This window comes from Corvus cornix, chromosome 3 (assembly GCF_000738735.6).
Source record: "Corvus cornix cornix isolate S_Up_H32 chromosome 3, ASM73873v5, whole genome shotgun sequence".
Classification (NCBI taxonomy): domain Eukaryota; kingdom Metazoa; phylum Chordata; class Aves; order Passeriformes; family Corvidae; genus Corvus; species Corvus cornix.
In genome coordinates, this window is record NC_047056.1 from 63,515,279 (window position 1) to 63,587,367 (window position 72,089).

Sequence of the window (72,089 nt, forward strand, 5' to 3'; positions counted from 1 at the left end):
TTGTAGGCAGCTCTCCGCTTTCATTCTCCATCCTCTGTCTTAGGACATACGGGCAGGAAGGAGACTGTCTGCCTCCTGAAACATGTCTCCAGTCCTGAAGCTTGGGGTCCTGTCACCAAGAATTCAAAGCCCTCTCCTCCAACTCTCCATCTTTAAATCAATGAGAAAAACATCAGTGGGTTAACCACCATCTTCTCACTGACCACATAGGGTGGGAGAGCTTGGGGAACCAGATTTTTATCTAAGGCACATCATTTAAGAAAGCATTGGGAAAGCTTTGGAGTTACCTTCTATTTGGTATATTGCAAGAGATAGATGAGGGGATCTCTGGGCCTGTAATTTACCCAAGGTTATGGATACTGGATAGTGACCTTTAATCCAGCATCATCTGGACCAGTACACTTGAACCTTTCTCTTTCACCATCCTCACTGCCCTAAAACTGTACCTGACCTCCTTTAGACCTGTTAGATCATCTGCATCCTTTGACATGCTGCTGTCACAGATTTTATCACTCCAGAAAGAAGACAAATTACATTTTATTATTTTTCTTGGGGCATTGAAATTGAAATCTGCCTCTGTTTAGTAGCTTGGAGCTGGCTCTTCTTACCTCGATTTCAAGTGGGTAGACAAGAACATTTTTATCCTCAAGCTCTGGTTCACTGCTCAGAGCTGGCAGAAAATCTCATTGCCTTTTTTACTAGACCTTGCATGCTCACCTGAAATAGGTCTGATGCAAGAAGATAGGCAATTTCTTTCTTGGCTTAAGCCCTAGAGTCAAAATAGGAGCTAATCTTGTTCAGCATTTGGAAGGTTCATGTCAGGGTAGGTGTGAAAACAGTATGGCTGCATGTGGTAAGACAAAAGAGAGTGCTAGGAGGAACTGGCAGAAAGTCTCTATTAAATAAAAAAAAGACAATTACTGAGAGTCCTATGTTTCTTATAATGAACTTTCACATGCAGTGTACCGAACCAGATGTGTGCAACAAAACCTTGCTGTGCTTGGGTAATCTCACAGGCACAGAGAGGAAACCGGTGCTGAGCATATTCCAAAGCAGTCACAGAAATACCAGTATTCTGAATGCTTCCTCTAGCCCATGGCTTTTCCATCATTGCTATAAAGTGACTGTTTCAATACCATTATTCCAGTGCAGAACATAATGAATGATGAAATTCAGATTTAGCAGCGAAAAAACACTGTTCCAGAAACCAACCTGTCAAGGCCGAGAAGAAAAATGGCAGAAGTATGTTTTGTTGACCAGTGCGGGGCTTTTTTCTTTCATGGTATTAAATTAGTTTAATTTTGGTTTCTGCAAAATAAGTAAGTTGTCCATCATCACAAATGAGCAACTGTTGAAAGAGAATTTTGGCTTTTAACATTCTCTCAAAGTTTTGTTTTGGAAATAGGGAACCCAAATTAGGCATGATTGGCCAGAGTGGTCTACTAGCAGGAGGTGCAGAGAACCAGACAGTTCAGCTGAAGTTAACAGGACTGCAGAGGTATTGCTAACATATTAATTTAGGCATTCAATCACTGAAAACATTGATTCTTCTTCTCCCTGTTTAAAAACTGATTCCAACGAAGTCAAAGTATTCTGAAAACAAGCACTGATTTACTTCCTTGAAAGCCTTGATCAGTATCTCCATGGTGTGTTTTACTATCAGGCTATATTTGCACACAGGCAATTTGTTCCACTCCAAAAAATAGCAGCAAACTGCTGCAGCTTGCCAAGAGATCATACCGACAGCTTGACAGATTGAGAGAGCAATTTGCCCATTTAGTACACAGACATAAATCTTTACACCTAACAGCTTTGTTTAAGGGCCAGGACTGCTCGCTCCTACACCTGAACCTGCCACCAACACATGTACAGCCGCACCGGGAAAGAAGCGGCAGTGAGGGAGAACGCTTGGACTTACACACATTAATTTGAACAGTGCTGCTCTCTCTTACGTGAGTTTGCACAGATGCAGAGTTCCTGGTGTAGTCCAGATTTTTTATATTCAGTCCTCCAGTGCTTTAGCTGTGAGAGCCACCACACACGTACAAATTCCAGCTTTGCCTTTCCTGCACAAGTGCAGCTCTTGGGTTGAAGGATTATGGTCAACTTGTGCCCCTGCTGGTCTCGAAGGACTCTGCAGAGAAGGGCTCTTGTTCCAACTTAGCAAACTGCAGGTACCATGTTCCTTTCTTGAAAATCTTCTAAAAACAGGAGCAATGATAGATTTCAGCATTGCGCCCCACAAGGACACTCAGAGGGCTGGAGCACCTCTCCTGTCAAGACAGGCTGAAAGAGCTGGGGTTGCTCAGCCTGGAGAAGAGAAATCTCCAGGGGTCTTTCAGTACTTAAAGGGAGTTTATATGGGCAGATAGTGACAGGACAAAGGGCATTAGTTTTAAACTGAAAGACAGCAGTTTTAGATTAGATGTTAGGAAGAAATTCTTTACTCAGAAGGTGGCGAAGCACCTAAACAGGTTGCCCAGAGAAGCTGTGGATGCCCCATCCCTGGAAGTGTTCAAGGCCAGGTTGGATGGGGCTTTGAGCAACCTGGTCTAGTGGAAGGTGTCCCTGCCCACGGCAGAGGGCTTGGAACTAGGTGATGTTCAAGGTCCCTTCCAACCCCAACCCTTTTATGATTCTATGTGAAAATTATTGCTCTATTTTTACCTAAAATTATTAAGTTACAAAATGAAGAGTCCTTTTATCATTAAAAAAGAGAAAACTACAGATAGTTGCTACTACTCAGCGCATAGTGAGACACTTAGCTAAGAATATCAGGAAGGTTGCCCTAGGTCAGGGTAAGCGCTCTCTTGCCCAGCATTATGTCCCTGAATAAGACCAATAGCAAATGCTTCAGGAAAGAGTGTAACTGAAGGACAAGAAGGTGGTGATAGCTTTGCCATTCTAGCTCCAGCAATTACCATTTTTAGGATTTTCTGAATAGAGATTGGAGCTGGACAAATATGCTTAATAGCCCTTGATGGATCTTACTTGTAGCTATTAATTGAAAAGGGAGCATATTTTGTAATTTCGTGACCGATTAGTTGCTTTGAAAGCTCCTAGTGAGGACCCTGTGTAAGGGTTTTTTAGAAATCTAGGTAACTGCAGAAGCCAAATCACCCTTAAGTGATTTCACTAAGTTTCTGAAAGAATGCTATCAGGTTTCTGCAGCATGGGTTCCCAGGGGGCTAAGCTGTGCAGGTGCCTCCAGAGCCTTTGTGGCACCACATTTGTTGGCCCCTGTTTTCTGGGACAACTCCCACAGCTAGTTAAATAACAGTTAGTGGTTCAGCATTTTCATATTTTAATTTGCTGGTAAGCTGCATCTGATCCCACCAATGTTGTTAATATCTTCAAAATTACCCACAGTGCCCAAAATATCAGTCCCAAGAGCAGAATGATCCCTAAGTTCCTGCTTTCTTGTTCCTGCAACAGCTAAATGCTTTTATGAAGCAAATAGTAAAACCCTACATCTTTACTTCCTCATGATTACCTTTTAAGAAGACCAGAACATCTGTATTGCCACCCCTGACTGGCAAACTATTCTTAGCTGAAACTCATAATTGAGGGAAATATGTCTTCATTGCTTTTGAGAATCAAAGAAAGGTCACTGATAAAACAGACCACTAACAGCTGGTGTGAATCAGTGTAGCTCCAACAATACCCCTACAGATATATATAAAAAAAAATAAAAATATTATCTTCTCTAAAAATACATGAATTTTCTGTAACAGTTCTGCTAGCTGGCTGGCTGGCTGGATAGATGGATGGATGGATGGATGAATTTTAAGGGTTATTTAAAAAAAACTTATTTCAGTAATCAACTGGCTTCAGATTTTGGCCACCTGAGCACACACTGGCTCATGCCCAGTTGACTGTCAACCAGCACCCCAGGTCCTTTTCCACCAGGCAGTTTTCCAGCCACTCTTCCCCCAGCCTGTAGGGCTGTGTAGGGTTGTTGTGACCTAAGGGCAGGACCCAACACTTTGCCTTGTCGAACCTCATCCCATTGGCCTCGGCCCGTCGATCCAGCCTGTCCAGATGCCTCTGCAGAGCCCTCCTGCCCTCCAGCAGATCAACACTCCTACCCAACTTTAGTGTCATCTGCAAACTGAGTGAGGGAGCACTCAATCCCCTTGTCCATATCATTGATAAAGATATCAAACAGGACTGGCCCCAGTACTGAGCCCAGGGGGACACCCTCATGACCAGCCTTCCTCCAAACTTGTGCTGAAAGCTGCCTTCAGCAAAGCCACTGTGAGGAGGTCTCTCTTGAGACTGGAAGCTGCCTAATGCAATGCCAGTGATGCAACTTCAGGTACTCTCAGGCATCTCATCTGGGTGAGCCTTCCAATATACAAGACAGGATGATTTTGAAGAATACAGATGGATTCTAAAATTTTTCTGGCTGATGAAAAGTAAGGGTAATAAATCATTCCTTGATGAATTCCACTTGTTTCTTTAGACTTATCCTTAGGATAAGTGATACAAACACAAAGCTTCTCATGGCTGGACCAGTAGGCAAGATGGGAATAGACTGAAAGTTGTCAGTATTGGGTTTTAAAGGCATCCATCACACCCTGTTACAATGCTAGCAGCAGTCTCCAAAATGCCAATTATTTAGAAACACTGAACCATACTATGCTATACAAATTGAAGGGGGCTGATTTTATTACAAATATTTCTGTCTTTTCCAATTAAGAACATAGCATTATGTAGTGATGTGAAATTGTCTTGTTACTTTACCCTTGGAGAGCATTTATTCCAGGCACACAATAACAGTAACAGAGTAGAAATTAGTTTTCCTCTCTCCCTTGCAATGACTGTGATGGGACTTAATAGGAATGTTAATAACAATCTTGACCCAATTGACATCTAATCTGCTGCTGCTATGAATGGAGTGACAGCAATTTGCACAATCTAACGATATTTTGTTCTCTGCTTCACAACAGTAGCTGTATAAAACAGTTTCAGATTATCCACTCTTTTCTAAAGAAGGATTAAATCCATACATATTTACAAAAAAAAAAAAAAAAAAAAAAAGATTGCTGTTAATCAATTTCTACTCAGTAATGTATTTTTCCGGATCACAAGACAATTTTAGAAGCATACATGATAATGCTTTACCATTTAAATCCATTGCATCATTTGATTTTGATCTACATAAACAGGTATTGTTAGAAGAAAAAAATAACAAAACCCACAAACTTGTAAGAGGGATATAAAGAGGAACATTTATTCTATACTCCTATCTATTTGAATCAGTATTAGATTTATATCTAGGTCAGTCCTCGAATAATATGGCCTCTGAATTCCATTAAATTTCTGATATCTCTATTACAAGTCTTTGCACAGTCCATCAGAAACAAGAATTTTATTCTTTTGTGTTACAATTCTCTCTCACAATAGAGATTGAAACATGGATATCATAATCTGTTGTAGCAGACATTATTTCAATATTATTTTTCATTTAGAGGATCAAAGGGAAAAAAGGGTTTTTTGTAGATTTCACTTAAAAATGACTTAAAGTAAGTGAAATAGAATCGTACTGTGTATACAGATTCATTCCAGAAAATACACCCCTGCAGAGTATTTTTCTGTTAACATTGTTGAGATAAAACCCACATCTTCAAATTTCCATTTGAGCGCTGCCAGGGAGAGATTTCCATTCTTTAAGTTGCACTGCCCTCTAGGGGAAAGGATCTTTAGCTGTAATTTTACGTCGATGCCGCGACAACAAAAGCCATCCTCGGTTTTCTCCTTCAGTTTTGAGGGTTGAACGCCTTGCTTCCTCCAAATGTTATGCTGATGCCTGGCATGGCTTCGGCACTGTAGCACAAAGATCAGCGAGGCCTCAACACAGCCATGTTTTATTTGCATTTTTACATGTTCTATTTGCATGTGTGTGAGTGCTTGTAAATCTTGTCTGGGAAGGTCTGGAGGTGCTTTTATATTTTTCTGAGATTTGTGGGTGTAGTGTAGTCTATCCATGGTCTGACGCTGCTGTGCTGTGGTGCCGAATGCTTCATGAAGCAATGCTGTAGGTCCCAGGGAAACACGTTCACGGCTTCTATGTGACTGGAGGGGAAAAATAAAACACAGCAGGGTCAACATTGCTCACTAAATGTTTCCACTTCTGCTTCGCAGTGCACATTCCTAACACATACGTGGGCACTGCCAAACTGTATGGAGAGCTGCTGGGCTTATGGTGCACATGCTACACACATGGTCACTGTACGTACACCTGGTGTTTGCTGCCAGCCACAGGGATTGCTCTGTGTTCCGGGCAGTGCAGTATTTGCATTGTGTCCCCAGCATCCTACAAGTTCACAGTATTTGCTAACTCAAATAACTGAGGGCAGACATTCATGGCAAGAGGCACAGCCTCCCTCAGTGTGAGGCAAGCCGGCTCTGCATCCACCTCCCATCCAGAGCGATTTTCAGGATTCTTCCTCTCATGCTGCTTACCAGTGTGATGAACCACTAAAAGAAAAGTACAGATTTGGAAAAGCTTTGCCTAAAGCATAAGCCTGTTTAGTGTATCTTGTCCTGTCTAGCTCACCCTTCCTCTCAGTGGTTCAGGGATGTGAATTCAAGAGATGAAATGGTTACCAGGGCTTTTCTGTGGGAGGTTAAAGTGTGTGTGGCCGTGTTTGGGATCCTCCACTAGGCAGCACTGGACTCTGCAGATCTGGTCTTCACTGAAGGAGCTGATCAAAGTTGCTTGTGCAGACCATGAAACAGACAGGTGGTCTCTAGTTTGGAAAAGTTATCATTTTCCAATAAACAGCTGACAAAAAGGCAGATTTTAGTAAGAAACTCCCAAATACAAACAAACAAACAAACAAGTTATTTCTGCTATTTGAGTCCTGTTATTTTCTAAAAAAAAAATAATCAGAGAGCTAGTCAAATAATGGACAACCATGATTATCATACCCATACAAACTCAAAAGGGTCACAGGGAAGCAAGATATGACACTGGGGAAGCCATCTGGGACATATATCTGGGTATGATTAATTCCACCCCCCTTCAAACAGACTAAAACTGAGATTTCACGATATAATTTAGTGCTGTCAGGCAACTGTATGACTCAAAAAGGGAATAAAATTCTAGAAGAGAAATTCCTGCAGCAGATCTTTTCTCTTTTACAATTTCTTAGAAAAGGTGTGTGGTGAAGGAGGAGCAGGACTTGGTTCAGTGAAGTGTGCATAATGCTTCAGTATCTTTCCACAGTAGATGCAGAAATAATGACTGAATCAGAGAACAATGATGGGATTTAGTATTTGGAAAGTAATCAGGTTGGTATGGACAGAAATAGGCTGCCATGGCTATCAGAAATTCTTGTAAGGAAGAACAGCACACTCTGAAAATTGCAGGAATACTGAAGGGAAAAAAATCAGTAACTAATGAAAACTCGTCTTTGAAGGAGATTAAGGGTTTCACAAAGGAAAGGGAGTGGAGATTATGAATTCATCACATGAAGCAAGCTGCAGTGTTAGCTGTGAGCTGATGCTGAGCCTCCAGCACCTTCTGGCTACTGTGGTGGTGTTATGTGGAAGATGAACACAGCACGCTTCACTGGCTCAAAATAGCGCACAAACAAAAGTGAACATTAAGAATTACTGTTGTGGATCTACTGGCTGAACTAAAGGTACTCCAAAATTTTTCCCTGCCCACTGCTGTCACATTGCCTTTCTGAGGAGACACAGGATGCAGGAGGATCAAATACTAGCTCACTGCCAAGCACAGCCTTGTGCTCCAGTGGCAGGGAGCAGGAGAGAGGAGCACTCGCTGCTTTTCTCCCGGTGTCTCCTTGCCACAGCTGTAAATCCACTTTGATTACCCTGCCTAACACGGGGGAAGGTCCTGTTACATTACAGTGAGTGTTGCAGGCAAAGATGGGTGAGGCTTAGACCCCAGGCTCAAATCAGAGCTGATCCATCCACACCTCCACTGCTGCCTCAGAGCAGGACTAGGAAGTGCTTATGGGCAGCAGACCAAGGAGAGCCTGGTGGCCACTGGTGACTACGTAGGCAAGGAGCTGGTGGCACCCTAACAGCTGATCCCATCTTCCATCTCAAGTACGTTCACCTCAGCAACATTACTACTTTTACGGGGACTTTGCAAAGCTTTCTTAACCTTTTGGCAAAAATGGGCATGCTGCATGTTCATGCACCAAGTTCCACATTCAATGTCCACTAATTCTGCATACTTACCTTTCAAACTAATAGCTATAACCATGTTGTTAATTATTCCCAGTCCGTTTTTTATCACTGGACAACAATTGCAGTCTTAAGCCTTCAGCCTTCAAAAATTTCTTCTTAGCTTTTTCTTTTCATATTTGATTTTGAAAATAGGATTGCCTTTAAAATCAATTACAAAGGATAGATTTAGCAACACCCATAGATAAATCCAATCTGAGCAGCAGCCCAGTGTGTAGTAGGGTAATCCCTTATTAAGAAGGGAAAATTGTGAGAGATAAAAATGTTCTCAATTTGTAAAATGATGTGAACTGCTCTGCCTCATATCGCTAAGTATTTTATTTAAAAATTCAATTTCTTTATGTATCCTTCTTAAGTGCCTAGTTTTGGATCTTGAGACACATTTGACGAAAGGGTTGTATTTTTCAGCTGAGACAGTATCCTTGGTATCACAATACCTTTATTATTAAATATTTTTATATGTATAAACATGTATTATGTCTATATAATTAAATGTATTACCCAAATTATCTATTCCTTGATTGTCTGATTGTTTTTTAAAGATTTTTAAGCACTACTTCTTCTTTTAGGACTATTTTCTTTTTTTGGGCCTTTTTTCCTTTTTTGGGGCTGTGTTCATCTACGTAGCACCACCAGAAAGCCCTGCAAGCTCAGCACTATCAGTACTTGTAAGAAACATGGTCCCTAATAAGATATGAGGTGGTGAAAAATTTGTATGGTTTTTATGGGATGAAGCCTGCTGGTTAGTATGGGACAGAAGAGAACAGTGACCAGGGAGACCATCACCAGCCTGTTGTCCACAAGACTGGGTTTGTTACCCGATGTGCAACAAGCCAACAATTACATGCTCGAGAGAGACATTGATTATTTATTTCAGGGTTCTCGGCGGTGTTCCACAAATCAAACACCTCCCTCTGTGTTTTCCATACCATTATTTACACACAGAAATTCAGAGTCAGCAGCTTTCCAAGTATAGTCCCTCTACTGTGAGTAGGCAGGAATTCTGTACAAGCTCCATCACCCCAGCTAATATCTGTGCATGCTCAGGGGAAGGGTCTGCACCTGGCCACGGGTCTTTGTGACCTGTAGGTGTGACTTTTAGTACTATAATGAACATAGTTCAGCTACAGGACACATGGACATCAAACAGTGCGCCAAATTAATGAGGTATCCATAGAAGTGCATCAACACCTTGATTTACTACATCCTTAAAATTTGTTAGTTCCCAGATGTCCTCGACTATCTGTTTTACTGACATTCAACAATTAGATTTACTACATCCAGTTCACTACATCTTGATTTGCTACATCCTCAGCTTACAACTAACAAGCTTTGAGCTTCAGTTCCCGGATGTCCTTGAATGACGGATGCTGGCGCTGCCTGTTCGCCTGGTTAGATCTCCCTTCTTGCTTATTAGGCTTGAAGGCGTACAGAGACCTGCCACCAAAGAACATCCTGCCTGCACATACCCTCGGCACACTCCACACGTCGCAGGCGGCCGCTGGCGGCCGGGCCGCTCCAGGCTGGAAGTGACGCGCCCGCGCCGTCAGAGCAGCCGGAAGCGCCGCTGGGAGCAGTAAACAACGGCGTCGGGAGCCGCGGCCGCCGCTTCCATCTTGGAGCAGCCGGAGCCCGCGCCCACCGGGGACCATGGGCAGCGTCCTGGGCCTCTGCTCCATGGCGAGCTGGGTAAGGTGGCTGCGGGCGGCGCGGGGCTCCCTCCCTGCCCTTCCGTGCCCGCCGCAGGCTCGGAGCCGGCGGCCGGTGCTTCCCCCTCCTCCTTCCCTCCCCATCCGCGCCTCGCCTCCCCGCGCCTGTGTTCCCCAGGGCGGCTGTGGCGCTGCCTTCCCTCCTCCTCCTGCGGCACGGGAGGGCTGCGGGTCCCTGCCCGGCCGCAGCCGGGCTCTCTCCACCCCGAGCGGCCGCGGCCGGCTCCGCCCGGGCAGGGCTCTCCCCGCCGCGGTTCCACCTCTCTCGGGCTGCTCCCGGGATCCCCAGGGATCCGTCGAAGCCGTTTCGCCGGGACTATGGGGAGCTTTGTCCTTAACCCAGACAGGGCGGCCTGTGGGGCTGCTGAGCGCCGCTTAATCCGCGCTCCTTTGCGGGAGGTGTTACGGTGTCCGCTGAAATCCCCTCTCCCTGAATCTGTAAGGAGTCTGATCAAATGCTTTGAACTCCAGCCTTTCTTTCGGGAAAATCAAAACGCGCACGTTTCCTTGATTCTAATATTTGTATTTAATTCCTCTTTCTTACGGCTTTGTCCTGAGCAGCTCCACCCTTAGTAGCATCTTTGTCTTGCCGAGCCATGCTTTCCTGGCGGCACAGTAATCCGTGGTGATGTGTCACCACCGTGCTGAGGCAGCACCGTCAGGTGATTTTTATTAATAGGAAACAGTAGATGGAGATGACATGAAAACTGTTGGCACTATGCAGGAAAGCAAAGAAGTTGGTAAAGAGCCTTCAACTCAGGCGTTGCTTTTTTCTCCATACGTAGTGTGTCTTTCCAAGTCCGGTCCCTGTGTATATTGACACAACCAAGTGGTTTGTGAGTTTTTAGATGTTTGCTGTAAAAATGTCAGTGGAACTATGAAAATCTGAATTTTTCATACCAAAAATACTGCACCATACATGGATTAAATTAAATTACCTGTTATTAAAGAGTTCATACACACACTTTTAGTGATATAATTTACCCAAGCTTCTTTTTTTTTTTTTGTGATATCTGAATGTATGGGCTTTGGCTCTTCTAGTACAGAGTGACATTTAATTAAGAGAGATGATCCATAATCTCTTAATCTCATGTACAAATTACAGGAAATTTCATAAAATTGGAAAATCTGCATAAGTTAACTTCCAGGCTGATATGCATGTAAATAATCAACTAGAACACTGATAATATCCTTTTAACTAATTACTGTCAGGGTTCATTTTGCTCTCATTAACATTTTAAACACCACTTAATGGTTTAGCCAGTTAGGCTTTAATTACTAGCTAAATATAGTTAACATTATTTTTTTTTAATTATTGTCAAATACTTCATGACATTGTGACTATAGGCTTTAATTCAACTATTTGAGTTAATATATATATATATATATAATATATTTTCAAGTTCATAAACAGCTTTTCTGACAACTGGTTGGTGTTTGTAGTGCATGAAGAGCCTCTGTCTACTTGCTCTTGAGTGTTTGCTTCTCTACAGAGAAATTCAGCTAATGGTCTGTTAGATAAAATGATTTGCATGAGATCATAATTAAGTCAGATTCACTGTGAGTAGTTAACCCCTGTCCCTTCCTTTAAAGTGCCCAAAAATCCGGATGGGTTGTTTTTGTTGGTATTATTTTTCTCTTTCTCCTGATGGCTTTAAAGTGTTGATTTTCTTTCCACGTTTAAAACCACAGCTAATCAGCGCTTAAAGCCTGTACAACAGTTCTGAATAGGAGAAATCTGTCCACGCTGGTCTCTAAGGATATGTCAGTACAAACACTGTGGCTCTGAGAAGGAAGCACACAGTGAGGGTGAGGGGGCAGCTGACCCAGGTGCGGTGGGGTTGGGGTTGGTGCTGGTGTGGGCTGTGCCATGGCCAGCAAAGCTCCTGTGCCTGAGAGGACGCTGCTGTCAGTGTTGCCTCTCTGCAGGGCCATGTGTGTGCTGTGCAGAGCCGCTCTGCGTAAGGCCTCATGCTGTGCTTGTTTCTCCTCGGCTCTTTGTGGTGTGGTACTGCTGTGTGTTAGAGCTCTGGCCTCACCTGTGCTGGTCAGGCAGTGCTTCAGGTTAGCATTTTGAAGAGCAAGGGGGAGCCTGTCAGACATGGGGGTGAGGCCAAAGCCATAAAAGCAGAGCCATCTCACCAAAAGTCTTCTGCTCCTGACAGCCTAGGTGGATAAGGCAGTGCTGTTTTCCCTCTGCTGTGGCTTGCCTCTATTGTGCTGTTCTCTGAAACAGCTGAGCTGCTGTTTTGCTCGCTTTAATATTCTCTGTCAAGGCAAAGATCTTGATTGATTCAGTGTCTTTAAGCTTAAGAGTAAGGATGATGTAGCTAAACCCTGACTAGGCCCAGCAGGGGCTTAGTGTTTTTGCAAATACTTAATTCAATATATAATAATTTCGTCATTACTCCAGTAGGAAGATTATGTTTTATATTAAAAACCTGTTCGGTGTGCATCAAGGGCAGTAACATTTGACCTTCCATGATTTTGTGGGGTTTTCTCTCTCCTTCTCTCTCCTTCAGTATACATCTTGTTACGTGTTCGTCATGCAATTTCCGCTGCCCTGGGGAAATGAATTGTCTAGTTTAGCAGGCATGAATTAACTTGTCTGCCCAGCTGGCTGCTCCCAGAATAGGTGTGTGGGTTGTCTTTTCTTATTTTACTTTAGTAAACGCCATTGAGCTGCTTATTTTTCCTCAAAAATGTAAAGGGATATGAGTTGGTAGGTAAGTAAGAAGGTTTCTGGAAGCCAGTAGATTTTATGCAGTTATGACTGAGTAACTTCGTCTAAGCTTCTTTATGAAAACAAGTGAAAAAGTAATTGTAGAGTAACTCTTTCTCTGCATCTGTGACTAAGCTGAGTCACACCTGGGGAATTATTAGCTTTGATCTGCATGGTAATATCTTACTGTTCGTACTACTGAATTTTTTGTGGGAGGTGTGCTTCAAATTTAGGAAGAAGGTGGCACTTCAAAAGAAGAAGCTCTCATTGTCTCCTCTGCTGATAAGCTGAATTCCATGGGCTAAATGTTCTTTGGTTTCTGTTATTTTCAAAGTCCGTAACAAGTAGTTTTGCCGGTAGTATAATACTAATTTACTGGAATGGTATCTATTTTATTCTCTTTGCCAAAGAAAGAGAGAATCGGACTGTAATGTGTTGCCTTGTGTAAGTGGCCAACTTGTATAAATAATATCACGTATCAGTAGGCATCTCTTGTTCAGAGATGTATCTGCATGAGCTGTTTGGGGGCAAAACATTTTAAAAGGTGGTGTTGGAGCTCACACACTTTAGTGAGGCGTATAGCCTCTCTTGAGGCACATTTTTTCCCAGTGAAGTGGAGACAATCATCTTCATTTCAGCTACTGCAGGTCTCTCCTGTCTGTAGAAGCATGTGTGCTTCTGCCTTCCCCTGAGGCAGTCAGGAACAAGTTGCTTGAATTATTTAGGTATTTAACAAACAGTGTAACACTGGGGTTCATTACAGAGGTGACCTTTTTTGACAGGTGCTCCTGTCCCCACGTTTTCTGCAGCAGATGAGCCTAGTCATATATTCTGTTCTGCCAAACTCAACCTTTTATTCGACAGTATGTTTAGAAATATTAATGCAGACAGAATTAGTTCAAAGTGATTTTTTGAACAGAGAACAGAGATATTTTTCACTGGAAAGGTTATTTTTGTGTGTAGGAAATAGCGTAAGACAGTAGTACTGTGAAAATTCTGATGCGCTCGGAGACAATATTTGCCATACATTTCCTGCTTACAAAGCATAGATGCCCCTAATGTAGTTGCTTGCAGTCCTAGAGCAGCCTCAAGGGTCCACCTGGTCCATCTTTTACAAAAAAGGGGGGCCTGAGTGGGATGATCTAGTGCCCTGTCCAGTTGCATCTTGAAAATCTCCAGTGATGGAGACTCTACCATATCGTTGGGGAGGTTGTTGCAAGGACTGGTTGGTCTCAGTCTAAATAATTTCTTTATTATATTGAGATGAAACTTGTTATAATCAACACCTTTGTATTATTTGTGCTATAATGATACTGAGTGGAGGAGAAGGTAAAAAAGGGCAGTATAATAGCTTTTTCGTCCTGAAATACTTATTGTGGGAATCTGCCTAGTTTCACTGGTTTAGCAAGACAAATGTAATGGTGAAGTTTGCTAGTTTAAAGATGATTCTGTAGCCTAGTGAAGTGAAAATTCTTGGCTCCTCGGGAAGGAATACATGTGCCAAAAACAATACAGGGAAGTTATTTAAAAGACAAAGTTTGTGGGTCCAATGTGTGAGTCTGGTTGAAACTGTAAGAACGATAATCAGCCCTTTCCTGAGGGCTTCTCGGGAGGCTGCCAGGAGTGTTGTGGCAGTCTGTCTGCTTTTCCTGGCAACCCCTGGGGCTTTTCCGGTAGCAGTAGACTGCTGGCATTTTTGTTTGTCATATGACCAAACTTCTGAGAATTCTGACACATGCCAGTCATACTGGGTGATTGACATGTCCTGGTCATGTGGCCTTGTAACTGCTCATGTCCTTACCTGACTGTCTGAGTGTCTCTTAATGTGGTGATGAACACCTGTGGCTTTTGTCCCATGGTGGAGTTGTCCTTGGATGTGTGCTGGGGGAGAAGCTGGGTTTTAACCCTGTTCTGTGTCTTTCTTTGTCAGAGGCAGTGTGCTCTGTTGTAGCTCAGAGAAGGGCAGTGATCACGCATTTTGATTGTACCTTTCCTCCTTTGGCTAATGTTTATTTGTGGGACCTTGCCTTTCTTTTACTTCCCAAATTGTCACAGCGGCAGAGAATTGTTCCCTGCTCCCCAGCCCTTTCCTGGTGAAATAGCTCCCTTTTTTTCTTCCCACAATTTTCTGTGTGAGAATTAAATACTGGTAAATTTTGTTCTTTTTTTTTCCCTTGTAGTATCACAACTCTAGAGCATTCCCATCCACTTTTGCTGTTGATATTTGGTATCAATAACACATGTACTGCGTATTTGCTCTCTTCTTGCTGTTTGTAACTCTTGCCTAAGTTAATTTTGCAACCTAACAGAATTATGTGATATGTCAGTAGCTGCTAATATGAAATAATTTGCAACCTAAGATTTAGGCTCTTCTACCTGTTTTTTTGTATTTTGGAAATACCTACAGCACCAGCTGTGCCAGGTGCTGAGAGTGTACCTGCATGACAGTTGTGCTCATACCTTTTTCCTGTGATGTATTTTTTTAATCTCTGCAGCTGTGGAAGGGAGGATGTAGTTGCTAACAGAAGCAATCCTTGCATATCATTTAGCTGAAATGAAATAAAATTCAGGAGAATAAATGAGCCAGAATCCAGTCTTTATTTCTTCTGAATGGCTAAGTGATGACTTCTGGCGTAGCGCTGATTTTACTGTGCAGCGGCGCCTCGGGAAGTGTTGTTGTTCAGTGGCTCTGTAATGTGTTGCAGTGACTTCGTCTGCGCTAGCGGTGGGATGCACCGGATGAGTAATCTTCCATCGTAGTGTCTGATGATCTGCACAGCCTGATTAAATATTGAAATCTAGTAATTCAAAGCTTTTTAAATAATTAATGTTCTGTCTTTCTGTCAGATACCATGCTTGTGTGGAAGTGCCCCGTGCCTGCTCTGCCGATGCTGCCCCAATGGAAACAACTCCACCATAACTCGGCTGATTTATGCCTTCTTTCTACTTCTTGGTGTGAGCGTTGCCTGTGTGATGCTAATACCAGGCATGGAAGAGCAGCTGAAGAAGGTCAGGTTATTTATTGCTAACATTTTTGGTAGGACAGATGTCACAGATAATAGTAATTGACATCTTGAAAGCATAGATTTTATATGGAAATATGTAATTTTGCTACCAGCTGTGCTTCACAGTCACCATTAATTTGTTTGTAAGTCAAATAAAGAAGAATCCCTCTATAGATGAAAAGCGTTATTTTGAGGTAAGCTTGTGCCTCCTTTAAATGCTCAGAGCAGAAAAAATAAAGTATCAAAAAAGAAAATTTATGTATGTGTAGTTTCAAATTAAGTATTACTGAGATGCTTGTATTTATGGCACTTAAATGATTATTATTGTGGTTGCAACTAAAAAAAGAAAACACTAAGATGTCTTCTAGTTTCATTGTGCTGTACTAGTTAAAGTTCTATTTAAAAGTCTGCATTGAATAACAAAAATATTTTTCACTAATCATAGTAGCGTGTTTTCCACTCATGGAATTAGGAAGTGTTTGTAGGATTATACAGTTTATTAGCTATATGAGGATGTGATATAAAATTGGAGAGTGGTGTTGTGAGTTACAGTAGAGCTTACATGTTCACTGAACTTGAGTTGCATGCACTTCAGTTCTCTTTTGCAGTCTTTAGTTTTTTTCAGTAGATAGTAACTTTGGTTAGACATGCTTTACATGTTTTTTCCCCCCAAATGATTCATCTGAAAATGTGTATTTTAGGTTGGTATAGTTACTACATTAGCACTTCAGTGAGAGCCATGTTTGTCACCTAGGAAAGAAAATTACAGCCTTCTGGAGTATGATTTGACTTCTAAAAGATGTGGCTCATGTCCTGGTAGTGACTGGAGAGAATGTTCTCAGCTGTTTCACATGGAAGTTACAGATACACCGAGTTGATGGTGATGGTACTTTTCTGGGAAAGGCTGTATCTGTTTTAAATAAGAGATGTAAGCAGGCTGCCACCTCCTAGCTGTGTCATCAGCCTGATAGTAACTGTCAGGTCAGATTTACTGATTCCAAGATCTTTGATTATCTCTTGATTCAGATCAACAAGAGAAAACTGCATTTCTTTGAGAAGCTCTGAAATTGCTAATAACATGAAAAAACTTGTTAATAAGATCCCAGTCCCATTCCTGGAAACATTCAAGGTTGGGTGGGATGGGGCCTTGAGCAACTTGAGGTAGTTGAAGATGTCCTTGCCCATGGCAGAGGGCTTAGCCTAGATGAGCTTTAAAGGTCCCCTCCAACCCAAACTATTCTATGAAAATATTTATTTTATTATATTTTAGTTTAGTTTAGTTTATCCTACCTGTGCAGATTTTTTTCCTTGCATATGTTTGATATTCTACTTGGACTGTAGCTAATGATGCAGTCCTTCAGTATCGTATTTTCTAACAGCGTTAGTAGTAACATAATGTTACAATATTAATGAATTGCATATTGGAAATTTATTAATACACATTTACTGACAGGAAGTCTTTTAAAGATGACTGGCATGTCTTGTATTTATCACAGATTCCTGGATTTTGTGATGGAGGGTTGGGAACAAGTATTCCTGGTGTGCAGGGCCACGTGAACTGTGATGTCCTGGTTGGCTACAAGGCCGTGTACCGTGTGTGCTTTGGCATGGCCATGTTCTTCCTTCTCTTCTCCTTGCTGATGATCAAAGTGAAGAGCAGCAACGACCCCAGAGCAGCAGTACACAATGGGTAAGGTGCAGAAATGAGTGCTGAGATGAGTTAGTTTTTATAAGAGGAAAAGATACACGTGGCTGTTGCTTTTCCAAGCCTGAACTATGCCAGTCCAAAGGTTTCCCAAGATGAGAACTCCTGCTTTTTCCTAAAGATGATGAAATTCAGAGATGAATAATGGCACAATATTTCATTCCACTGAGATTTTGTCAAGAAATAAAAAGATTCAAAAGCCTAATTTGTCCTTTGGGAATTATATTCCTCTTAACTTTGAAGCTTGTAAGAAGTTTTGTTCTTTTCTGAATAGTTTTCTTTTAAAGGTTATAACAGTTACACATACATATCTATATAGATGTATAAAACATACCTTTTCTCTTTCTGCTATCTTTTCAGTTGCCCCTCTGCAAAAAGAAATGAGTTACGTATCTAGTTTCTGAACTTTCCAGTAGATTTTCTTTTGTGTTTCATTTTAGTTAGGATTATCAGATGGAAGAATATAGTGGAATTTCAGCTTGTGTGTTGACACAAGTGGTAGTTTTCATCCAGGGTCTGCCTATGTGTAATGTAGCTTCTTGAACCAGAGAGGTCTAAATATTTGTAAGAGGGCATGATGCTAAAATGTCTAAAACCATTTATGGTGCCTAATCTTGGTGGTCACAGTGATTGCTTAGAGTACTGCTTTTTCAAGGTGACTGTATTTAACAGAAGCTATGAACAGCTAAACCATAAAATTTTATTTTATATTCAGTATAGTAGGATTAAACATGTCTAGCATAAAATGAGAAAAAGCTTCAAATTATTTCTGTAGGGGAAAATTAAGACTGAAGAGAATGTTGCTTTGTTCAGTTTTTTTTGGTCTAAAGAAAAAGAGTACAGTATTAAGATATGTTAACAACAGTAACTCAGTTCAGTCTTTTCCTCCACCCTGCTTTGTTCAGGAGACTATGCTTGTTGCAAGCAAAAGAAGGTGGTTCAGCTACATTCTGTATCAGAGCTCTGTTGTTTTTGGTTTTGCTTTTTTCTTTTTTTTTTTTTAATTTTTCCAAAAAAAAGGCACATGGTGATTTTACATGATGTGGGATGTTTTTTACCTAAAACTGTTCTTAAGTGTTTGGGATCTTCTTGATAACCTTATTTGGAGTTCTGCTCTCCAGTACAAATTTAGGTACAGTTTATGCAAGCCATAGCAGTTTGCTCTTCTTAGCCAATCTAACATCAGCACTAGGATAAAAGGAAAAGATTGAGTTATTTAACTGTTGCTGGTAAAATATTTAATGACATTACTTCTGTAATAATTTGTTGGTTCAATAATAATGCGTTACAGTGAGCTTTATGGCTTTTGATTTTTGGAATTGGATGTTCAGTAATACTTTGAGATGTAATCTTTTTGTCAGTAGTTTGAAATATTCAGAATGCTAGGTTTTTCCATATATGTGTACTAATTTTTTCATGCTTGCATGGAAGTTAAGCCCAGTAGTGTGATCTGGTTCCAGTGTTCAGCTTCTCTGCTTTTTTAACAGCAGTCAGAGTGATTTCTTGCCTCAGGTTTATAATAACAATAGGAAAAAAAAGAATTGTAATGTATCTATGAGATACTTGCTGGTTTGCATAGAATGCACAGCAGCTGTAGGTGTTATTTCAGATGAATATTGTCTTCAGTTTCGTATGGGGTAGAGCATTAAGATCCTTTAAAAATGTCTGGAATTAGAGATTAAATATATACAAACTTGAACCCATTCTTATTTCTGTAATTGAGAATGACATTGATTTAAAAAAAAAGTAGATTCAAAAACTAGTTTTAGTGGGTTGTGTGTTGCACCGTAAATGTTATAACTTGATTCAACTTTCACACTGGGTTTAGTCACTTCTCTATATCCCAGGGAATTAGTCCATTTTCTTCCATATTCTACACTTCTGTCATCTCACATAGTTCCTTTCCACACAATTGGCACTTCTGGTCTCCATCACTTGATTGTAACAGCCAGCAGGAGAGATTAAACTTGTTCAAAGTATGGGAAGAAATGGGAAGGGCTATAAAACTTGAAAAATTGACAATTGTTTGACATTGTGGGGGTGTGGTACATATCTTTGTGCTGTTACATTCAGTTTTGAAGTACATGTAGATGGCACCATGCCTGTTTTTGGAGCTGCCTGTCACTGGGATCACAAAAAATAGTTTTGTTGGCATAACAGTTTGAAGTTCCCCATGCAGGATATATTTATACAGTTTGGGGTGAGTTTGGTGAATCTCTGGTGGAAGATGCTCCCTTGTATACTTTCTGGAAACATCTGATCTGTTCTGATGGTCTGTGAATGCGTATCTTTTACTAAAAAAAAGATTACAATGACACTGCATTGAAACAGGGACTTAGAATTTGATTGTGTCTTTTCTGTGCAGGATAAATCATTTGCCTTTTTTTTCGTGATGAATCCTCATCAGCTCTAGGCCTAAAGAATCTGAAGTTGGGTAGGAAAAATCCAGACTTTTGTGTATCTCTCTCATGTAGGAAGTGAACTAAGACTGGTAGGGAGATCCAGCATAATATTTTCTGTCATTGTAGGCACCGGTCAGATCTTTGATATTAAAAGCAGGAAGGGATTTTTTAATCCATTTTTCTGCTGTGTAGACAATTTAGTAATCTCACTGCTCTGGTTTAAAATGGTCTTAGGAAGAAAAAAAGCAGCTCACAATTGGCCTAGTTTGTAATTCATGAGTAAGAGGATACTTCTGGGAAACGTGTCAAACTCTGTGTCAGCCTAGCACAGTTTAGGCATAATTTTTTGGAGAACAAAAATATTGGGCAGATAAAATTTTTATCCTGCTTCAAAAGACGCAAGTTAAGGATGAGCAAATTAAAAATACCAACTTTTAAAGATGTGTATTTTGTGTGTGAATCAGACCAGACTTAACAGTTGCCTTATTCTTTATTTCCCTTTAGATTCTGGTTCTTTAAATTTGCGACGGCACTTGCAATTAGTGTTGGAGCTTTCTTCATACCAGAGGGACCATTTACAACTGGTGAGGGAATATTGTCTTCCTCTGTATCATGTTGCAGTCATACTTAGTTTTAAAAGAAAAGTAAGTGCATGCTGATGTAGTACAATTTTAATTGTAGCTGTGTAACTATAGTGCTTCTGTGTGTTTAGGGACGCTGAAACGGGGGGGAGGGGGGTAAATCATCTATGGTTCTTAACTGTTTTTGTTTTACTTCTATTTTAGTGTGGTTTTATGTAGGTATGGCTGGAGCATTCTGCTTTATTCTTATTCAGCTGGTCTTGCTTATTGACTTTGCCCATTCCTGGAATGAATCTTGGGTTGAAAAAATGGAGGAAGGAAACTCAAGATGCTGGTATGCAGGTAAGGAGGGACTGTACTACAATCAAGTTTTAAATTTCATTTAATGTGAGTTATGTTAAATAAGTTACTCACTGAACAGTTCATTTTACTAGAGTGCAGAAAGGGCTGCTTCATGCATTAGTATCATTTTCTCAGATGCGTAGTTCAGCTCTACTGATGTCCTCCTCTTGTCAAGTTGAATAAGGGGAAGCAGGGAGAGGTGCAGTCTCTGTCATTAACCAGTTTAACCGTGGTTTTGTTTCTTCACAGCTCTGCTCTCAGCTACAGCTGTCAACTATCTGCTGTCTCTTGTAGCTATTGTCTTGTTTTATGTTTATTACACTCATCCAGAAGGTTGTTCTGAAAACAAGACATTCATCAGTGTTAATATGCTCCTGTGTATTGGTGCTTCTGTTATGTCAATTCTGCCAAGGATTCAGGTACAATTTTAATTCTGTTGCCTCCTGTGTTATCACAATATAACTCTGCCCGCAGCTTTTGATTGTCTAACTTTCATGTTTTGTGACTCCTTTGTATAGGAATCTCAGCCAAGATCTGGTTTGCTTCAGTCTTCAGTGATCACAATTTATACAATGTATTTGACTTGGTCAGCTATGACCAATGAGCCAGGTAAGTGTGGTAGCAATGTAGTGCTTTTTGGGTGACCAGTTCAGCAGTGAATTGTATCTTCACCTCTTTCGCAGCGCCGCGTTAGAACAGGGTAATGAAAAGTGTGTGTGTTAGAGCTCAGCTGCCTGTGCTGCCAGGAGCCCACTCTCCTGAGGGATAGGAAGGAATGAATGGGCAGCACTGAGAGAGGGCAGGCTCTGCGTGGCTGGTGCAGACAAGCTCCCCGAGGGGGAGAGGGAAGCCGAATGGGACCGCTTCAGAGTGTGCTCACCTTTTCCTCCCAGCAAGGATGTGGGGGAGGTATGACGTAACAACCTGGCCATGCCCACACAGCCCTGAGCTCCGCCCCCTCTGCAGCCAGGATTCGAAGATAATGTCTTTTTCTCTTGCTTACATGGCATGTAAGAATTTTTGCTCTTTACTGGCAGAACTGCAGTATTCTAAAGGTTAGATTTTGCAGATCACCACAGCTTCTCTGAGGTGTCTGGGAGTTTCATCTCCCTATCAAGTTTCACATTCCTGAGGTGACCAGCATGCTTCTGATTATGTTTTTCCAAACTGAGGATTTAAAATAAGTGATAAATATTGTCAATGTTTATTGTGTCTGAAAACAGTTTAATATATCTATAAATAAATAAGTGCAGAAATTCTGGTGATTAAAATAAATTGTCAAGATACTGATTTTGGTGGTTTTAATTGGGTCTCTGACCCTTTTATCTTAGTTATGGACAATCTTCTGTGCTTCTGTGTTATGGAATACATGAGTCATCTAATTCAGGCTGTGGCTATGGGAAAATAAGATTGTCTATTACTTTCAGCTGTTCTATCAGTATTACCTTATGGATGCTGTGGGTTGGGAACCACTTATAATAAAAAACTAACTTACTGGCATAGTTTTCCAATTCTGAGATGTCTTGGGTACCCCATCTGTAGAATATGTTTGTCAGACTTACTTTCTAGCAGTAGAATTTCTGTAGTTTAAAATGCAGAGATTTTTATTTTGTTGCATCTAATTATGAGATGGAATAGTAAAGCAGTTGATGCATATCTTATATAAGTTCAAAATCCTTTTATCTGCTCGAAGAGACAGATTTTTATGCCGTATACTGTCATTTCCCTGCTCTAGAGAGATTCAGTAGCCTAAAATTAGATTAAAAGCTTTTTTACTTCAAGACTGTCACAGTCACGAAGTTCCTTTCTATTTCTGTGCATTCAGCATGGAAATGTGCTATTAAATATTTGTCCTGTTCTTGTTTTATGTAAGTTCTAATGCAATTTCCCTCACAGACAGGCGCTGTAACCCCAGTCTGCTGAGCATCATTGGTTACAACAGCACCACCACTCCAACCCAAGGCCAGGTAGTGCAGTGGTGGGATGCACAAGGAATCGTAGGACTGGTTTTGTTTTTGCTGTGTGTTCTCTATTCAAGGTAAAATTCCTTTTAAAAAATCCATTAATTTGTATTACTTCTTATTGTTGGATATTAATTGTTTTTATTTGGGTAACTGTACCGTGTCCTTTCCTCTCAAATCCAGCATCCGGACATCCAACAACAGCCAAGTTAACAAGCTGATGCTGACCAGTGATGAATCAACACTGATAGAGGATGGAATGCCCAGGAGCGATGGCTCCCTTGATGATGGAGACGATGTTCACCGAGCTATAGATAATGAGAGGGATGGAGTTACTTACAGTTACTCCTTCTTTCACTTCATGCTTTTCCTGGCATCACTGTATATCATGATGACACTTACCAACTGGTACAGGTATTTACGTTTGATTAAATGATGTGCTGATAACAAGCATAGAAGGTGCCATCTCTTGGCATCAAGGAGGCACAAGTTGTGTTCTCTGGAATGTAGGTCTTGAATGGGCCTTCTCAAGGGAAGTTACTGTTTGAGTTACATTTAGGGAATTGTATTTGAAAACTGTACCCAACCTTGTTCACAAGTGCTTGTCATATTTTCTAGCATGATTCTTGTCATTCACTGGCCTGCTGAAATACATCCTGCTGAAGTGAACAGGACAAAGTCTTAATTCTATAACAACTAAAAATTAGCAAACACTAGGCCCATGTCTGGTACAGAGAGCTAGAAAAGGGACATGTTATATCAATAGGTCAAGGGATAGGTGTTCCTTCCCATTTACTCAACACTGGCTTCCCAGTATGAGAGACATGGACATAACTGGAGAGAGTCCAGCGAAGGGTCACAAAGATGATGAAGGGACTGGAGCATCTATTATTTGAGGAGAAGCTGAGAGAGCTGAGACTGTTCAGCTTGGAGAAGAGAAGGCCCAAGGGGTGTCTCACTAATGTATAGAAACACTTAAAGCAGGGGTGCAAAGAGGATGGAGCTGGGACTTCTCAGGGGTGGCCAGTGACAGGGCCAGAGGCAAAGGGCACAAACTGAAATACAGGAGGTTCCCCCTGAACATAAGGAAACACTTTTCCATTGCAAGGGTGACGGAGCACTGGCACAGGTTGCCAAGGGAGGTTGTGATGTTTCAATCCTTGGAGGTACTCAAAAGCCATTTGGGGCAGCTGAATTTAGGTGTCCCTGCTGAAACAGTGGAGTTGGACTAGAGAACCTTCAGCAGTCTCTTCCAACCACAGCCATTCTGTGACAGGGCTTGGTGGAAGGAAATTAGGTTGTCTGCTCCTTGAAAAAATCCTCACAATAAAATAGTCCTCCTGTGTGTGCCTTGTTGTTGGCAGCTTGATCAGATGTTCTTCAGAATTAAAAAATACAAATCATAGTCTATAGTTACTTGGCAAAGAACAATTTGTATTGAAAAAGCAACACTAACAGGTGCTTCCTTCAGAAATAACTCTTACAGATAGTCATGCTGTGGATTTGATTTGTGGCCCTCTTTGGGTTAATATGACATGAAGAGGATTAATTTCTCTAGGTGGTGATCTCTGGCAGGGCAAAATACATTATTTGTGTCTCTAAGTGATACCCATTTACTGCCTTTCTGCAGATTTGTTAGAGATTTCTTGTAATTATTTCTGCTTCTCGGCAGCTTCTTGTACTAAGTACTGTTTGTGCTGCTGTTGTTTTTCCACCTTCCTGTGACACCAGCTTACAAATGGTGTTCTTGTACAGACTGGTGTGAACTGCCTGGAAGAAGGGTCCTTTGAGGTGTGAAGTGAAAATGATCTCCTGTGAAAACAAGTGTTGAAGGGTGGCTTAGAACACAAGTATGTTGTATTGAAAAACAAATTGCAAATGATCCTTTTTCTTTTCCTTCTTTCACAGTCCGGATTCTACTTATGAGACAATGACCAGCAAGTGGCCGTCTGTGTGGGTGAAGATCTCTTCCAGCTGGATTGGCATCGTGCTGTACGTGTGGACTCTGGTGGCTCCGCTGGTTCTTACCAACCGCGACTTTGACTAAGCTGTGCTGCTCTCGAGGGAGGCCGTGTTAGTGCCTCATCTCCCTGAAACAAACAGTGTTCCGGGTAATAGTGCGGGTGTAAATATGTGTGTGTGTGCTGTCCAGGTAGTATTCCCTGCTTTATCCTGCATGATTACCTTGGATCATGTCTTGTCATTTCACTAAATGACTTTTTCTAGCTGAGCTCAATGGTAATTGCTGTAACGATGGTTTTCATAGGATTACTCCTAGGTTGAGGGCTTTGGGAGCACGAGATGCAAGATCAAGAACTTTTGGAAGTACGTTTTTTTCCCCTCAATTGCATCAAATGGTTGCAGGGAAAAAAGTGCAAGTGTTAATTAGGATAACTAAACAGTGCTAGGTCAGGCTTTGCAAGTAAAGGAAGGGCTGCCTTTGATGATCCCTGTTGCCTTGATTCCAAAGTAAGCCTTGAGTAAGTGCTGTTAGACTCAAAGTGGAGCATGTTGGAGTCACTGGTCATCTTGCAGCACTTTGACACTTAACAGCCTGACCTTTCCCATGCCGAGGGCAGTGGTACCTTCTGCACAGATATGAGGGGGGGAAACTTGTACCTGGAGCTGCAAAGGAGCCAGTCCAGTGTGTCCCATTGCACACAGGAGGACAGGCACCCTGGGGAGAAATATCCTGGTATCAGATGCTCAGAAGCATGTTCTTAAGGCACCTGTTTACAGTGTGCATCTACATATTGTTTTTTTAAGTAGTTTAAGTGGCGTAGCTGTGCTGTAATTTATTGCTGTTTAGTGTGCCACTTCCTTCTTGGCTAAGCTACTATCATGGAGTTTGCAAGGAGCCGAGTGGTGAAAGCTGTGTAAACCCTTTGGAGGAATTGAGTATTGTGATTTTAAAAAATGTGGAGAAAAAGGAGCACTGAAATTACAATAACTAAAGGAGGAGGTTTGCATTTACTGAGGCTTCAACTGAAGGGTTTCTTAAAATATTTGGGGCTCTGAATCTTGAAATCTTTTACTGTATTAGATATTTTGCTTGTCGTCCATTGCCAGAGATGGACTTGAGCCTAGAAAGTCTGAATCTAGGCATAGTTCCTGTGCAGTTATGAAATCTTAAAATGCTTTTGTGCTTGCTGCTTTGTAACTGAAGTACATAAGCCACATTATTTCTATTACTTGCTACAACTTGAGCCTAGAGCAGCCTGACTGCGAGTGACCCTGGAGCCTGCAGATGTCATGCTCATCTTTTTCCATGGTGTTTGTAACTGTGACTTCCTGTTTCTATTCTCTAAGCTTTTATTTTAATTCTGCACCTGAACACTGACATGTACTGCAAAAGTCTGACGTATGAAGTCAAACTTGAGACAGAAATAGAAAGATTAGTAAAGGCTTGTAATAATTTGGAATATGTTGTTACCTTATTAATAAATAAATTTGGATGAAGATGTCCCATGACTTTTGATGTCTCATACTGCTGCCAGATGTGGCTATTGCAAGGGTTTGTGTTCATTCTCATCCCCTCTTCTGGGGATGCTTTATCGCACTGTCAGGTTCTGAGGACAGCCGACAGTGCTGCAGAGCACACCTGTGAGGCAGCGAGTCCCCGGCTCCTGCGGGAGGGGAAGTCCTCTGACAGTTCTGAGCCCTTGGCTGGCAGCTGTGTCTCTGCAAACACAAACGTGCCTTGCACCGTAACTGCATTCCTGCTTCATCAGCTGCTGCTGCCCTACTGGACTGCACCTGTTTACATTTGGGTAGAACATCTGGACACCAGTTGTACTACAGCAGTTCCTTAGTCCTGTAACAAAGAACAAGTTGCTGAATTCAGAAGATGAGCAGATTGCTCAAGTCTATGGATTCAGCTCCTTGTACAAGTGGCCAGATTACTCCTTTGGGAAAAGAAATTTTGGATCCACTGTTGGGAGTTGGGGAATGTGGTTTTTGTGTTGCATGTATGAAGTTACTGAAACCCAGTTTCTCCCTTTGCTGAGCCTTCGTGCTCTGGTTTCTCAAAATTTATTTTCAGTTACAGTTTGACTTACTGTTTGTATTAAAATCAGCTCAAGGTGAGATGATTTGGTTTAGTGTCAGCTGCCCCTTCACCTGGCAGTGCAGGAACCCCTCTGGCTTTGTAGCACAACTATAGAAACTCAGTGCAGCAGCTGTGGCTTCCATGAGTACAGAAGTGGACACACAGTGGAGGAGGGGTAGGGCTCCTCCTCTGGAAGGAAAGTGATGGGGCTCTGCCACAGTTCTCAGCAAGAAATCAAAGAGAGAACACCCTTTTGTGTGCTACTACTGGAAAACAGTTTGCTGCATTAGACACTTGTTTTGGAGGCTTATCAATAAACCCTTCAGGTTGGAGATAAACTATTTTCCAGTAATTGTGTACAGCAGACCTTGCACAGCTACTATGATAGGAAAACAAGAGGCTGTTAAATCCATAACCACCTGGCACAGGGAATAAGAGACAAACTCTTAACAAGTATCACACTTAAGTAACATTTATTTAATCAGCATAGATGGTCCAAGTTAAAAGTACTCATGCAGTCATGGGGCCTGGCAGCTGTCAAGAACTCTTCCCCAGTTTGTGCTATGTGTGAGCACTTCCACTGAAGTGAAAGTAAGGCAGAACCAAGATTTAGCAAGGTACAGGCACTTTGTTCCCAGCTGAAGCAGGGAAAAAAAAAGCCTACATCAGGTCCTGGTCCCCCCACCCCAAAAAAGCCTCATGTGTGTTAAACAAAATGTAAAAAATAAAAACCCCAAAATACAGAAAGTCAGTGTTCCCTAACCATACACTACTAGTTTATGTCATCGTATGTAAGACAAGAAGTATAAGAAACCATAAACCAAAGCTCACTACTGGCAAGTGTTGGGTTACCCACGGTACGAGCGATGTGTGCAACACCAAGCGTTCACAGCAGTGCAGCAGCAGCCTGGCTCAGCAGTGCCCGCTGTGCCTGGTGGCTTGTCTAACTCCATAGCTAAACAACTGCTTGTATAAGATAGGAAAGGTACTTCAGATTCCACATATCTGGTTACATAAAACAGTGATTTACAAAAAACTCTCATACCAAACAATATTCTAAATAAATAGTTCATCTTCATGACTATATACAGAGCCTCCCTCACATCAGTTATCCAAGAAGGACATGTCTGTGTCCATGGGTGCTGGGGCAAGTTCACACAGGTAGAACAGCGTGGCTTCACTCGCCTCTGCCTCCGTCAGTGGCTCCAGACGCACCAGTTTGCTCTGGGTGGGCTCAGGATCCAGGCTGCTCTCCAGGAGCTCGTCCCCTTCCAGGGATTTCTCAACAGTGGAAGGAGTTTCAGCTGTCAAGCTCCCACTCTCAAAAGCAGAGCCTGGGTTCCCATCAAGGAATGCAAGGAGTGGAAACGCAGTGTAGTGTATCAGCTGCTTATCTATGGAGAAAAAAATGCCCAGAACATCAATTCATGTGCCCTTCTATATGCAGAAGGAAAAAACTAAATCCAACCCAGAGCACTTATTTAAAGAAGAATTAATAAAAACACAATAGGTGTTTGATTTTTAAATGTGTTTTTAAAGAATTGTTATGTTCATGCATAACGTTATTTGCACAGATTCACCTGCAAAACATCAGTTTCTCTGTATCTAGTGCAGAGCCAAAGATCTAAAAAGCAAATGTACTAAGTATTGTGTTTTGGTTATTGGTTTATCAGCGTAACATAAAACCAGACAAGAAGCAAATAACCGAGATGGCCTTAAGAACAATGTTCAACTGCTGAAGTGTTTCAATAGATCACTACAACTAACCTGGTCTGGGCTTAGTACCTTGCGTTTCCTGTGAAGCTGCTGGACCAGCATCATTCTTGTTAGTTTCTTTTCCCTTTGTCTCCGTCTGGGAACAAAAGCAAACTCTTAAACACACGTTTAAAGCCTGTTCCAATGCCACTGGAACACAGCTGACCAAGTACTACAAAAAAATAGTATTTTATTTGTGATGAGATGCAGTGGCATTATCAGTATTACCCACACTAACACACCTTGGCTGAGAAAACATGAAATGGAAACACAGTATAAAGCAAGAACCAAAACGAATGCTTTAAGTGAGCAGGACAAATTCAAAGTGCTACATCTTTGCTCCACTGCTTATTACTGTGTTTCTTTTCCCACCAGATAATACAGATGAAATCATTCTGATGTTCTGATGAAAGTGCATACCATGTTTGCAAGTAATAAAATCTCAGTGGATACAAAAGTCAAGAGACTGGTACAATGTACAGGTATTGGCCTCACGGTAATACAAGTTTTAAAGGACATTACTAATTAGTTAGTGTGCTTTTTCCTTTGCTGTTTAAAGCCCAACAGGATGAACTTAGGTGCAGTCTACCTATTCACATGGAAGTCTTAAAAGCCAGAGCAATGAGTGCCATGACTCCAGTAAAGAAAACAATAAAAGATAAGTGAATTTTGTATCTCTCACTACTGCATATGTTGAGCAATGGATTTAAGACTTACTTTGGTATTAGTGATATGATCATGATCTGTGGGATTCATCTGCACAGAGCTTGTAAAAAGCTGAATAAGACAAAAGACATCAAGTTTTAGGTATCTCAATGTTGCTATTAAGAATACAAGAACATTGCTTCTGCATGTGTGAGAATAACCCCTGTACTTATTCCACCCTCTGTGAGGATTGGAGTCTATTTACAGGTAATTACTGCTTTTACAATGAAAATCTAGCTTGGCAACTAGATGGTTTGGAATTCCATGAAGCTTGATCACAAAGGAAACAACTATTGCATCTAACACAGTTTGCTGCAGTCTTAAAAACACCAATTTCTTCAGACATCGCTGCATGGATAATTCTGTCTACAATATGGATGAACTTAAGTTGCAACTGCCACCAAGCTGGAAGGAGTTCTCAGTAAGTGGAGAGCAGAGCTGCGGTTAGAGGGGATCTCAGTGAAGTGGGAGAGGGGCCAGCAGGCACTCCACCAGGTTCAACAGTCACGTGTCACCAGGAACCAGTAACCTCATGCACTGGCCCAGGTCAGGGTTAAGGAACAAATGGACAGGGAGCAGCACCTCAGAAAGGGGGCATGTAAGTCATGGCAGACAACACCCTGCCACCAGCCAGCAGCACGGCCTTTCTACAGGGAGGAAAGCTCTTTTTAACCCCAGCTCACTGAGAAGACAACAGATGATGTGCTGGGTTATTTCAAAGCAAGAGTATTAATCTACTTGACATCTAAGTTCACATCACAACAAATACAAGCATTATTTCATTAAGAAAGACATTGTTCAACAAGAAACTTAAGCATTCACTTGAGCAGTGATGGAGCATTGAGACTTATACCAGTGCTCCAGAAACTCACATTCATAAATATTTATAACTTTGCTTTGTAAAGGGAAGAAAGAACAAAGAAATCGCTTGAGGTTTAAATCCATTCTGAAGAGCAACAACACACACAAGTGTTTTCTACAGCTTTTACCAAAATGCTTAAAATAAAGTCAAAATTACATCAACCAGGAGGAGATCTGGATCTATGCTGAACTGTCGTCCCGATAACATAGCCTGGAAGTCCTCCAAACTGCAGTCAATACTGTCCAGATAATCCAGAAGTTCAACTCTAGAAGGCAAACAGTATTTTATTGCTGTATCCCTTAACAAAGTAAGAGAAATCCTCAAGTAAGCTTTACACAGATGTACTACATGCATCTAAAAATCTTCACCAGAACTAGAATGAACTAAGTCTTTCACTAGAAATGACCTCTGGAAAAAAATGAAGGCTTTTAGCCTCTCTAGAGGAGAGCCCAAGTACAGCAGACAGGTGCTCTAAAATAGGTGTCACAGGAATCACATCAACATAACACTATGACATGACATTAGCAGAGATGCAATGTTTGCTTGGATTGGACATAATGGGTCTAATCCACCTGCAGGAGTGACAAAAATAAATCCTGACAGTTTAAGCAATCTCCACAACATTACACTGCCAGATTACACATCTCAGCTCACTCACTTAACAATGAAAATCAGCAGTTGCATCTTAAAATACTTAGAACAGAAGGCTCTTCAGAAACTGGCTGGAATAACAGTGGCCTGTAAGTTTAGAGTTCTTAGGAGAAACTGCTATTCAGTTCTCTTTACTTCAGTCAAATAATCAGTTCTAATACTTGAAAAAACAAAAGACCAGACTACTCACTTTCCAAGAAGATTTATATTCTGTGAAATTACTCCATTTTCATTGAGTATGGAATCCATCACAGAGACTGGATCTTCTGCAGTTGAAGTTGACTGGTTATTCAGCTGTACGGCACTTGACATGAGTGGGCTTGTGCTGTCACTGACGGGGCTGACTGGATCATTACCTGGGACAGCAACTGATTCGGTGCTTTTATCCCCTTGAATTACAGGGGAATATTCATCTTCATTATCATCTTCCACAATTACAATATCAGGAGAATGGCGGCTACAGCTACAGCTGTAATAGGAGATAAATTAATTACAGCATTTCATACACATTTAAATTGGTATTATTCCACAGGTTTAGCTACTTCTCACTTTAGTCAAGCTACTATTCAAGCTACTATCAGGAAATAAACTTTTCTACTGCTTTTTAATACTAAACACAGAAAGATACTCTACATATCTGTTTTCCATTGATACGGTTCTGTCATGATCAACACAATTAATGCAGCTCAGTCAGCAGACACTGCTGTGCCAGACCACAATAAACAACCACTAAAGAGCTATAGGAACACTGACATTTTTGTCATTAGAACAACTATAAGCTTGCATATAGATGGGATGTACAAAGTGAACCAAAGCATACAAGGTCATCAAACCAGACAGACAGTATGTATTTTGCATATTTCCTGTTGAACAGCATCAGCTCTGGAGCACCCATAACAAAGGATCCTGGTCTACAGGTTTGTAGTTAAAATAACCTTCTTATGCATACCAGGAAAGAAACCTGAAGACCAAGAGCAAGCCCCAACCAATTTGCTTTCATCCATATTCTGGTTCTTAACCCTTAAGTAGCTGTTAGTTACATTGCCTCTCTACCACAGCCTTTTCCTCATGCAGCTTTTCTATCAGAGAATGCATTCCCAGACATCAGCTGAGCAAGAACAATGATACCAATTAAAATATAAGCTACAAATACTAATTTTTTCCTTGAGGCATAATACAGGCCCTATCAATCCAATGCAATTCAAGAAGAGAGTTGCATCTAAATCCCTAGACCAAGTTTCAACTTGCTTGTAGCTGAAAGATGAACAACTTCTGTAGTACCAGAGTACAGACAGGAAAGAACATAATCACAAAACAACTGGGACTAAAAAAATCCCAGAACCCTGAAATTAACTGGCTTAATGTAAAGACCACACCAATACCTGATAAACACCACAGGTAAACTATTCTCCACAAAAACCTGCAAAAACAAGGAAGTCATTCCTGTCTGTATACATAACCAAAAAGCAAGAAGATTTCTCTTACTCTTGCTTTGGACACGTAGCATATTTAACTATAATGCAATAATACAGATTATTTTCACTAGTTTCCATCTATCCTCCTGATAATTAAAACTCCAACAGCCAATAAACTATCCAGAGGCCAGTAAATCAAAAGCTAGTGTCAATTCACAGATGAAGTTTCTATATGTGCAGGAGTGCTGAATAATTCTAACCATTACACTAAAAAAAAATTATCTAAGACAACTGAGTTACTGCATATTATACAACACTGAAAGCCATTTATCAACACACACTTCTTGAGACTTCTTACTTGGAAGAATCTGAAGTGGTATCTTCACTTGTTTCTGGTGTAACAGGAAGATTTTCTTCATCAGCCATGGGATGTTCTTCCTCACCCACATCCTCAGTGACATCATAAATAACAATGTCATCTGAAATCTGTTCCCTTTGTTTTAAGCCCTCATTTCTGTTGAGAGGTACCTGAGAATTATTATTAAAAAAGTCAAGGCACAAAAGGACGACGAGCTTCAGCATTTTGACAGTTACCATTGTATCCTAAAATGTTTCACATCTAATGAAGTCTAAGAGCTTTCCTACGCCTTGGAGATTACAAGCAGTTTGTACAGATCTATGTTTAATAGAAAAAGCCATAAAAGTAAATAAACAAGCTGGAGAATAACAGCTACAGGAAAAAGAATTTGGCAAATACTACAGGCACAGAAATAAAAATATACTAGCACTGTCAGAAAACAGAACTAAAAAATATTAAAACAGTGACTGCTGTTTAAACAGTAGTTTGTTATAAAGCTACTAATTCTAGTGCCATACTACAGTACTTGCTTAAACAATTTCCCTGCCGATCATTATTTGGACAACAGAAAACAACTTTTGAGTGGTGTGATTGATTCAAATGTAACAGGAACATAACATGATTTTGCTGGGTTGGATGCTGCCTTGCAGAGCAACGCACTGGACCCTTGTCCCTGTGTGGTGCCAGGGATGTCACATTCCCACAGATAACAATGCAATGTTTTATGTGCTATTTCTAACAGCACCATTCTTAAAAGCAAACTGCTTTCAGCAGGATCATGTCAAGCTGTATTTAATACACAGGTAACCCGTTTATACATGCTTATGTTGGAAAGTGAATGGTGATTATCAACACATTTAGCTTCTGAAGGAAACAACACAGCCTATCACTTCTACAAGTTGACAGCTCTCAGTACACAGCTACGTTTTAGTCTCCACATGACAACGAACTTGATCCATCTGCCCACCTGCACTCCTTCATCGTGACAGAGAGTACCCATTATAGAAAACTTACATGGTGGCTACTGTCAGCTGGTTCTTTCACAATTTTCTGAAATACATTCGACTTTGTAGGTCCATTAGTGTTCAGAAGTAGAGGCCTACAACAGAAAGCATGAAGGAAGAAAGCCATTTCAAAACCACCTCTTTAGTAATTAATCAACAAGGCCTGTCAGTTTATCAAGCAGACAGCAAGTTTTCAAGATCATATTTACCTCTTGCGTTTTAGGCTCACTAGTTGGTTATTCTGCACCAAGGTAACAATGAATTGTACGATCTGTAAGGGAGAGAACACTATTGTTGGTTGCTCTACTTTGTAATTGTTTCTCCTGAGTACCAAGGTATCTTATAGCAGAAGACGCCAATAATAAAATCTATACATAAACAACAAAACACTTCCTTTGTATAGTAACTTTTATACAGAGCTGCTCAGAAAAATTAAAAATCAAGGTAAAAAACAGTGCTGATAATATCTAAATAGTTATTCAATTGTCAAAGACAGGCTTTTCACATAGCAAGTGGACTTTTACAAGACATCATACAGTACACAGAAAGAAATCCAGCAATGCAAACAATTAGAAGAATTCTAATTAGCAATGACAGAAGACATATAGGGATGTGGTCCATATACATAACCTGTATTGTAAATATTGGTTTTGGTGGAAGGCATTTTTGACAGATTCAGAAAAATTACATGTACAATTAACACTATTCATCAGCTGCCTTTCCTTTTGAAATGTTAGACTTCTTTCCCTTATGTTTTAAATTTAAAGCTTTAATGTATGTCTCTGGCTTGAAGAACCTGGGGAAAAAAACTCACTAAGTCTCTGCTACAAGGCTACTTGCAGTGATGCCCTTTCTAGTATGTTAAAAAAAAAATAGATCCATCAACTCTATGCATTTATACCAGTTTTTGTAGATCATAAATCTAACTGTTAAATAATCTAAGTTAACATATTATCGAGGGGTTCCACTCAATTATCTGTTCCTCTGGTAACTTCAGGACAGTTTTCCCTGAGATCACATGACACAGAGAATTAGATATCTGATTCCTGAATAAAAAATGGGCAGACCATGTTAAGGGTACCTTAATGACTGATGTAGGATGTTCTTGAGCCTCTTTCTTTGAAAATGTTTACAAGACTTTGGCCTTATTTTCTGCTTATGCAGTAAAATACCATGAATGTTTGTTTCACTAGGATTTGTTCACCATATACCACACTGCTGTTTTTTCTATTAAAGAGAGATTTGACATTACAAAAAGCTGAGTGAGGGTAAAGCAAGGTAATGTGGCACAGCATTCCTAGTTCAGAAGCACTCACAGAAGCACACACGACACTTCAGTGAAGCCTTACCTTTCGAATAAGTTGCTGCTGTTGCAAGTGTTTTGCTCTCAGTTCTGACACTTCCCTCCAAAGGGATTCATTCTCTCTGTTTAAAAATGATGATTTAAAAGTCAAACTAAAACTAAGTTATTAATTTTTGTTAAAGATCAGTTGGCTTCATTAAAACCCTTTGAAATGTGTTTTTAGATTGCAGGTTGGTGTGGGAGTGTCACACAGTCAGCAAGCAGCCTTGGAAAGTAACTATGAAATGGAGACCCAAACACAACAAATGGCCTGCAGAGAATATCCATCTGCTTTAAAGGAAGAAAAATAAAATTCCCAAATTTGGCAATAATCATTACCCATACATTCAGCATTTAAAAATTAACTATCACCTTTAACAGTTACCTTTACTAGCTCCAGTGAAGGGGCATGTTAGGTGATAAAAAACAACAGGAGCATGTCAGAGATGGCAGTTTTCCTGAAACACTGCCATTTTAGAAACATTGGTTCTTCCAGTACTCACAGGACTCCAGTTACTGAGACAGTGTAAAAACTGCCCTACTGTAACCACGAGCCTTGTTTCCAACAATGTATGCCATATTAAGATGTAGATAATGAACACCAGAAGCTTCAATGAATATGGGAAGACAACAGATCACCCTTCTCTCTTCTGCAGTTTAATTTTCAACACAAAAAAGCAAACTCCACTGGTGCTTGTGTTTTTAGGAAACCTTAAACTAAGTTTTCAGAAACAGCTGCTCGTATGCAGTGTGATGCAGGGTACTACTCACTCCTCAAACTGCTCTGTGTCCAACATACAATTTAAGAGTACAGTTCCATCACAAAACTAACAGCAGAAGGTAGGCATTCTGAACTTTCTCAATTTTCTCACTAGCTTTATCAACGTATTCTGGAGGACCAGGTCTTCCGATTTAGCTCCAGTTTCTACCTCAATAATTTTAAACTGATGGGATGACATTATGGATGTCAAAGACCAGCCACTATGTTCTCATCTCTACAAACTGTCAGGTCATTAGCAACTGGCTGTCAGTTCAGTCAAAGCCCTGCTCTGGGCAGCGGTTTGGACCTGATGGCCTTCTGAGGTTCCTTTCAACCCAAATTAGTCTAGGACTTCAAAAGGGCAAATATCATCATTTTCACTCTAGACTGGCCAGATTCTAACAAAGGCTATGCCTAGGCAAAAGAAATTTGCCTCTAAATATTCTACTACTCAAGTCACTAGAACTGAAGTCTAGAAATGAGAAAATTACTTCTTGAACTACGGTAACATCTGCCACAGATGTACACTGTCACTTTCTCAACGTAAGGTAAGGTGCCCTGACACAGCTTCTATTGAGGTGATGTGACTTACAGGGCATGACCTTATGGTCATGTATCTTGTCTGTATCTACATGCTCTAAAGGATTAAGTAATTTGTGACACACGTCTCTCACTGTTGACAATCATAATTTCTAAGCAGGCAATAATACAATTCTAAAAAAACTCTATTTACATTTGGATTTTAGATTCTGTTCCTCTGTCAATGAGGTAACTAAGGAATTTCCAAATTAGATTTCTAAACACATTTTCATAGGCATTAACTCTTCTGCAATTTTAAACAGTGGGGGAATGAGGACAAAAACAATAGGAAAATAAAAAACAATGAGCAAAGACATTAATTGTCCTATGAAAGTATTATATGCAAATTGCACAAACCAAACTCTGACTCAAACCAAACACAGAAACTATTTCAAACCTGAAGACACAAACCAGCATACTTTATATTAAGAGCTGATTTAAATATTCGGCCTCAGCATCTATATGGAACTCTTATTAAAGCTGTTATTTGATTTCCTACTACTAGTGTTCTGCAAACACCAACATTGCTTATTACTTTTAATAATATCAGAATATTTAATTTTAAAGCAATTTTTCTATTGAAATTTATGTTCCTAAAACTATAATTGAATTAGGCAACCAGAAATGAAGAGACACCTAAAATTAGGTTTTTGTCCAGTATCTAGTGTCACAATTACTCAGCATTAAGGATCAGTTACTGGTGAACCAACTTACCTCTTCAAAAGAGACAACTGAGATTCAATAGTCGTTTGTTTAATTTGCACTTTCTGAGCACTACATATTATTTTAGAGAGATCTTCCTGACGTATCTTGTTTTCTTCAGGTCTCGAAGAAGAAGAAACCTTTAAAAGATTAGAATCCAGAAACAACAGTTCCCTTAACTCATGCTTAACTATTATTCTCTTCTGGTGATTTTCTTACTAATGTTGACAAAATATGCATTTAACTTCATAATAAACCAAGCATCCAAAAAACCCCAAAACCAGAAATACAGCTGTCACCACCTTAGCTTTAGCTGTTATAAACGTTTACGTACACTCAGATTCTTCAGGCATTTTCCCAAGTGCTCTACTTAGTCATAAGCACATCACAATAACCTGGTGCTAACAAGGACATCACTCTGTGCTGGTTTTGGCTGGGGTAGGGTTAATTTCTTCATAGCAGCAAATACGGGGCTCTGTTTTGGACTTGTGCAGTTGTGCTGCAGTGGTGGTAATACAGAGATGTTTTTGGTACTGCTGAGCAGTGTTTACACATGGAGTCAAGGGCTTTTCTGCTTCTCACCTCACTCCACCAGCGAGCTGGCTTGGGCTGCACAAGAAATTGGGAGGGCACACACACAGCTGGGACAGTTATCCCCACCTGACCAAAGGAACATTCCATACCATAAGGTGTCATGCTTAGCATATAAAACTGGGGGAAAAAGAAGAAAGTGTGGGGGATGTTCAGAATGATGGCATTTGTCCTCCCAAGTCACCATTACATGTGACAGGGTCCTGCTTTCCCTGGGATGGCTGAACACCTGCCTGCCCAGGGGGAGTGGTAAATTAATTCCTGGTATTGCTTTGCCTGTGTGTGTAGCTTTTGCTTTACTAATTAAAGTGATTTTATCTCAACCTACGAGTCTTCTCACTTTTATCTCCCAATTCACTCCCACATCCTGACATGGGGGGAGTGAGCGAGAGGCTGTGTGGGGCTGAGCTGCTGGCTGGGCTTAACCATGACATCCAGTTTAATTTGCCATATTTCTATTTGCCATCTATATCCATCTGACTTAATAACAGCAGAGTACATTTCAGGAGCATAACAAGCATGTTTATAGGTTTGCCTGTATTTTCTGTTGGGTGTAAAGTTTAATGCTTACAGTAGCTTTGTTCTGAAACAAACTACATAAACAAGCGGTTTCTTATACTGCTGATGGTAAAGTCAAAGCATGCTGTGCACTTCTAATACTCATTTGCAAATTGTCATATTACATAACTCACTCTTTTTTGCCACCTGTGAAACTTAACTATAATGACAGCAAAGCAGGTTAGATAAAAAAGCCTTGTCAAATCCCCCAAAATATCTTTAAACAAGCTCAAGATATAAATGAAAGCAGGGCAGTTTGTTTCCATAAACTCTGAACTTATTTGCACTCACAATCCTGCAGTTAACTTGACATGAACTTAGCTATTCATCAATACTTAATAGTACAGGTTTTCTATATACTGTATTTTCACTAACCTTCCTTTTAATGTGTTCCAACAAGTCCTCCCGGCCCTGCCTAAAATATGCATGCCGAAACTCTACTGGACCGTCTCGCTCCAGTTTGAAAATTCCAGAATCAACACCAACAACTTTACGGAAGCCATCTTTAAAAAAAACAAAAGGAAAGAAAAACCTCAAAACCCACATTAAGAAATTCAAAGTATGCTCTTCCAACTATCCTGTTACCAATTTTGAGGGTAAGATAGTATCCTAGTTCCAGAGAACACAAGGCCTCTGCTCAAAGGAAATGATAACGCAACTTCTACATACAGGATTTAGAACTGTGCTAGAATGCAAAAATCTAGGAACTTACACATGTTTAACTGTCTGACAAAGCTTGCCATGTTGTTGTGCTTGAAGTACTTGGGAAGAATCTCTTTTGCAAATCTCCGTTCATCCAACACCAAGAAACTCTTGCCATTCTAAAATGAGAGAGACACATTAAGCTACTTAAGAACCATAGCAGAAAACACACTAGGCTTTTAAAATTAATCACCAGATTGGAATGTTTCCTTTGTGCATGCAGTACATTACTGATCTGCTTGCCTACAATTTTCCAAAACAGAAAGCGTACAAACATTGCAGTTGCAAAGCAACTGAGTACTATCGATTTACATCACTACCTGTATCTGTAGGGGAACATCTCTATTGTTATGCACTGCTTTCTCAATAAATGAATTGTGTACCAGCAATTATCACAGTTTCACTACAGGACAATACTATCAATTTTGAGCATAGTTTTGAAGCCTTGGTAAGTAATCTTAACAAAGAACCTGAGCAAGGAAAAAATACCAACAACCAGCTGAAAGTCCCATCTGCTTTACAGTATAAAAGCATGACTGGTTTGATAGGGCTTGTAGAGCAGATGGAGCTGTCAAAAAGCTGAATGTGCCACTGGGTTTTAAAGTTACCAAAAAGGTAGCCACCTAAGGCAAGATTCCCCTTCTCCTGGAATGCCAGTTGTGAGGGAGGACTGATCTTTTATTTAACCCACAGGTTTTAACTAAAATAGAAGGATCAGCTCTTTGTTCTTCAGTGACTGCACTCCATTTAACTACAGGGCAAGTAATCAGCAGAATGCAAATTACCTACTTCAAAATGGTTTAGGTTATGTCTACACATCCTCAATACTTTCACCCTGTAGTTAATAAAAAGTCTTATCATCTTCAACAAATGTCAGCACTCTTCCTGCATCTTCTTAGATGCCTTCCTCAAATGCCAGCAGTTCTATGATCCCAAGAAGCTTAAAGAACCAGCTGTAAGACCATATGAAGATCCTTGTCCAAAGGCCGGTGTCGTTGTTTCAGGTAGGATAGGATTAATTTTTTCTCAGTAGCTGGTAGAGTGCTAAGTTTTGAATGCACTAAGAGAATAACATTGATAGTAAGTGGATGTTTTAGTTGTTGTTGAGCAGTGCTTACCCTAAGTCAAGGCCTTTTCAACTTCCAAAGTGATGCCAACAAGCAGGTGCACAAGAAGCTGGGAAGGTGCACGGTCAGGACAGCTGACCCAAACTGGGCAAAAGGATATTCCATACCACAGAACATCATGCCCAATATATAAACTGGCTGAGTTATCCAGCAGGAGGGCCGACTGCTGTTTTCAGATGGGCTGGGTACTGGGCAGCAGCTGGTAAGCAATTGTTTTGGGCATAGTTTGTTTTTTCTTGTGTTTTCTTTCTGTTTTATTAGTTATAATATACTTGATTTCAATTTTAAATGGTTCTTGTCTCAACCCACAAGTTTTACTTTCTCTACTAGGCTGTGGAAATGAGCAAGTGGCTGTGTTGTACTTGGTTGCCACTGGGGGTTAAACCACAACAGCCTGTTCCTGCAAATCAGCAGGGAGCATCAGAAACAGGATGTTATAAATGGCTCTCCACTGGAGGACTTAGGTGCTTAACACTGAGAGGAAGGTAGGGAGATGAAAACTTCCAGTAATGCCTACCTACCTCCTGCTGAGAATCAATGTGGAAGGAAAGGGGAAGCAAAAGAAATCGCAAGAACAGACTACTTTAGCCAATGCTGTGTGTGAAACTCACTAACTGAAGGTGCTGAACCAAGCGACACTCCAGTGACTTGTGACACCAACAGACAGCTTCCATGTGGTGCCTCACTTTATCATCACTTTGACATTGTCCAGGCTTAGCACATGAAAATCTGGGAAACACATCCACTAGCTCTTGTTGCCCTGACAGTCATTTCCAGCAAAGCTGTGCAGACATTAAGGCCTGTAAGTTTCACTACACAGCTAAATACGATTGTCAACTCCTAGTGCCAATGACTGCAGCATAGAGCAGTCTTCCAAGTGCTTAATTTGGTATTCCTCACCCATATTTCCATGGACAACACATACTGTGGTTTCACTTTGCAGGGAGACAAAAACCTGTCTGTTTCATTTCGGATAGCATTTATCCTTAGAGTGTAAGGATAGAGATTTGTAGAGGAGGAAAGCAAAATATTATAGTAACTGTACTCTCTCTTCCTTGATATATTTGGTACACTTTTTGTACCCCATAATATCAACACAGCATTTCTAAAAGATATCACACATAACTCCAATACTTCCCTCCCACAAGAACTTGCTAATAATATCAACTCTGATGAGTGGACCTTCCCCTCTAGAAACAGCCTTGCAGAATCTCAAACAATTATTTTTACTGTTAATTAAAAAAAAAAAAAAATACAAAGATACCTAACAGGTATTGGTGTGTTTACTTGAGATAAGCATAAGTAATTTGGAAATTCTCCATTAAAAGCATAAAGTAGCAAAAATAGCATTTCTTAACGTAGACAACATTAATCTTCATATCTTCTTAGTATCTCTCCTCCAAAAAAAAAAAAGAGAAAAAAAACCAAACAAACCCAAAAAACCCACAAAAAATCCCAACCCAAAACAAACGAAGGAAAAAAAGAAAAAAGAGAAAGAAAGAAAAGCTACCGTAATCTACTGAGAGCTTCTGCTTCCCTCTTTGGGAAGTTTTGGCTGAAAGTACTGGTAAACCATCTTCAGTAAAATGCTTAACATATTTTATTACTTCTCAAGCATTTAAAATAGGGAGTTCTCAGTTGAGTTTAACTCAACATTACTTAGAGATACTGATACAATTTGAGAACAGGATTTTATTGAAAACAGCATATAGAAAAAAAATGAAGTAGCTATTATTAAAATATGTGCTTAGCATTTACCATAACTGTTAATGATGCTCACTGTAGCAACGTGCCCGCCCTTGGCTGCACTATAGGCAGACTGCTGCCCAATTCGACTTCTCCCGTGGCCCATCCCCTTCCCGCCGCTCCAGCAGGTGGACACCGAGCCCGGGAAGCCCCCGGCCATCCCCCACGTGGCCGCTCCCCACCGCCCCTGCGGGATCCGACCCCGCGGGCGGCACACAGGAAACAACAGCAGGCCTGAGCGCGCCGCTTTCCCCATCCTCTGGAGCTCCCCGGCTGCCCCAGCACACGGAGGGGAAGCCCCGCTCCTAGCGGACCCACCACCCCGCGGTGGGAAATCCCCCCGCAGCTCCGCGTTCCCCGCACGCCGGCTCCTTAAGCGCACGGCAGAATCCCCCGGCTCCCGCCTCCCTTCCCACCACGGACGCCCGAGCCTGCTCAGTCGGGGCCGCCAGACAGACACCCCCCCCGCGCTCTGCGGGGGTGCCCGGGTACGCAGCCCCACGGCGGGCACCGGAGCTCTTACTCCACGGAAGAGCCACGGCAGAGGCTGAGGGCCAGCGAGGAGAGGCGAGTCGGCCTCTCCCCAGCAGCTCAGCTCAGCCCAGCCCGGCCCGGCCCGAGCCCGACCAAGCCATGCGGCCGTGCCCTCGTTTTCCATCCTCCTCAGGCGCACGCCGAGGCCCACGGCCCCCAGCAGGCCCTGGTGCCCCCGGAGCGAAGCGCAGGGTGAGGGCGAGGGCTCCGCCACACGCGGCGGGAAGGGGGGGGGGAGGGGGCAGTGGCCGACCTGGCTCCAGGTGATGAGCTGGTTGCTGGGGGTCTCGCCCAGCAAAGCCCACAGCTTGCTGAGGAAGGCCGGCACCCCCGGGCTGGCGAAGGGAGGCGACGGGTGCTGGGGAGGCTGCGGGGGTGGTGGCGGTGGCGGCGGCGGCTGTTGCTGTTGTTGCTGCTGCTTCATTGTCGCTCGGCAGCCTCCGGGGCCTCTGTCCGCGGAGGGAGCACAACCGGACCGGCCGCGCCCCGCCCCTTGCCCGCACCCCGCATGCGCGGCGGCCCCCGCCGCACGCGCGCGTGCCGGCCCCGCCCCTTCCCCCTGCGCCTTACATAACGTCCCCACGTGCGCCGCCCTCACGTGTCACAACAGCGCCGGCACGGGGGGATCGGGGCCAATAGGGGCGCGCCTCGCGCGGGGGGCGGGGCCGCGTCGGGCGGGCGCACGTTCCCGGCGCGGCAGCGGCGCGTGGCGAGGGGCGGGAGCACGGCTGAGGGCGGCGGGGGGCAGCGCTCCCGCTCCGGCCCCCGGGGAAGGGCTGGCGAGTGCCCGGAACGTGCCTTGTAAGGGCTCACCCCAGCCTAGGGTTTCTGAACCGCCTGGGAGAAAGGTGAAGAATAGCTAGTCAGCTCGAAAACGAGCACACAGGGCATATAGACGACCTAAAAAAAGAACGTACAAGCAAATAAATGCACGACAGCAACACCCAACCCTACTCTCCCCCCCCACCCCGCCACCAAAAAAAAAAAAAAAAAAAAAAAAAAAAAAAAAAAAATCTAGGGCAGGCCCTAACCAGACATCTCACCAAGACAACTTCTGTTTAGACTTCAGACCTATCAGCTACTGAGACTACGAAAAGAAACTGATTTAAATCAAAAGGAATCCCTAGGAAAACAGCCTGATGAATGGTGAAATGCAGTAAAATCAATTTCTTTTGATACTCTACCAAGTATTTTGCAAAACTTAATCACATATTAACGGCAAATAGTTTTTAAGAAGTCCTTCCGTGAAACTAAAATCAGTATTTTCACAACAAACCTTAACTGACTGGTAGTGTAATTGATGTCTTTGTTGAGATTTGTCAAAAAAGTCTCAGAGAATCTCAGTCAGCTTGACCTGCTTCAGTTTGCAGAGAATATAAAGCACAATGGCACAGGAAAGATAATAAAACCTTTAGCAGGGTAGCCTGCAAGAAAATTAAGTTCAATATTTCCATTTCAAGCTGTATATCACACAGCTTCCCTTTCATGATAGCATTAGCTGGTTACAACAGCCTATATCAAACCCTTTGACTGATATTCACTGGATCATTCCCAAGAGAAGTCACAGTTGCACAGTTTATGGCTTAGCTTTTCAGGGTCAGTATTTGAATGAGAAAAATTCAATGAAATACCTTTTAAATTTAAACACAAATTTACAGTAATTTTCCAAGTAATTTTTCATCCTGACATTCATATACAGCAAGCTCCCACCAGATTCCATTTATCTAGATACAAATGCTAGATAAGCAGAGAGAAGAATATGGTTGTGGCTTAATCTGGACACGGTATTGCTCTGCATCTTATATTTCTTGTTTACAAGAGCCATTTGAAAATAGGAGTTATTTGCAGAATTGTTGGACAGTATTTCAATTTGTGCTTATAAATGTTGAATTATTCCAAAAGGTAAACCACTATATTGATGTCTTTGGCTGAGATAGATTTTACAATCCAGCCGTTGCAAAACTCACCAGTCTTTAATCTGGGGCTATTTGACTTCCCAGTATCTTCATAAGCAGTGCTGTAATCTTTTTCCACACTGCAGTAAAATTTTCCTCCACTTAGCTTGCAGAAATCTGGTAATTATCAGCTCTGAGACAGGTCAAGCTATTTAAATCTTCCACAGTACAGTTCTCACTCTCCCCTCTCCAGGAAAACATAACACTGTAAAACTCTTTGGGTATTGTGAAATGTTGGGAATTCAGATCTCTTCCCGTATCCCTGAACTAACCCCTAAAGCCCCATCAGATTCTGTTCCTCCTGAGCCTCGTTCCCCCTCCCTTGGGCCCATAGTCCCCCCACATGTCAGAGTTCCAACTAAGACCGAGTTCTCGGGGACTAAGGGAGCACTGCCAACAGGAAACATCTGATTTCCAGCACTTTTTTTCCCCAACTTTCATGGAGAGGCTATATAGTTAGCAGCACCTCAAATCTGGGCAGAAGGCCAAAGAATAAAATTAGATAGCTGTTCATATCACTGTCTATTTTGACATCCCATATGCCTAAAAATTACATCCACCACTGGTCTCTTCCTCTCATGCTTGAGCAGCAGGCAGCCCCACAGCACTTCCATACTCTCTTATAGGAGCTTTGGCCACTCATAGGCCAATTTTGATGTGCTTTAAGAAAAATAATTTGGGATGGGGACTCTTTGTTCCACAGCACATTTAGAAGTAGGGGGTCACAGAGGAGCCCTCATGTAACAATACTTTTCTGATATGAACTTAACCTGTCTTCTCTGACTTCCTATTTTCTTCCCCTACAATGGAATATGCAGGAGGGGTCAACAGCCCTGCTTGTGCTGTTGCTCTGGCTGTTATAAGTCTGGAGTACAATCTGTGTGAACTCCAGTTACAACAGACCCCGAGTAAAGCCTGAGTCAACTCCCCAAGGGATACCAGTCTGCTGATTTTCCTTAAGACAAAAAGCATGATGCAAAACAAGCAACTGAAAATGACAGGAGAGACAAAGGTAGAGTGACAGATTTCAAGGCAAGACTCTCCTCTTTTTGCAACCACTATTTGTCCTGCCTGAAAGGCTGGCATTTGAAGGTTATCTTTATTGATTCATCTATATTGATCTGCATGAAAGCAAGAGACAAATCAGACACTGAGCTTGCACAAACGTTTCCCCCAGAACAAGCACAGGCATCCAGCCACAAGTAGACAGTCCTGGATCAAACGCTGCCCAGCACCTCACAGCCAAATTTGATGCAAGCCTTCCACCTTAAAAAAATTATTACACCACTTAAATAACTGAAAGTGTTCCTAGAAGTCCCAGCCCTTCCCATACTAGGATCTCCTTGAATCAAAAGTGGCCCTAAGATGCCTAGCTTTAAATTAATCCTCCTTGAACCAAGGATGGTCTGAGATGTCTGTATTTGTGATGAAACCAGCTAGAGTAGGCAAGGTAGATGACATTTCAGAGAGCTTCTACAGAGATTAATCTTCCAAAGTAATATCCATTCAGTTAGTTTTATGCCAACCTTGTGCATCTGATTCAAGTACCACTCAGTGTTTTGGATGGCTAAGTGAGTCACTTTCCTTCTCATGCCCTGCAGGAAGAACAGATGGCACAGTCAGCACACCGGATATTTAATAGACAATGATACAATGAAGGCTGGCATCAAGTTTCAAAATTAAGTTATGATAACTGTTCCCCACAGTATATTTAAAATTAAGCTATGATAACTGTAACCAACTTCCATACATGATCAACAGCTTTTCTTTCTTGAAAGGAAAATTCAGACCTACTATCATATTGACTACTAACCCTCCAAGACAGCTTGCTTTGCAAATGGCACAGAAGTGGTATCCATTTCTTATTTGCTTATATGTGAGGAATACTTGAAACAGACTTTTCTGAATTAAACAAGATCTTTCACGCACCTTGAAAATCTAAGTGTTTCTTAAAAGACTGTTTTCTCATAATATGAGAAAAAGTTACAGACTTGGAAAAGGTATATTTTAAGCAAGCTGTATCATTTTTTAATTGAGATAGCATTCAGTTAAACTCAGTGTCTTTAAAAAATTCCAGATTTAAAATGCTTGAAGCCATAAGAAAACCCCACCTTTAAAAAGGATGCAAAATAATATCCGAGTTCAAAACAATTTCTTAACCTGCTAACAATGAGTTCAGGCCAGATTACCTGATTTTCAGGGCTTTCTACAAAGTTAATCTTTATATTGAAGCTTTTGAAAAGATGGTTGGTTTGGAAGAAAGAGGGAAGGGGGTTTCATGGGTGATACACCTGGCAGAAAACTTTATTGATGTTTTAGAGCAGCTTGCTGTGACCATGTGTTGATAATTATGGAAAAACAGTTCAATGGTAAGAAGAAAACCCCAAAGTATATGTGCCCATTTGGTCATCCAAACTTAACGCTGTTTTACTCTAAAATGAAAAATAGATACAAAAACCTGTTAGCACAATTTTCTCTACTTCAAAGAGGATTTTGGAACACAGAAGTTGTGAACACTGTGGCAATGAAGGGCTCATAAATCAGAGTAAAGCAAGAGAAGAAGCTTTTATCTCACCTGAAGCTAGTTTACAAACCACATTCTGCATCCATGATACTCTTGTTCTAAGGCCTCCATTTCATGCAATTTCACATTCCTAACATTAGGACTTCCATAAAATAATTGTTCTGCCAGCTCAATTCCAGAGCATGGCAAAGCTTTCTTCACAGAATGTCCCTTGCATTGGTTTATTCTTATCAAGAGCACAGTAGAAGTTCTTCACAAAGTACCAGTGAGCAACTTTAACCATATATTTGACACAGAAAAGCAACAATGTTCTTATTAAGTTTGAAAATTAAGGTTATTTTCAAGAATAAGTTAGATTAGATTAGTCTGCTCTCAAGGCCATTCAGAGATATGATTTGAATGGATAAAAAACACCTGCTCTGTGGATGTGGAGCCTGTTATATAATGTCTCCCCATGCTAATCACCATTTAAAAAACTCTCTTCAGCCTGTTTAAACCAGAAAACACCGAGACTGAAAACAAAACAAACCAAACTGGATAATCTCAATTTAATTTATCTGAATAGGTGGAACTATAATATCCTATGTCTGTGCCTTATCTACTGTTCTCATTGTTTGTTCAGGCTTCTGTAAGTTTTTATAAAAGGAAAAAAAAATACTTGATTTCCATAAACATGGCCCAAATTACTAGTTTTTCTGTATTGTCAGAGATACTAGGAAAAAGCAATGATTTACTGTACTTTCCACAGGATTCTGCTACTTCCTTCCCAGTTTGGTTAAAAACCAAAGCCACGCACCACAGCTGAGTGGACAGCTGGTGACTAAAATGCTATCTATACTGTAACTGCAATTGCAGCTGTCATCATCTTCGTTAAGTTAGTAAAATGTAATCAAGCCCTTATTGCATGTGCATCAATGTCATCTTCCTTTCTAAGAGGCTGCTTATTCTTCCCCACGCAAATTGACCAGTAAGATGAGAACGTATGTTAAAAACCCCCCTGCAACTGGTAGTTTTCTGTATTGTGCAGATGTAAGAACTCAACACAGAGCATCCAGACTCCACGCTTCTGGCAGATTGTCTGTGGTTTGCACATATTAGGTGCCTTATCCTGAAGCTTTAATGTAGTCTCAGTACTGTGTCACTTCCTCCTCTCCCCTGCTCTAGATAGGAGTTACAATCATAGCCCAACAACACCTCCTCTAGGGACATAAAAAATAAATTAATATTTGTTGAATTTTGCTCCTCATCACTTAGGTCTGTCATTCAGTGCTGGGGTACAAGTTTCAGGTGCTCTCTATTAGAAAATCATGGAATCATTTAAGTTGGAAAAGACCTTTAAGATCATCAAGTCCTGCCAACAGCCTAACACTGCCAAGTGCACCACTAAACCATGTCCCTAAGTGTCACATCTGCATATCTTCTAAAAATCTCCAGGGATGGGGACTCCACCACTGCCCTGGGCAGCCTGTTTTTCAGTGAAGGAATTTTCCCCAGTATCTAATCTAAACCTCCCCTGATGCAACTTCAGGCCACTTCCTCTTGTCCCATTGCTTATTGCTTGGGAAAAGAGACTGACCTCCACATGGCTACAACCTCCTTTCAGGCAGTTGTAGAGAATGATAAGGTCCCCTGAGCATCCTTTTCTCCAGGGTAAACAACTCTAGCTCCCTCATCTGTGCCTCATAAGACTTGTTGTCCAGACCATTCACCAGCTCCCTTGCCATTCTCTGGACATGCTCCAGCACCTCAATGTCCTTCTTGTAGTGAGGGGCCCAAAACTGGACACAGGACTCAAGGTGTGGCCTTACCAGTGCTGAGTACAGAGGGACAGTCACTGCCGTGGTCCTGCTGGCCACGTTATTTCTGATACAAGCGTGGCATTACCAGCAAGTGTTACGAACCAGAATCTGCATTCTAAAAGTATCCTAAGTTATTTTACCAAGCCAGTAACACACACAGAAGACCACTAGGACATTCCACTTGCACATTTACTAGTTATATTATTAAAGAAGTCCCATAAACATAATAATACTTTTTCTCCTGAAGAAAAACAAAGCTTTTTCCCTATGTTATTGCTCAGAAACTGCTGTCCTTAACTTCAGCTAAGTGCTGCTCCTTCACAGACAGAGAGAACGCTGCAAGAATCCTAAGGACATGAAAGGCTCTAGTTTGATAATAATTTTCTCCCCCCCCTCTGCCTCCCCTTACACTGTAGTGTTATTCAATCCTTTTCACTCCCTCACTGCTGTGCTACTGCTGCACTATGTTGCAATAGCTATTAGATCAAGGCAAATTCGATTAAAAAACACATACAAAAAATAATTCCTTAGGCACCTGAGGGAGAGTAAGCTTTTAACCCATATCAGTTCTATAATCCAGTTGAGGTAATTCAGATGCAAAAGCAGTTGCAGCATCCCAACCAAAACAATGTCTTAGCACTGGAAGTGAGGAGCTAAGAAGCTTGAGTTAGAGCATACTATACCTTGAGATTCCCTCCTCCCAGCAAAGGATTTGTGAAGAGAGGTAAGGCACAATAAAAGCAAGACAATTCTATTTTCAAGTACTTAAAGTACTTGAAAACAGATCCTGACTAGGGCAGATCTCAAGCTTAGTAACTTTATTATACAGACTAGTTCCTTTTCACAACTACTCAGCAGACTACTCACAATCCAGCTAGCTAAAAAAAAAAAAAAAAATCTTCAAAAATGCTATAACTAAGTCTTGTTTCCTGTGTGCATTTCTATTGAAGCCTGTAGGAGATACTGTGGAAGTAAAATGGAAGCATTGTGTAACAGTTTTAACACTACCCTAAAAGCAAAACCAAGCCAGAAATCTACTCAAACATGCAGCCATAGTAACCATCCACAAAACTCAGGAAAGCAGTGTTTCATTATGCCTATGGACCTAAAATTTTAAATGAAATTTAAAAAGAAATACCAATAAAAACTTTGCTGTTAAATCTGTGGAGTTTCCCACTTCTTTGAAACAGGGGAAAAAAATCTGTGACAATAGCAGTTTGTAAATAATGTCTAGTTGAAAAGGGTAAAATCACTGTGTTGTATATGCAGTTTCCAGGTGGTCATGAAGTGCAGAGCTTCCCTTTGGAAGGCTTCAAGGCAGCAAAGGCCACAAATGCAACCTACAGGCTCTAACCACAGTTTGTACAGAATGACTTTCTATGAAGTATTTTTTACCCTCACTGTGAGGAGGGGTATTTCTACTTAAGATCCATAGGACAGTGTTACTAAAACCATTACATATATAAGAGCAGTAGCCCCTGCTTCTGACCCCTCATTATGTGGTTGGCATAACCAGTGCCATTTTATAAGGCAAGCAGCTGCTCTCTGTAACCAAGTAGGTAATGTATTTGTTCCCTTTTCCTCATTATCAGGCCCCAAAGGTCCAGTGAACCAAGCAGACAAAACAAACAGATTTTTTCTTCCCCTCCCAAGCCCCCTCAAGGTTTCTGGGTGCCAGGACAATTACTCCGTTCCCTGCCAGCCCTGAAGGCCGCAAGCATCTGACGAGGGAGGTGCTGTTGTTGACCCTGAGGGAAGCCTAACAGCACACAGAGCTGTAATTGTAGGTTAGGTTGCATTATAAGTGCTGTATTAGGCTACTTCTAAATTGGACTACATTGATTCTGCTTCTAGAAATCCTGTACCACTCTAGTAATAAATCCTGTGATATACTAATTATAATAGCCTGCTAAAAATATCAAGCTTTAATTGTAACTACAGGTTATCATCATCATTCTGCCCAGGATCCCTAAAAGAACCTGTCTGTCCCCTTAGCGTTGGGTGACACAGGTATGGGTATCTCAGGACTGAACACATGCAGTCTGTATATGCCGTATATGTATCTACCAAACAATGGGAATACCCTATTCTTAATGGAGTCCTTTCTGCCTGGACCAAGCACCTAACTTTCTGTCAGACTCAAGGGGACCACAGAGCAATCGCATCCTGTTCCACACATGTCCTACAAGTTCAGCACCTTGCCCCAAATACCAGACTTACTGTTTCTGTGTAGGAAGTGAATGAAGTGTTCCATACTATCATCCTCAGAAGTTACCAAGAACACTGTTTCTACTATAGCCCAGTCCCCCTGGAAAATACTGTTTTCACTATCAATGTAGAATAAAACAAAGGACAAAGAGACTTTCCTTTCTTCTCTGAAAGACGCTGGAGCACTCTGGAAAAGCTGCTGTCACCTCAGTAATACACCAGTGCCCATCCTGCCCCAAGCTGCCAAATCAGTTATGGTAACAGCTGAGCTTTCCAGATTTAGGGAGTGTTGTAGGACTCCAGCTTCTGACTCATCCTCACTGACAAGACAGCTGGAGAGGTTAAAGACATCTGACAAAGGCATTTTGAGTCACCCCACTATCTAAAGGATAGAATCAGTATGATTTGAATACCGATTTTAAATACTCATTTGAGATAACTCATGTAAGTCATCATTGCTATACTTGCTAACTAGCACAAGGATTTGAAGAAAAGCTGTATCATAGAAGAAATTAATATAAAAGCAGTGAGGTAGGTGGACATGCTTTTTCAAAAAAAGCTTGCTTAACCCCCCCAAGATTTGGATGCTGACATGCCAGAAGTGACATATTATGCACAGGTATTTAAGACTCACTTCCGTGAGTATTCTGACAAAGATCCAAATGTGGATGCAATGCTCATTTGAGCACTGAAGGGTCCTGACATAGTATCTGCCATGGTGATCCACATGAAGTAGCATCAGTTCTGCTTGTTCCTTCTTTCTTGATGTAATCTACATTTGTGCCAGAGACATGGTGCTCTCTGCTCATCCCTGAGTCGCTGCTGATGAGAACAATACCAGTGCAAAGCTGTTCATACTGATGGAAACATGTACAGAATTCTCACTTCAAAACCTTTTGTACCATGAGGAAAAAGGAACCGTGTTAGAAGACACTGATATTAAATACACGAGTATTACTACCTACAAGACTGTGGGCGTAGGCAGCTCTATTTAGATACTGATCTGGATCTGGTAAAGAATACAGAGATATTGCTATGAATCAACTGCTTACTCAAGGCTTTTTTTTAAAGCCATGCATAGGCATTGTCAGACAATACAAATTTAACTATGGTGTTACTGAATTAAGCACGTCATACACTGACAACAAAAGATTTTTTTCTTTCAATGAAGAATAAAATGTTTTATTGCTGTATAAACAAGTAAAAGACCAACTCTTAATTTATGGATTAAATATTTATAGCAGGAGTCAGAGGCTGACAAGCATTGTATATGCCTGGCCAGTTCTATTTACTATTTCATCTCTTTTCTAAAGGGAAATCTTCCTAGGGCAAGCTGTCAAAGCACTGGTAAAAATGGAAAGAGCCATTACATCTAGCCCTACCACCTGTTTTCTTTTTTCCACTGTGGGATCACAAGATCTATGACTCTTGCTTAACAGCAGTTTAAATTCAAGGCTCCACCAGTGGAAGCATTACTCCTAAGGTACGCTCAAAAATCCTAGGGAGCCTGCTGCAAAAACTGCAATTTGTGAACTAAAGGCAGCTGTAAGTTTGTTGGTATTTTTAGATCAATAATCACTGAGGTAAAGCAAGAAGTAGCAACCTCTGCTGCTTTGTAAATATACAGTGGTTTATACCGCAACATCCCAAAATAATGGTTTTGTTTTGGATGAAGATTATCCAGGGAAAATCACGCACCTCTCAGAAAATACAGCTTGCTAGCAGAACAGGAATATATCCTCTTTCAGGCTCCTTCATTTCCTAATGTCTTGGAAAACACACTCAGATTCTCCCCAGGTCTGACACAACACATTTCACACTGCCTGCCCTAATCACTCTTGCTCTTTGCATTCCACAAAACACAAGTCATTCTGCCTGAAAAAAGAAGAAAAAAAATATCCCCCAAAAAACTCTCAACAACTGTCACAAATGCTGGTTTTAGATTAAAAGCTTCCAAATAAGATTTTTGTTAAAAATAGAGGCTTCTTCATTTTGCAGTAGTAGTCAAATGTGTTTGGGCTAAACACACCACAAAACTTTATGTTTGATTTTTATTATTAATGACTTAACAGTATCTTAGCATCATCATTCAATGTACTCTAAAAACATTTATAGGCAGATGAACTGCATGGAATGTGAACAAGGAAGGCCAGCTCAGGGTGGAACAGATAGTTCTAGCATACTAAAAATAAAAAGAAAGCATTAATACACCATGTGCTGTGCAACCCCAAATTATTTAGAAGAGTTCCAATAAAAGGTAACCCTGACAAAAGTTCAGACCTACTGAAAAAGGCAACCAAAAGTGACATGCCTCATTGCATAAAATAAGCAGAAGTTTTAACTAACAATTTCTTTTCTTTGATTTTTATACAAACTGTAGGATAACATACATCCAGCCATAGAGTTTTCCTTGGTAACAAGATAACTGTGCCAGACAGGAGTTGAAATGCAAGTGATGAAGCAAATTTTGGTTTGTACACAGCTCAAAACTATGTTTGTGTTAAATGACTGACTTGTCTTGCACCTCAGTTGTAGTAACTTCTTATGGCGTAAATTCTATTTTAACCCTTGTGTTCATACTACTGCGCTGATGCACATTCTCTCTCAAACTGTCTGAGCAAAGCAGTAAAAAAGGAAAGAGGTCTTCACTAAAGTAAAGTATCTTATTAGTAAGTCAAATTATTTGATATCACAGAATCACGTCATTTCAACTACATGTTAATTTTCAGCATTTTTGGAAGCCACAGGCAACATGGGTACAAGAACATAGGTGCCTCTGTGTGCATACACAGTAAATAGTCAACAAACAAATTATTTTTTTTCCATCACTTTAAACTGAAAATAGGAACCAGAACTGGATTATTTCTTAGAATGTTTCAGTTACTAATCTTGCAACTGGGGAGAAGCCTAAGGAGACTTACGAGAGCTAAATCTTTTAAACAACAGAAATGCTTCAAACCACAACACAGTAGATGAATTCTACTAACTGTATCAGGGAGGTGGGTGAAATAATTTAATGGCACCACAACCTTGTGCAAATCTTAATCTAGTTTTCATTTTGTTTGTAAAGTGGTGGTAGTTTCGTATACCCTGCAGCAGAGATGTGAAATCAGTTAGTTACACTCTGAATTCCTCAGGACTGGCAGCAAGCTTCTTAGTCTCAGGCTTGTTTAAGTGCTCACTCATACTGTTCAGGTAACCAGCTCCAATTACAGGAGCATACAGATGGAAATCACTACATTATCTTAAGGTTTTATTCTGTTCTCTTGGAGTCAAAACACAACAGTCTGCCTATCAACTTCTTTGGTCTTTTACTTTCTAGCGAAGAAGTTAAAGCATAACATCAAAACAAGACACATTTGTTCAACAGCTTCTCAGCTCCAGCCCACCAGAAAACATCAAGGAAAATGCAATCCACTTTATCAATATTAAAAAGCTTCATTAAATTACCATTCTGCAAGATAACCTGACATCAACGAAAAGAAGTACCAAAGATTAAAATGCTCTTAAGTATGTTCTAGAAAGGGGGCTTTAAACCAAAAGATGCCCAGTTCAAATTTGTTGGCTTTTGCCTGGCAGATCTTGAGTATTACTGAACTGTCTGAAAGAACTGCACTTGATTCAAAACAGCAACAACGTCACATGTCTTTGTTTTGTTCAAGAAGATGTATTTCATTAGCATATCAGATGATAGTTCCAGAGTCCACGATGTATGTTCATTCTGGCATATCCATATGCTGAATACTATGCAAATTCCTTTTGAAGAACCTAACTAGAATACCTCTTCATATCTCAGCAGGGAAGTTTTACTAACAACTGGCATTTGCACTCATTGGGTAGGGAGGCAAAAAAACCCATTCCAGCTTCAGACCAACACTGAATCCAAGCTGTCATTCTGAAGCCTTTGCTTTTGTACATGGCAGAACTTTACACTCAACAAGAACTAAAATGCATGTGTGTCTCATGATTCACTTGGAGCAACTGGTTGACCACAACAACTAACAGTGACTGAGCACCTTGTCCTCACCACCGCCCGCTCCTGCCTTAACTCCACTTCAACACAAACAACAAATCCCCAAATTCACTTTTTAACTCACAACCTACCAGGTAAAAGTGCATGATACTCTGAGAAACAGCAGGTCCATAAGGAAGAAGTCTCCACAGAGCCAGAAAAAAGGGTCCCTTTTCTCACCCTTGTTCCTTTAAAGATCAGGGAATTCTCCCAGCCTCCTTGTTTCTTAATGGAGCTTTCAAAAGCTCAATTTCTTCTTCTTAATTCATGAATAGAACAGGACAGGTAGGGTTGTGGAGTAGCACATTTTTTTGAACCATCTCATTGCTCTTTTTCAACATCCAAACATTCAAGGTCACCTGATCCTTCCCAACATGCCCTCCTACCCCACATAATACCCTTCCTTTCTCCTACTATTTTGCCCATTTTTAGTTCAAAATCAGCTAACTCAAACCAGCTGTGATCACAAGCTAGCAAACGCTGAACCAGCTGTCATGAATCAGAGCAACTTTAGCCACAGCTGAAGGCAAGCAGGATACAATAAGGAAGGACATTAGTTTAGCTTGCTTACAGAAAAGATGTCCCCTCATTTTTACAAAGTGCTAAACTTCAAGACCAGTCTTTTTCCTTGCTTAGCTAGATCTAAAAATTCTGTACTGTTTTCCTCCTAAAATTAAGTGCACTGCTCTTACTCTTCAGCTGTCCTTTTTTATGTTTGAGATGTGTCTGCTCCAGTTCTTCATTGATCAAGACCACCAACTCCAGCTCAACTGTGGTTCTGCTTTCTGTCCCATCACATTAATTTTCCAAACTGTGAAAGGAAAAAAAAAAAAAAAGCAGCTCAGTGGTTGCTTTTAGGCAAAAAAAAAAAAAAAAACAAACCCAAACGGAAACAAACAAAAAATCCCAGCCTCAAACTTTTCTCTATAGCAGGCTGCAGTTTTCTTTGAAACAATTAAATCTTTGTTCAGTGTAAAGCAAAATAAAAATAAAATTCATAACTGTATGGTCCTATTTAATTTATGATGCAAGGAATTATCCAAGTGTAACTTAGATTATACAAGGAACATAAAGAGGAGACTGCTACAGTCACAAATGGGGAAATGACAGTATTGAATAACCTCTAAGATGGCCTTGCTTCAGCACTGCTAAGGGGCAACAGAGAGGGTAGATCTTCAGTAGAATCACAGAATCATAGAATCAGCTAGGTTGGAAAAGATCTTGGACATCACCAAGTCCACCCTATGACCTAACACCACCTTATCAATTAGACCATGGCACTAAGTGCCACATGCAGTCTTTTTTTAAACCCCTCCAGGGACGGTGACTCTACCACTTCCCTGGCAGCCCATTCCAGTAGTAGGCTCACTCTTGAGTGTAGATATTACACTGTGTATGAGGGCTTTAAACTTCATTGATAACGTCATTGATAACATGGATCAACATCAATAAGGACCAAGAATAGGCTTCCTAATACCTTCCAAATCCAGAAATGGGATTCTTTGAATTTACCAAAATTCCTTTTTCAGAGAAAAGCAAATTTTCTGACATTTTGATCATCATTGCTACATTTAACACAATAATTTTTGTCCTCAGGGTTGTTTAGTGTTTTTATGGGAACTTTTGTAGGCAAAATATCAACCTCAATATCCAAACAGCTTGACCAGCAACAGTTCAATATCTGTCACAGAAAGGACACAGTCCTCTGATGACTGCAGCTCTGAGGCCACCAATTTATTTTTTTATTCCTTCATCAAGGCACACTATTTTTATACAGTCCCTCAAAAACGCCTTTCCTCTCCTAAGGCTCCAAACCCCTTTTCTATCAATATTTTAATTGTACCAGAAGTTTAAAATAAATAAATCTTTTAAAATCCAGAAAATGGATCTGGCACTTTAAAATTCAGCAGGGAAATGTGCTCCCAGGTAACAATCCCAAGAATATAAAAAAGGATGTTTTCATTTAATTTAAAATGTTACCCATGATTGCTGAACTACAACCCCTTACAACTAGTATGTAAAAGATTAATCTCAAGTTACATAACATTCTTTCTCAATATTCCAGATACTAAGTAGCATAACAAGACTTTATGTAGTATCTTTCAGGAAGTGAATATTTTCCAAATGACTTTAATAATAAAACTGACTCCTCAATTTCCACATATTGAGATTACTGTGCTAACAGTGTAGTGTGACTGCTAAAATATTTTTTTAAACTTTGAGATTCTTTGTCTCAAGACTGAACAAATGCCATTTCAACACTGCATGATATTAACTTGAATGTTTAAAAATAAACATATTCTCAAGAACAGCAAGTTAGAATGCCCATGTGTAGGTAGTAAGAATTACTGTCATATGTGGCATATTTTCACAAAGCCATATGCTTTTTTCAATCAGATGTTTGACCCTGAAAAATACACAGCAGAACATATGAGAACTGTTCCAGTTAAGCAGCTGGTTTTTCCTTGTAATTTAAACACCCCCACTGCTCAACACTGAGACTACCCAAAAATTCCACTGGTAGTATTCAGAATGGAGCAAGAGCACTCTTACGGGGAGGTCACAGAAGTTACTCCATACTTTTCAGTGTATACATTCCTTGTTGTTTTCATATAGAATTATTTAGACCCCACATCGGCAATAAGAAAAACAAACACACTGCAAAAACTCCATTAGCTGCATCAGTGTTGTTTTGTATGGTAGTTATTACCAAGCTAAAAAGCTAATGAGAGTTAGAGCCTAGGGACAAATGAAAAATCTCCAAGAGAAAAAATTCCCTTCTCTACATCTTAGGAAGGGCCAAGTAGAACTGACTCTATACAAATTAACTAACTATGTTAATTGTAACATCTATCCATAAGCTAGGAATTCAAGTGCAGACTAAGTGAGCTTGAGCCATGACAGAACAAATTTGTATTGAACATCACCAGTTACTCTAGAGAAGAGCTCTAAATTCTTGGGGTTTGTGGTAGAACAGTTACTGGTTAAGAATACAGGGAAACAAGCAAACATAAGAAATTTTATAGGAATTAGAGACCAGTTGTTTTCAACTTCTGTCTCAAGTGTATGGATCATGAGTTACTTTTAAGGGACCTGCAAAAGACATCTGGTGAAAACAAACCTAAATCTACTAATATTACAAGTGCTGTATGTTCTTACCCATCACTTTCATGACAGTGACAGGACTTGAGGAAATGACATGAAGCTGGACCAGGGAAGGTTTAGGTTAGATATCAGGAAAAGATATTTTTACCCAGAGGGTGGTTGGGCACTGGAACAGGGTCCCCTGGGAAGTAGCACCAAGCCTGACAGAATTAGAGAAGCATTTGGACAACTCTGGGGCACATGGTGTGACTCTTGGGTCATCCTGTCGGGGCCAGGAGCTGGGCTCAATGATCCTGATGGGTTCCTTCCAACTCAGCATATTCTATGGTTCTATGATTGCAATTTTTCTAGGAGTTCCATTCAGAAAGACGCTTAAAACAGATTTAGACATAAAATTCAAACACCACAAGGTGTTAAAAAAAGGTTCTGAAAAAAGTTTCCCTCATTTACAAGCACTTGTGTAGAAGGTTGAAATTTAAATCACTCAAATAGCTATGAAGCAAATCCATGATTTGTAACCAATGACATTTTCTTTATGTAATTGCTCATCACCTTACATATTTTGCAAAAGGAATAAAACCCCACTATTTTCACATTTAGATTACTTCAATATCAAGAGATGAAGTTTTCTAAACTGGATGTGAAAAAGGAGACTAAAATTTGAAGAGAAATGCATAGGAGATACCATTGTAGAGACAGATAATGCAGAACACCTGTCTCAAATGTTTTCAGAAAGTAAAAGTTTCACTATGGTTTTCACTTAACTGTTTTTTTTGTGTCAGGCCAAGAGTTGAACTATAAGATTGTAATGTGATATTTGTGGGGGAAGGGAGGGAATGTGAACTGGGGAACAGACCACTTGCCACTCCAGTTAGTAAAAATAATTCTTCCTACATCAGCCTAACTCTAGATGCTCATTCATAATCAAGATAAGCAACATGTCTGTTATTGTTTGCAATTGTAAGACAAAAACCTCAGAACCATGAGGTGGCATTAACTGTATTAAATTCCTCTGTCCTAACATTAAGGATGCTGTAACTTCCAAACTGTCACAGTTGAGACAGACACGACACTCACAAATCATGCACACCAACTCCATTCAGGAGGCAAAAGGACATTTTATTCTACAAGGTCTCCATTTATATAGTCTCTTGGCAGTTGTGCTGTGTCCTCATAAGCTTCTACATTAACACCTCTTAAAACTTATTGGTAGTTTGCAACCACCCCCCCTTAGAAAACAAATCTAAGCTAAAAACATCATCCCTCAAACAGCTGTGTGTTTTCTTCTTGTTTTGTTTCCTTGCTCCTATTGATGCTAAAGTTCTCATGAGTACAAGCCGAATTCTCAAGGGTACGGAGTAATTGTGCTTAAATCAATGTCTGTGAAACTTTCTGACCAGCAGTCAGTTTCCACACCAAACCAACAAAAGAGGTATGAAGAGCACTGATACACAGTTAAGGGTTGGTAAGGTAAGGATAACCTACTAGTAACTGACCAAAATTTATTTAATGCATCATTTTCAAGAGCCATAATAAAAAGCCATGAGTGCTCGGAGAAGACTACAGCTAGAGGTTTATAGATTACTTACTAGAGTATTGTAATTTCAATAACATTGAAAACACAGAGATCTGACTTTTTCAGGTAATCTTTAGAAAACTTGAGGGGTGTTTGCACATTTTACTAGAAAAGTAAAAGCACACAGTTTATGAGAACGTGTATGTTTGGGCACTATGGCTGTATTTTCTACTCTTAAAAAATCATGTTTCTCAATAACTAGTTAGATCACAGTTAAAAACACCAACTTACTGAACATCCAATAACCTTACATTGCCTGCAAAACATATTTTATTGCTAATGGAACAGAGGTACTACAGGGATTGTTGACAGTATAAAAACCACCACAGCAAAGGTGTCTTGCTGGCTCCCTCCTCTTGATCATTTTAACTGCCTAGACAGATATTTCATATTGGTACTTCTTATAGACAAACACACACATTTATAAGATAAGGAAAGACATTAAATATTTCACCTGAAATACCTCAGAATAATCAGGTATAAGTAAAGAATTCTGAAGAGAAGCAATATAAACCACCACAATATTTTACCTGTTTAAGCCAAAATTTGTCTTGGCAGTCCATACAGCTGGCAAACACAGGTGGACACCAGTATGCTCCTCTGTGTTAGAAGTACACAAGTAAGCTGAACATAATCACACAATTTTAAACTATAGCAAGTTTTATGCTTTAGCATCCCTCTGTAGCTATGGTTACTCACAGCCTCAACAGAGCAGTTGATGCCTCATTTGTTTCTGCATTAAGATCAATAACTTCCTTTCGGAGGGTTCTTTTTCCCTTGAAAATTCAAGGGAAATATTTCAGTAGATCTTAAAAAAGCCCAGCATTTTCAGAAAAAGGTGAAGGGAAATTGGAATTTTGTAAGCAACACTAAACTCTTTAAAAAAATCATCAAATGCTTCTTTCTTCGTGGAGTAAAAGCCATTTATGTGAAAACAGAGAAGATCTGTGGAGATAAAATAGGGCAAGTAAAGAGACCATTACTGGCACATTCTAACACTTCATTAGTTAAACTGCTTTTGAGTATAACCATCATCTCAAACAGGAAATAATCTTGCATAAAGTAGATCTCATAAACAGTTTTCTAGTATCCCTCACTCAGTAACTGAAAGGCAACAATAAATGTTATCCCATGAAGCATTGTGTTGCTCATGCACACAAATAAGTTTTAAAGCAAACAAACATGACATGGTGATAGATTACACCTCCTTACACCTGAAACATGGATGACTTTTAGGTTCCCAGAGTTATAAATCTGGGTCTCACTTATTAAAAACATGCTCTAAATTGATGGTGAAACATGCCAGAGGCACTGCAAAGCAAAATTTTCCATTTCAATTTAGATGCTTTTTTCCCCCCAATTTACTTACAATTCACACTGATTAAAGAGGACTTTACATTTTGAATATAAAATCCCCTAGACATGAAAAGAAAAGTGCATTTGGCAAACAAGAGAGGAGGGAGCTGGTGTGATTACGTAGAAAAGCATTTTGTTCAGTCTCGATAATGGTTGCCATGTTGCTGCAGATTTAAATCATGAAGGCTGCAAGTCAGGCAGTGTTTCTATGGAGAGGTAATTCCTTTTATTAGGTTAACTAATATAGCTGGAGAAAAGACCTGGTGTGCATCTGGGCACATAAGGCTTCTGAGGTCACCATGTGACCAAAAGCTTCCGTGGCGCCCTTCCCCATTATAACCAGCATAATAAAAGACAATTACCTCCCCCCACAAACCTCAGCTGATATATATCATTTAAACACACTCAGTCTCTGCAAAGAGATTATAGTGAAAAAAACAGGATACTGGTTTAGCAAGATTCATGTATCTTCATAATACAGAATCTCTCAGGACTGTTGCAGCACTTCATCAAACTGTCATGTGCAGCAAAAAGTCTAGGCCAAACAAACAAAAAGCCTTGATATATCAGAAAGCATTACATTTTAGGGAACCCTATAGATTGAGAAAGCAGCACTCTTACACACTTATGTTAATTTTGTAATGCAATTCTGTGGAAAAAGGCAGCAAGAAGAAATTGAATCCCTGGGGACAGGGAAGAACTTCATTGTCACAATGGTGTTTAATAAAAGAAATTTCTGTATCACAGGAGCTGTTTCTCTTAGAAAACAAGAAGCAATATGGGAGAAGTTAGCCAACAATCATCACGAACAGATGAAAAGAAATGGTACTTCACCTGAAGAAGCAGAGATTATGTACATCTAAGGTACTGATGCTGACCGTCTCCTGAATTAGCTTTAAAGATCAACCCTTCAGGAAGTATTCAAAAGCTGTGAAAAGGTCTCAGTGAGGTACCAGTCCTCAGCTGGCTCCTTGGCTTTCGCCACCAGGGGTTCTCCCAAAAAAAAAGTTGTATAAGAACATTCTAGGCAATTTAAGTTCCCCGACTTTCTTTTACAGTACAGGATTTAAAATTCTGCTTAAGAAATGCATTCTCATAAATCAGTTGCACATCAGACTTAACCGAGTAACTCTGCAACAGGCATAAAGCACTTCAGGCATGCTACATTTCAGCCACCTTCAGGCATCTAAAAAGATGACATCTAAGCTAATGAATCCAAATTCAGGGAGCCATGAACATCTAAAAGGTAATTTATTGCATACTGGAAGAAGGTGACTTTAGAGATCTAATTTTCAAGTTAGAGTTCCTCAGTTTAGTGGTTAGATTATCTCTTGTCTACCCTGCTTGGTACATGGTCACAAAGAAAATTATTACTAAGATGGTGAGTACTGGGATCCTAAAGATATTACTTAGGAATGTGGTTCAGCATTGGTAAAAAAGGGCAATGCTTTCCATAAGTCAGATGCAGTGGCCCAGCCTATGAAATGCAGTACACAGCAAGCTGTTAGCTACCACATTTCGTTAGCAGATCAGTCCAATCCCATTAAACAGACCCCTGTGGCAACCAACAGATGTGCAATTTTATAATGGGATAGTTTTCTAGAGAAGAACTGGAATTACTGTTTCCCAGCAGTACCCAAACATACAAGGGTTTTGACTTGAGGATGGTGGTACACAAAAGAAAACAAGTAACCTCCCACCTCTTAACCAAGGAAGAATGCACACACTCAGCTCTGATAAATACCAGCTTTAGAAGGATTTAACATACTGTGGAATCCATTACATCGTGCTTTCCTTGAACTTGATGAACTAACACCTTGTCAATCTCCTAGATCATGCTTACCAATATCTATGCAGGGTAAAATTCCTTAACACAACCAAAGTGGTTGTTCCCACTGAATACAAGCAATGGGAAAGAGGCAAAACTAATGCTTAACAACTTATTTTATTCAGTATCTCCCTCAAACTCTCAAAAGGTTCATGGAAGGGAAAGCACATAATGTGACCTGTATTCCCCACTGTGGTTAGCCTAACTAACAGCCTTTTGAAAGTCAAGCCACCACTCTCTGTGTCTGAGCAGAGAATTCATTCCCTTTCCCCCATTATCAGGCCCCAAAGGTCCAATGAACCAAGCGGACAAAACAAACATTTCTTCTTCACCTCCCGACCCACCTCAAGGTTTCTGGGCCCCAGGACAATTACTCCCTTCCCTGCCAGCCCTGAAGGGCCCGGGCACCCGGCCAGGGAGTTGTTGACCCTGAGGGAAGCCTAACAGCACACAGAGCTGTCTGTAAAACTGGCAAGTCCTAAGTGGGGAACTTGGACTCAAACTGCTGCTGGACTGAGAGACCCAAGACCTCCCAGTGACCAGGGATGCCTCCACTGTTGGAGGTTTGAGGAAGTTGCTTGTATTCTTGTGTATGTGAGTCTAGATTATGATTGTTATATTGATACAGCAAACCACGATTAAGGTCTGACTCAACCTGCAGAAGGTCCAGGTGATTAGAAATTGTAAGGTAAGTTGCACTGCAAGTGCTGTATTATGCAACTGTAAATTGTACTACATTGATTCTGCTTCTAGAAATCCTGTGCCATCCTAATCTTAAATTCTGTTCCATACTAATCATAGTAGCCTGTGAAGAAAATAAAGCTTTAATTTTAGCTACAGGTTAGTGTCATCATTATTCTGCCCAGGATCCTTAAAAGAACCTGTCTGTCCCCTTTGTGTCGTATGACAGAACAGAAGGAAAATGAGCTTGAAGAACCAGAACAAACAAGCTTGTGCACTTCTAACATTCACAGTAACTGAAATGAGGTGTTTAAATTCCAAAATAAGAGTGCTGTTTATACAGCTGTTTAGACACAGCAGTTAGATTTGCAGGAGCTGTCAGCATTTCAGGATCAGACACAAACTCTGCCTTCTGAGACAGCAGTTTGTGCCTTTGAGTCTTTAAATTTTAACTGAAGAGAATGTGTTAGGTGGCTCACCATGAAAAGTCTTCTTCTACCACAGTGCAAACACTGGGGCCTAGAGAGGCTGTAGCCAAACTGTCTGCAACCAGAAAACTTCATAGTAGCAATACTGACGCTCTCCGGCAACACCCATAAAGGCTTCTCATACCTTACAAGATGAATATGACTAACCAAGAGTCCAAGATTAGAACATATCTATATCTGATCTGTGAGATATCCTAAGACTAAGCAGATGTATAATATTTAAAACCAAGGAACAAACTCAAGATATTTTTACCTAGAAGCTTAAATTGAAGTTACTTTCCTTTTTGTCTTTCACAGCAAATTTTCCTGACCTTTATTGAAAAAGAAGGTGTTGCTGCTTTCCAGAATCATATTGTTCTTGCTTAGCAAAGCCCCACTGATATAGTATAAATTGTTGAAAGTAATTTAAAAGTAGTAAAAAGCAAACAACGTTTTACTTAAATGGCATGGCTTTGTGTGCAAATAAAGAGGCAAAACAAAACACTTGAGACTTGCATTAGCAAGGAGAACAGGACATTCAGCTGCTGAAACTGGACACAGATGTGGCCAAAGTTTTGACCTTTTGTGAAAAAGAAATAAAACGAACAACAAAACAGACTGAAGTTTTTCCCCAGAATGGGACTACGAGGTGGAGAGAGAGGGAAGGAGAGAAAGGAATCTCCCTTTGGAGTTTTAAGGTCCTTTTCAAATACTCTGGAGTCTAAATGACAATTGAGGTATCCACGTTTGGACAAAGACCCAGAGTGAAAAAACCCAAACACCTCCCACTCACCACTAGCTCATAAAAACCACACCCCCACTAATGTCTTTGGCCTCTATTCTTAGCTTCTGAATGAAGGTAATACCCAGATGCTCAGTTCAAGTAAACTGCATTATGGATCCTGATACCCCGAGGAACTACTTTAAACACAGTCTCTAATACATAAAAGTTCGTCAGCATTAGACTAAATAACTCAGTGCGTAGCGAAGAATGACACACCTTTCCTCCAGCCAAGAACCCCAAAATGAACAACTGAGGAACTGAAAAGGGCAGAGTTCACAGGAAAGAAAACTTACAGATTATTATTTGGGGACAGGAAACAGTTAGAAGAGAAAGTTAACAAAGGAACTAAAAGATGAATGTATGACAGTTTTACTCTGCCAAAATCAGAAAAGCTTCTGTTGCATAATGTAAACATATACATGCATTCTTTTTCCCCTCCCAAAACCTTATTTTTCAGTAAGTACAAAATTCTTTTCAGTTTATTTTAAACTTTTTATATCTGTTTCTGAATTCTGCCACTGAATTACCAAGCATAACATATAAAATATTTTTTACCTGTTAAGCTAAGATGAATGAAAAAATTAAGGTCAGAAGTGGTTGAATGACAGAAAAAACAAAAAAGCAGCAACAATGAAAAAAAACCCAACACCAAAACCCAAAGACAAAAACCTTGTTGCTGTCTTAGGATAAATAAAAATATTTATGAAACCTGTCACAATACTTGGAACTGTTTTCTTTCATTAGGATGTGACAGGCTGATTACTCAGACAATTTATGCAAGAAGAAAATAGAAAGAATCACAGCAGGTTCTTCAAGTGTATGTATAAAATGTTAGTAAAACGTTTTTGCTTTGTTGACTTGCAGCTTACATATCTATGACATGCTCCTAAATTTTACTGTAATCAACAAAGAGAAACTAGCTAGGAAAACTAAAGTGAAAGAACAGTGAGAAGTTGTCATAAAAAGATGAAGTTACAATCTTGTAAGAGGAGAACACCAAAGTAGGAACAGATTCAGTGGATCGATAAGACAGATGTAATCAGATACAAAGTGACCTATAATGCATTAATAAATTAGACAGTACACATGATGTACTGTAAGTTGAAACACGACATTTTTCTGCAGAAGGAGGAACAGTCGTTTGACTGGCAGGTTAACAACACAAGCCTTTAGACCAAAGCAAGTACTTTTTGTCCCAAGGGTATGTAAAGCTTTAAGGCAAGGCTTTAAGTACTGGGCTTTGAAGCTGCACAGATTAATCCTGCCTGTGCAACAAATAATTGTCCCCTGTGGCTGTCCTCTGACATACTACATTGGACAAGACAATCAAGCAGATATAATATATCTACAATAAATCTGATAGAAATCTGACTAAGACAAATCAATGTATTTTTAGGGCTATGGTAACAGTCTCTTACAAACTCCAAAATGCCAGATATCAGCATGTAGGAGCTTAATCTTTGCACAGGAGAGCAATTAGCACCAACTCAGAGGAACAGAGATGCAGAGGAATTATTTTGGTGAAGGCTAACCTATTTGGAAGACAGATTTTTAGTAACTCTTCATTAATAGCAATTACTTGAAATAACCAAAGTAATGTAACATTTTAAATAATGTAAATCAGTTTATAAAATTATAAGCTAATTATATATTTTCCTTCTGGCTCTGCACTTGTCAGAAAGTTTAGCACAACTTTCAAAACCACATACTGCTTTTCCTGCCAGCAGAATTGCTGAGCTAGTTGTACAAATGCCCAGAATGGCACACTGCTAATCTAACAACCTGGGCCTCATATTTGAGATCTGGTTTAATAAACATATTCTGTTTTCAGTCTTTTGAGTCAAAAGAGCAGGTTTAGGTTTGTGAAGTTTAGTTTCTAAAAAAAAAAAAAACCAAAACAAAACCAAAATCACCATGCAATCCAGTAATCTGTTCATACAATTGCATTCAATTTTTCATTCCTATCTCTTGCCCTAGAAGACAAAAACAAACTCATTCTTGCCTTTTCAATGTGGAGATTAAATGATTAGGCTGTGCTTTCAGTCTTCATGACATTATAACCCAATTCTAGATGATTACTTCACTTTGATTTAGTACTCTGATTGAGAATGATGATGTAGAAGCACTGAGTGCTTTGGCTACTATCTTTTCACCTAAGAACACACAGAGTCCTTAGCTATTTTAGAAAACAGTATGTTGTTTAAAAAGGATCATCGATGTGACATCATTAATTAAACTGACCAAAAGGTAAGTAGTAGCCTCAAAAATACCCTCTTTTTTCCATATTAATTAATTATGTTCTGTTAATGCTCTTTCAAGAGCAGAATAAAATTGACAAGAAAAATGGCATACATCTTTCCCAAACTGTTTTTGTGAGCCTCAGTCAGAATCACTAAATCATTACCAGGGACTCTCTGTAGTTGAAGTGTTCATTTATTTTGAGACACAGGAACATACAGACTCCATAGCATTATCTGGAAACAAACATTATTAAATACTACAAAATTGAATGCTACTGCACAGAATCATTTCAGTTGGAAAACACCTTCAAGATCATCACATCCAACCATTAACCTAGGACTGCCAAGTCCACCACAAAATCATGTCCCTGAGTGCTACATCTGCAAGTCCTTTAAATTCCTCCAAGAACAGGTACTTAACCACTTCCATGGGTAGCCTGTTCCAGTGTTTGACAAACTTTCAGTGAACAAATTTTTCCTAATATCCAGTCTAAACTGCCCCTCACACAACCTGAGGCTGTTTCTTCTTGTCCTAGTATTGTTGCACAACCTTTCTTTCAAAAAGTGTTTTTTTCTTGATTTGGGAAGACACATCCTAGTTTTAAACTACAGCCAATCCTCACAGCAGTCCTGTAAGGATTAATGCTGGACCCTCCTGCATGCACACCCGCATCACAGTGAGACTCCTCCAACTGTACCAACTCATCCAGATGTCCCCTGGGATAGCTGTTATGTGTCACAAGGAATCTAGACACAAAGCAGATAAGAGATTTCAGAACCTGCTTCGAGGCCCCCGCACACTGCTCCACAGCTGAGCTGAACTCGACTGCCACGAGAGAACACCTCAAGCTCTCACCCAGCTGAGGACCCCCTGCACCACAATGAGCTATAAAATCCCCCCAGGCAGGCAGAAAGAGCAGTTGAACACTGTCTGTGCCCCAGGTTCTGAGCCCACAGTCTTGGGGATCCCCCACCAGTGCCTCCAGCCCTCTGAGCAGCTCCTGCCTCCATGCTGCTGCTACACCCCCCAGGCCAGACTGGCACATAGCCACGGGGTGGCCCCAGGCCCGTGAGGAAGTTGGAAGGAGCCCTCGGCAAGGCCTGCCTGCCATGAGGTCTCCATCAATCCCCTCACCCCTGGGGCTGAGCCCCCAGCAGAGGAGGAATGAGCTGCTCCACTGTAGGAGAAAGCAGCTGGTCTTCTCTTGTCTTGTCTTGCACTGAGCAGGGGGCAGACAGACCTGGCAATGTCATCCATCAGTGTCCTGCCATGGAGTGGAGCAAATACTAACTTGTCTAGGCTGTGTTAAACATTTGTGAATGATGGTGGCACAACCTCCATGCTAAGAAAAGAAATGTGTAGTTCAGACAGAGGGAAAACTGTCCATGCCAACATCTTCCCGAATCTAAACATTTGCATATGGCAGCAAATGACACACTGCTTGAATCTATTAGGAAGGATAAGGTAGGAAAAAAGCCAGCAACTGTTGGGACACTGTTCTTAATGCAAGTTAACAGACTACTTAATCAAAGAGTCTCTGATCTGAGAATATTTCACTAAACAAACTTTTAAAAAGCAGTTAGGATACCACAGAGAAGCTGGATTTATTCAGTTGAAATTAAGTAAAATGCAGACAAGTATTCAAAAGATGTCTTCAAAAGGGTACATTTTGAGAAATTTAGGAAATTATTTAGAGATGAGAATGAAAAACCTCTTCATCATCTGTTAATGTAATTTCTGACAAAGTAAGAATGGACCCTTTTTTTTGAGAGGATGAAGAACTGGAGTATTGTATCCGAAAATCAGAAAAAAAATTGTGCTACAAAAATTATGTAGTTATGAAAAACTGAGTGACAGAAGATCTTCGTATGACTGAAAACCACAGAGATGCTAAAGACAACTGGGGGAAATTCTACAAACGTGTCCCAAAATGAGAAATTTCTCTGGGATTCCTAGGATGGGGTGAGTGCAGACAAGGCATGCTGGCATGCGTATGGTTGGCAGATGTGGCTGCCCCTGCAGTAATGTTTGTCCCAGTTTCTCTAACAACAGGTCATTCCTGTGCCAATTCATGGCACAGTGAAGAAAAAATTAAGAAAAGCAAAGTCATGTATTGAGGGATCACCTGCTAAAATCTCAGAAATTTAGAACTTGTAGGAAATGAAGGACATAGATATACTGGCCAAACACAGGACATCTTGGAGTCACTGACATGATATGGACCAAGAAAAAGATAGCAGGGAATGTATATCTGAGCCTTGAGGAGATGCTGATGGTGGCTATATATGGCAATATTCCCAGGGGGCTGAGCTCACTTGAAAGTCAAATCTGATCACCTGTGTTCAAGATCAGGTGTACTAAGGCTGCAGTTTAAGTAGAATTTGTTAATTTGTTTAAAACAGAACCTTTTGTGGGTTTTGGCTCTCATATCTGAGGAGATTGTTCATATAAATTATATGAAAAGAAATCTAAATTAATTTTCTTTCTAGGTTTCTTTCTTTAAAGGCAGAAGATGAAAGCAATGAAAACACTCCTTTTTTTGTGGTTAAAAATATAATATTTGATGAAGATATTGGAGTATAATTTTATATATAAAATAGCCCTCGAAACAAATGGCCCAAGGGAGCCTCCTTAAAGTAAAGAGATATGACATAAAGACAATTTCAAATGAAAGTCTTTCTGGGTAACACAGAGACGTTTTCAAATTGGTCTTGCTGGGTAAAATGTAAGCGTGGTTTTTATGTGTGCCTCTAGGTGGTGCTAACGCTATTCTAGTGGTTAAAATCATGGTTTTAGGAAACATTTTCAAGCACCAGAAAAAACCTTCTGCCCACAGCCTTTGAGTAGAGGGAGGCACATCTATGCAACAGCCCACATATTGATGATTCCCAGCTAAGAAGAAGTCACACTATTTCTGATAAATTAATCAAATAACATTTAAAGGTCTTGTTTGAACCAACAGAAGCTTATTGTTTCAGAAATGGAGTTCAAAGCCCATCTATAAGCAAATGTCAAATCAAAGAGCTGCAGCATGCTGGATATTAGCTTCCTTGCTATTTGGAGCACCATCTTACACAAGCACTAATCTAATGACTGAGCTCATGTTTATACCATATTACAGCTTGCAATTTTGATTTTGCCTAAAAGTAGCATAGAGTAAATCTGGTGTTGTAGGATCTGTAGCCCTAGGGTCCCAGCCCTATCTAACAACATTTTTAAGGCCTTTGAGAAAGCAAGCCCTTGTAAGCCTTTAAGTATTTTGGTGAAAAAGCAAAGCAAAACTTTCTGCTGGTAGAGATTTGTGCACAGTATGCAGAAAATGGAAGAAGCTGACATTATTTTATGCCTACGGTAAAACAGACTCTTCTTTCATACTAAATAAGACATGATTATTCATTCAGCCATGTTTCCTTTGGACTGTAGTGTAAAATTTCTACACAGTTCAGGATACTTTTTCATCCTCCTGCCTCATTCACACATACTCCCCTCGGCAGCCTAGGTTACTTGGCATTCTGATGCTTACTTAATGGCTTTTGGATACCAAAAAGTGGGAACTCACTTCTGAGTCACTGTTGCTGACTGATAATTTTCTTTTTTAGTGTTACAGTTTCTAGTTGAGGCAAAGTTCAGAGACAGGTTGTCCTGTAACTCACCTCAGTGCTTTATTAAATTAAAAAGAAATCTATTCAAAGCAGTGTCTCGTTTGTGAGACGGCAGGTGGGCTGCACAGCCTGCTGAGAGAGGAGACACATGGGTGGTAGGGATGTGCCATAAACTCATCCCAATCCAGTGCCACCCAGGAAGTGCTTTGTGCTTGGCGCTGTGCCTGGTGGAGTGCAGCATGAATGGGCTGTGAACCCGCTCCATTCCTGGCACACATCTCTGCAGGGCTGTGCTACATCTGTTTCAGGTCAGGTCACAAAATGACCTTATGGATTCACCAGGGAACTTGGCAGTGCAGTGTTGTCAGGGGAAGTTTTGGTTTCACTGTGGTCAATATAGTAACACTACACAAATTTCTCCAAATTTAATCAAAAAGGTCATTTAACCATGGGTAACCAACTCTGTTGACCTACAAATTGCATGTGTGTTTGTATGACTGAAAACCACAGATAGGAACTAAAGAAAGCTGAGAGAAACTCTGAGAATGTGTGTCTTAACAAAATGAGAAATTTCTCATTTTCCTGAAGCCTCAGGATGGGGTGGGTGCAGGCGAGGCATATTAGCATGCGTATGGTCATCAGCTGAGGTCACTGGGTAATTTTGTCCCATCTCCTACAGCAGATGATTCTTGTGATTTTGTGAATATTGAGTAGACAATAAAGGAAAATTATTATAACCAGAAGAACAAGTATTTCGTTTTCCTTTGGTGGGGCTCATTCACTTGAACTTGTCTCTTCCTCTGCTTTTCTTGACTCTATTATTTTCAAAAGTACGTTGTCCTAGTGCATCCCATCCATTCCACCGCACATTTGTCATCCCTTAGGAATCTCTTTTGGATTAGGTGTTGCACCCTGTTGGAACAACAATAGGATTCAAGGACAGACAGTGCCTTGCAGGGTTGATCCTTTAATTTGTAGTGCAACACAGACATGTGCAATCAGCATGGGTCTGAGTGTGGTGAGCTAACCACATAGGTAATACAAATTACTCACTGCTTATGGGTAATTAACCTGCTAATTATTCACAAAACATTTTGCTCTGTGGCAGTTTTGTAAGTTGACAGGAATCACCCAAGCTGAAAGAAACCTTTAAAAAATCTTTTTACCGTTGCCTCACTTCATGTCAAATCACATAATCTCTCAGAAGAACATTTTTGTATATACAATGAAGTAATAGTGAAAAAAGAAACTCCTTCCTTCCACATGAATGCCAGCTGTCATTTCAAGTAACCAGAGATACCCATCTATGTGAGGAATAAAGAGGTACAAAGAGTGTGCCTTTGAAGACGCTGTACCTGTTCCTATTTCAGATTTTATTATTTGGATAAATTTTAGGTAAGTTCTGTTTTAGATAACGCCAGAAACTTAAATTGTGATTCTACCCTTTTATTTCTAAACTATTTTTTTTTTTTAGTTAAAGGAGAGAGTTTCTTAATGCTCGCATTTTCTCTAGCCTTTTTTTGCCCATACTATTCTACAAAGGGTAATCTTTATGCCTTCTATCAGTGTGTTCTTAGTACAAAAATGATGGTACCTGAATCTTCTATGGTAATGAACAAGATAAGTATAGAGCTGCATGAAGTATTGTGAGCTACACCATGTTCCTGGGTGTGGGATCTTTGAGGCTGTTTGGGCAGTCAGGTCTTGTTTTCTTAGGACTTTAGACTATGGTGGAGACAGCTGCTTGCAGTGGTACTGGGCTTGCTGGGACTTCATTTTTCTCCTTCATCTCAAGAGGAGATAGACTTCTGTCCATCATAACCATCTCCCTTCTCCTCTCTGCTGGGATACAAACAATTAAA

At 40.5% G+C, this 72,089-nt stretch overlaps 2 protein-coding genes and 1 long non-coding RNA gene across 4 annotated transcripts; 1 reads left to right on the forward strand and 2 right to left on the reverse strand.

Moving 5' to 3' along the window:
* Positions 1-5,094: 5,094 nt before the first annotated feature.
* Positions 5,095-9,736, reverse strand: LOC109145279. The gene is made up of 3 exons (XR_002046571.3): positions 9,693-9,736; positions 6,613-6,790; positions 5,095-6,078 (listed from the first exon to the last, which is right to left on the reverse strand). It is a non-coding gene; the product is annotated as an uncharacterized LOC109145279 (long non-coding RNA).
* Positions 9,737-9,757: 21 nt separating this feature from the next.
* Positions 9,758-26,115, forward strand: SERINC1 (serine incorporator 1). The gene is made up of 10 exons (XM_010402289.2): positions 9,758-9,912; positions 15,502-15,663; positions 17,156-17,349; positions 20,271-20,350; positions 20,552-20,689; positions 20,939-21,108; positions 21,208-21,298; positions 22,586-22,727; positions 22,834-23,064; positions 24,559-26,115. The coding sequence occupies exons 1-10, from the start codon at positions 9,874-9,876 to the stop codon at positions 24,695-24,697; spliced, it is 1,386 nt and encodes a 461-aa protein (XP_010400591.1). The 5' UTR covers positions 9,758-9,873; the 3' UTR covers positions 24,698-26,115.
* Positions 26,116-27,152: 1,037 nt separating this feature from the next.
* On the reverse strand, positions 27,153-42,590 carry HSF2 (heat shock transcription factor 2). 2 transcript variants are annotated; one of them, XM_039568366.1, is made up of 13 exons: positions 42,343-42,590; positions 38,693-38,801; positions 38,356-38,483; positions 36,844-36,971; positions 34,798-34,873; positions 33,658-33,719; positions 33,459-33,543; positions 32,445-32,614; positions 30,862-31,140; positions 30,177-30,285; positions 29,171-29,230; positions 28,484-28,550; positions 27,153-28,092 (listed from the first exon to the last, which is right to left on the reverse strand). In XM_039568366.1, exons 1-13 carry the CDS (start codon positions 42,511-42,513, stop codon positions 27,803-27,805), a joined length of 1,734 nt encoding a protein of 577 aa, XP_039424300.1. In that variant the 5' UTR covers positions 42,514-42,590; the 3' UTR covers positions 27,153-27,802. The 2 variants fall into 2 exon arrangements, with proteins under 2 accessions (XP_039424300.1, XP_039424299.1); XM_039568365.1 differs by having other exon boundaries at positions 28,466-28,550.
* Between the last annotated feature and the right edge of the window lie 29,499 nt (positions 42,591-72,089).

Coding starts and splice junctions, on each gene's coding strand:
- HSF2 (XM_039568365.1), bottom strand. CDS start 42,513: ATGAAGCAGCAGCAACAACAGCAACAGCCGCCGCCGCCACCGCCACCA. Junction 32,615..33,458: donor CAGCTGACAGTAGCCACCAT/GTAAGTTTTCTA, acceptor AATAATTCTCAG/GTACCTCTCAACAGAAATGA. Junction 30,286..30,861: donor AATATAAATCTTCTTGGAAA/GTGAGTAGTCTG, acceptor TTTGCCTTCTAG/AGTTGAACTTCTGGATTATC.
- SERINC1 (XM_010402289.2), top strand. CDS start 9,874: ATGGGCAGCGTCCTGGGCCTCTGCTCCATGGCGAGCTGG. Junction 21,109..21,207: donor CAATTCTGCCAAGGATTCAG/GTACAATTTTAA, acceptor TCCTTTGTATAG/GAATCTCAGCCAAGATCTGG. Junction 22,728..22,833: donor CTGTGTGTTCTCTATTCAAG/GTAAAATTCCTT, acceptor TCTCAAATCCAG/CATCCGGACATCCAACAACA.